The sequence below is a fragment of the Suncus etruscus genome, chromosome 2 (assembly GCF_024139225.1).
Source record: "Suncus etruscus isolate mSunEtr1 chromosome 2, mSunEtr1.pri.cur, whole genome shotgun sequence".
NCBI classification, from domain to species: Eukaryota; Metazoa; Chordata; class Mammalia; order Eulipotyphla; family Soricidae; genus Suncus; species Suncus etruscus.
In genome coordinates this window covers 132,278,068-132,350,156 of record NC_064849.1, presented here as the reverse complement: position 1 = coordinate 132,350,156, position 72,089 = coordinate 132,278,068, and the positions used below count along the sequence as shown (strand labels likewise).

At 37.8% G+C, this 72,089-nt stretch overlaps 1 protein-coding gene, 1 non-coding gene and 1 pseudogene across 2 annotated transcripts; all 3 read left to right on the top strand.

Moving 5' to 3' along the window:
- Window positions 1-23,996: 23,996 nt before the first annotated feature.
- On the top strand, window positions 23,997-24,150 carry LOC126002757 (uncharacterized; annotated as a pseudogene).
- A 4,161-nt stretch (window positions 24,151-28,311) lies between these two features.
- Window positions 28,312-69,701, top strand: POC5 (POC5 centriolar protein). Its single transcript, XM_049768784.1, has 11 exons — window positions 28,312-28,402; window positions 30,930-31,077; window positions 37,021-37,107; window positions 43,360-43,565; window positions 44,428-44,604; window positions 47,177-47,281; window positions 49,444-49,623; window positions 51,184-51,334; window positions 56,492-56,763; window positions 65,725-65,901; window positions 69,552-69,701. The coding sequence occupies exons 1-11, from the start codon at window positions 28,319-28,321 to the stop codon at window positions 69,693-69,695; spliced, it is 1,731 nt and encodes a 576-aa protein (XP_049624741.1). The 5' UTR covers window positions 28,312-28,318; the 3' UTR covers window positions 69,696-69,701.
- Window positions 35,687-35,790, top strand: LOC126003199 (U6 spliceosomal RNA). The gene has a single exon (XR_007493734.1). It is a non-coding gene; the product is annotated as a U6 spliceosomal RNA (small nuclear RNA).
- Window positions 69,702-72,089: the final 2,388 nt, after the last annotated feature.

Here is a 72,089-nt window from a genome sequence, read left to right as displayed (position 1 = left end):
CTCTTACCGCTTTTCTTAGACCATAAAAGAAATTAATTTGATAGATAATCTTTTGAAACTGCCTTTGTCCTAGATTATTCATCCTAGATTATGGCTGAAATGCTCAAGAATTCTTTGAACAGGTGAAAATATAATCTTTCCATATGCAAAATCAGAATATATTTCAAATTTCCTCTTACAATTATGGTATCACATACAATTGGGGAAAAAAGCTATATGGAACAGGGCATAATGGATTGTGATGACTGTTTTAGAACAGCTTGAACCTCGTTATACCCTACAAGATGTCTATGTGATCTGAATTCAAAAATGACAATAATGGTTTTTACTGAAAGCTTCATGGTTTAGGGAGCATTTTAGTTGTGTGGGTTTTTTTGTTTGTTTGTTTGATTGTTTTCAGAATTTACACCTATAAAAAAGATGAGCAAGTAAAAGGGTTTATGTCAATGAAATTATTATTTTTCCCATCTTTCCATTTTATATTCTTCTTAATACAAAGCACGTACATAATCACAGAAAGAAAGATTTCTAAACTACTAATACATTTTTTCCAGTAACTGACCATGAATTCAACAAATTGCTTTTTTACTCTCATTTTACTGGTGTTATGCTTCTGTCACATGTGTCATCTTGTGGATGAAATTAATACTACTGTAGTAAATCAACCGCATTTTAAATTTTTTGAGGGAAAAGAGAGGGCTTCGATTGATTTATTATCTCCATCTTGTAACTGTAATATAGTTAAGTGTGAAATTATTTTATTAAGCACGGAAAGGAGGAAGAAAGGGAAATGTGTGCCACTTCTATTGTACTCAGCTTTAACTCTCCTCGGGCATATTGCCCTTGTTCATTCTCCTCAAAATGACTCACTGAGTACAGGGCCACTTACATTTAGACCCAATTTTTCCAGTTATGCTTACCTTCAACAGTTCTTAATGAGCAGAAGCCTTCCACTTCTTGTAAAATTCCTTTAGCATGACTGGGATTATATCCTTCAATTCCTCCAATGAGGGATTACAATATGTACACGAGGAAGACTTAATAGCCCAAGAAAGACATTTTATGTTTGGTCATGCTGTCCTGACCTTACAGTGATCCCCACAATTCCTCACCCCCTGCCAAGTCATCCAGAATACTCAAATGGTGATGTTATATCAAGAGACTCTTCCATTGTGGAATAGCTCTTTGTTTGCTTGCAAACGATGACAGAGAGACAAATTGCATTGTCCATTAAGTACATTTTTCTATTACTTCTTTTAATCCCATTTCTCCATATTTACATCCTTCCAGGCAGAACCCTTTTTCTCTCCCAGGCAGAAAAAAAAAATAACCATTTTTACCCCCTGTATTGTGACTCTGCAAACCATTTCTATAGAAAGACACAAGCAAGCATTTAATGGTGCAGAACAAGCAAGCCAGTCCTCTCTGCACTGCACCCTATCTATCGCAATAAGAGTGTAAACCCCATGATGCAGAATGAATCATATAGAGAAGGAAAAGACAACAGCACAAAGCTACAGCTTAAGAAATAAATGACAGCATGTGATCTGGAGAAAGGCAATTGCTACACTGATCACAGGTACCTAAGAGCTACTCTTGTCCTGCCTGCTGCCTTTCTCTAAGATAGACTGCAGAGCAGGTCTTTCTTCTTAAGAACTTAAAACAGTCTGTTGTTTAAACACTAGCAAAATAAGTCTTTTCTGCTACGCCTCACGCTGCCTCAAAATAAGAGTAGTATGTCAAAAAATCTGCTCTTTCCATTTACATTTTTACTGCCCCAATTTTCTACCCTTTAAGTGGAAACAATTTATTTCTATATGTAGGCTTAAAAATAAAATACAGCACATATATAATATGTGTATATATCTACTTTTAAATATTGGGAAGGAGTTCTTTGGGTTTGAGTATTTGCTTTTCCATTATTTCTAATTAAAGTACAGAAAGTCATTGATTCAGAAAAGAAAGCTAATGTGTAAAGGAGACAGTCCACTGTGCCCAGACTGCTGTCTCTATTTCAGGGATCCTCAAACTATAGCCTGTGGGTCACAAGCAGCTGGCCAAGAACATTTATCCAACCCACCAGGTATTTTTGCCACCTCTGTCTATCCAGCTTAGCAGCCAACTCATCCTGGGCCACAGTGCGCATGTGTGGAATGCGAGCCATATTTTCTGACTTCCCTTCTCTCTGTCTTTCTACTTCTCCTCTCAGTCTCTGATAGGGGCCCTTAAACTACAGCTGTGGGCCACTATTCATAGATTTTTTTTTTTAACTATAGTTTGGCCCTATGGTCTGAGGGACAGTGAACTGGCCTCCTGTTTAAAAAGTTTGAGCACCCTGGTTCTTGTTACAGACTTATCTTTATTGGTGCGGTTTGTTTGTTTGTTTGTTTTTTGGTTTTGGGGTCACACCCGGCAGCGCTCAGGAATTACTCCTGGCTCTACGCTCAGAAATCGCTCCTGGCAGGCACAGGGGAACCATATGGGATGCCGAGATTCGAACCACCATCCTTCTGCATGCAAACGCCCTACCTCCATGCTATCTCTCCAGCACCTTACCTTTATTGTTTTATTGTGCTTTCCCTCATAGGCAGATGCAAATGTTGCATTTTTTACAAGTTGGAGGTTTATGGCTATTCAGGAATGAGTCTACCAGCACAAGCTTTCCATCAGCAGAAGCTTGCTTTGTATTTCAGTGCCACATTTACTTAAGGTATGTACATAACTTTATTTTAGACATAATATAATTGTGTATTTAATAAGCTTTAGTATAGGCAAATATATCTTATTATGCACAGGGAAACCAAAATATTTATGTGACTTATTGCAAAATTCACATTTTTGCAGTAACATTACCCACATTTTTATGAGAAGCAACTGAAAGTATCTTAAAGTGCCTTCATTTCTTTTCTATTTTAAAAATAATTTTATCAACATACATTAAATTATAATGTTCAGATGCATATCATTTTGAATCAACATCTGTATATATTATCTCTAGAACTTCAATTCTCTATACTCTATCATTGACCTCTCTATCAACTATCCCAGAATCTGTTTGTGAAACTAATAGCAATTAGCAAAGTGAAAGATTTCTCTACTACTTAACAATGGAAATAATGGTGGCAAAGAGTAAAGAACTTCCATTTAAGGATACAGATGACTTAAGAGATGGATTATAAATGGACAATAATTTTAGGAAACTAAAATAAGAGGAGAACATTTTTCTAAAATATGAGTTAGTTTTTGTCCTTATTACCCTTTAAAGGGAAGTAGTCTCACAATAAGTATTTCATTTACTTTTCTAATTGAGATATAATCTATATGTAGCATTGCATTTGCTTCAGATGTATGATACAGTAACTCAATGCTTTATATTTTACAAAATAATCACTACACTATGCCTAATTAAAACCCATATCATTCATGAAAACAATTTTTTCTTGTTATGAGATCTTTCAAAATCTACTCTTTTAGCAACTTTTAAACATGCAATATTATTATTTCATCCTCTACTAATGAAACAAATGTTTAATTAGCCAAAGTATTGAAATGACCATGCATGATCCCTAGTGGCAGTAGGAGGGTGGGAAAACAGATTGTAAAGTCATTAAGCAGTGATCAATAGAAAAGGAAGATGAAGGGGGACTTCTACTGATCAAGTGCAAAATGTTATTGGAATTTATAAAACGTAGTAGAAGAAAGAAAGCAGTTTACACTAGATGAAATGGGTTCAAGTATACCAGTAAATTTTTCTGTTCATTGGAAAGTTTCATCAGAGCTTATACACAAACATAAGCATAACCAAAGGGTTTTTTGAAAAATGAAACTGTAGGGGGCCAGAGTGATAATACAGTGGGTAGAGCAATTGCCTGGCACTCAGCTGACCTGGATTCAATCTCTGGCATCCCATTGGCCCCCCGAACATACCAGGAGTAATGGACAAAATCAAAGCAGTGACGATGTTCTAGCAGTCATTCTTTTTTTTTTTTTTTTTTTTTTTTTGGTTTTTGGGCCACACCCGGTAACGCTCAGGAGTTACTCCTGGCTATGCGCTCAGAAGTTGCTCCTGTCTTGGGGGACCATATGGGACGCCGGGGGATCGAACCGCAGTCCGTCCAAGGCTAGCGCAGGCAAGGCAGGCACCTTACCTCTAGCGCCACCGCCCGGCCCCGCAGTCATTCTTAATTGGCCTCACTCACCACTTAAAGAAAATAAGCCAGAGGCAAGTCCTTGATAAGACACTAAAATTTTATATTTGAGTATGCTTTTTAATGTTTATAATGTAATTAATATTAATATATTAATATTAATATAATATAATTATGTTTAATATTAATTATATTATATTTAATATTATATTTTAATATAATATTTAATATTTTGATATGCTGTGAAACAGAAAGGATTTGTAAAGTACTGGTATATACTAAATTTCTGTTATATACCAAATCATAGTAATTGAGTCTAAGAACACAAAACAATATGGAGGTTCTCAGTAAACTCAGAATCGACCCAGCAATCCTGCTTTTGGGTATCTATACCCAGAACAAAAAAAAATCATCCAAAAGTATGTATGCACACCACTATTCACCACAGAACTCAACATAATAGCTAAAAGTTGGAATAAATTATAAACAGATTATAAAGGATCATGAAGATGTAGTACACATATACGATGGAATACTGGCTAGCTATAAGGAATGATGCTATCATGCAATTCACTGTAACATGGATGGAACTGGAATATATTATGTTACCCTAAGTAAACTAGAAGAAGTATGAATACAAGAACATATGCTTATATGTGGTATTTACAGTAACAGTGTGAAGAAATGCAATGGCTTAAAAGGGGGTTGTTGAGTACATGGTAGGCTCCAGAATATAGTGAGAGAAGGAAAGAAATTGAGAAGACACATATAAAAGAATGGGAGATAAGAGCTAAGGGGTATCAGGTATTTTGCTAGTGTTAAGAAAAAAAAGAACTAAAGTCAACAACAATAAAATCAGAAGATCCACATTTAACAATCAAACTTTAAAAAGGTGCCAGTTATGATGGCAGGGTAAGACAGGAGTGGTGGTATGGGATGGATTCTGGGAATATTGGTGGAGGGAGGCTAACACTAGTGGGGGAACTGGTACTGAAACATTGTCTAAAACCCAACTATGAATAACTTTGTAAATCACAATGGTTGAAATTTTTTTTTTTTGGTTTTTTTTGGGCCACACCCTGTGAGGCTCAGGGGTTACTCCTGGCTATGCGCTCAGAAGTTGCTCCTGGCTTCTTGGGGGACCATATGGGATGCCGGGGGATCGAACCGCGGTCCGTCCTAGGTTAGCGCAGGCAAGGCAGGCACCTTACCTCCAGCGCCACCGCCCAGCCCACAATGGTTGAAATTTAAAAACAATTAATTAACATCTTGTTTAAGAAGTAATGCTAAGTTTTCCTTTAAAATTTTCTTTTCAAGTGTGTTACTATTTATTAACTTAAAATAGATTAAAAAATGAATTCAGGCCTTACATGGCTTATTAGATGTTGCTTGTGCATTGTAATAAAAGGATTAAAAATGATGACATTTAGGGGCCATAGTGCTGGAGCAGCGGTAGGGCATTTGCCTTACATGTGGCTGACCCAGGACAAACTGCAGTTTGCTCCCCCAGCATACCATATTGTCCCCCAAGCCAGGAGCAAATTCTGAGCTCATAGCCAGGAGTAACACCTGAGCATCACCAGGTGTGGTGCAAATATCATTAAAAAAAAAATGACATCTAATTAGTAGAGCTGTCAACTGCTAATGCAGAGCTTTAAGTTTAAAATATTGAAATAAATTCAATTTTTGCAACTCCAGCTAACACAGATATTTGTAAATGGATTATGACAACTTTCTGTTAGAAATACAGTTCTTGCAGTGATAAAACATTTTTAAAAATAAATTGAATTATTTTCAAATAAAAAAAGAATGCAACACAACTTTTGTTGAGTTATCAAGTTGCAAGTTTACATTTTCTTCATGGAACACAATATTGTCTTGGGAAAAGGTAACAAAATATGTTTGTAATCAAATTCTGTTTTGGGTATTAGTGGACGTTTTCCCTTAACATCTTAGCCACTTTGAAGACAATTACTCACAGGATGTATTGCCAATTAGAAACCAATCTTTCCAAATAAAGTAGAGCATCATGAGCTTGTATTCTTTATCATATAGATTTTCTGTTGCAAATATAGATACAGCCCGTACAAGCTAACATTCTAAGTTCTTCAGTCATTTGGCAGGGATAAGGAAACTACACACAGCAATGTTTGGTATCTTGGTATGCTCAAACACAGGGCTTCTGCATGGAAAGCATGCACTCCCACATTTAATAGTGCAAGCCAGCTGTCATAATACATTTAACCTGAGAATAGAGGAGTCTCCGTTCATGTGAGACACCTTACTTGCATATGTTTGTTACACAGATGCAACATATCTCTGTGCTCCTACAGAGTGCAGGTTTCAGCTCTGTTGCTCAATAAATCATTCATTTCTTGGGTGAAGAACACTTTTAAGTGGGGGTGCAAGGAAGCTGTACCTGAGATCATTGTGTGGTAGAAGTAGAAGTCCTGAGGCCAGAGCAATATCACAGCTGTAAGGTGTTTGTTTGTCTTAGACTCGAACAAACTGGGATGGACCCAGGTTCAATCCCCAGTATCCCATATGGTCCCAGGAGCCTGCCAGGAGTGATTTCTGAGTGCAGAGTTAGGAGTAACCCCTGTCGGGTGTGGTCCAAAAACCCAAAGAAGGAGGAAGAGAAGGAAGAAGAGGAATAAAGAAGAAGAAGAAGAAGAAGAAGAAGAAGAAGAAGAAGAAGAAGAAGAAGAAGAAGAAGAAGAAGAAGAGAAGAAGAAGAAGAGAGGAGAGGAGGAGGGGAGGAGAGGAGGAAAGAAGAGGAAGTGGAGGAAGAGGAGGAGAAGAAAAAGAAGAGGAGGAGGAGGAAAAGGAGGAAGAGGAGGAGGAGAAGAAGAAGAGGAGGAAGAGGAGGAGGAGAAGAGGAGGAGGAGAAGAGAAGGAGGAGGAGAAGAGGAGGAGGAGGAGAGGAAGAGAAGAGAAGAAGAGGAGGAAGAGGAGGAGAAGAAGAGGAGGAGGAGAGGAGGAGAAGAGGAGGAGAAGAAGGAGAGGAGGAGGAGGAGAAGAAGAAGAAGAAGAAGAAGAAGAAGAAGAAGGAGAAGAAGGAGGAGGAGGAGGAGGAAGAGGAGGAGGAGGAGGAGAAATAGGAGGAGGAGGCAGAAGAAGAAGAGGACTAGGAGGAGAGGAGGAGGAGGAGGAAAAGAAGGAGAGGAGGAGGAGAAGAAGATGAGGAGGAGAAGGCGAAGGAGGAGGAGGAGGAGAAGAAGAAGAAGAAGAAAAGAAGAAAAGAAGAAGAAGAAGAAGAGAAGAAGAAGAAGAAGAAGAAGAAGAAGAAGAAGAAGAAGAAGAAGAAGGAGGAGGAGGAGGAGGAGGAGGAGGAGGAGGAGGAAGAGAAGGTGGAGGAGGAGGAGGAGGAGGAGGTGGAGGAGGAAGAGGAGGAGGTGGAGGAGGAGGAGGAGGAGGAGGTGGAGGAGGAGGAGGAGGAGGAGGAGGAGGTGGAGGAGGAGGAGATCCTGGTGATTAAGAGAGTGTGAGGATTAGCTGTAAAAGATACCAAATTGCATATAATGGACCTTAGAGGTTTCCAAGGCTAGATATCACCTAATACTCATGGTTTTCTGATGAATTCTCAAAAGAATTTCCAGTACCATTTGATTAACTATTGAGCATGTTTCTCTTCATATTGCATTTCAACAAGTACTTTACACATTTAGGATTTATTTCCTGCACCAATCTTTCCTTCCTCAGGTCCCTGAAAAGATGAACTTGGGAATTTAAATTACAAAAAAGAGTATATTCACTCACTTTTACAAACTTTTTTATAATTGGAGGCCTGGAGGTAAAAATATCTAGGAATAATTTTACCTCTGCAAGTAAACATAAAGATTAGTTATCTTTTTTCTCTCAGTAGTGTTATAAGGCAAGAGTGATTGAAAAATTTTGCCATCCTATCATGCATATTGAAATTTCAAAATATATCTAATTAGTTGTTATTCCATAGGATTATTTATTATGTTTAGAGGTTATACTAATTTTCAGTGCTTTTTAACTTTGTTTTGGGGCCACATCCAGCAGAACTTAGGGCTACTCCTTGATCTGTACTTACAGATCACTCTTAGTGCTTAGAGGACTCTATGCAGTGACAGGGATTGAACCTGAATCTGCCACATGAAAATTATAAATGTGTCTTACCTACTATATTATCACTTTAGACCCACCTTTAAATAATTTTTCTGATCCAATATAACAATTTTGTCCATCAGATTTTTTCCTTACTTATTATGATGTATTAATTCATAATTATGGAAATTGAGCGGTATAACCATCTTCTATCTGTAAGTACCAGAAAAATCATCTATTATTTCCAGCCTAATTCCTGGGCTCAGAGGAGCCAGAGTAATGCCTCCAGTTTCCATCTTCCCCCTGCCTGCCAGCAGTCAATTTACTTCTCTCTCATTCTCTTTCTCTCTCTCTCCTCTCTCTTCCTTTTTCCCCTTTAGACACTGTGGTTTGCATTATTGTCAATAAAGGGATACCATGCATATCACTTTATCTCCTTTCAGCACACAGTTCTTATCCACAGTGATCATTCCCAACTATCATTGTCATAGTGGTCCCTTCTCTCCCCCAAATGCATCCCCCCCCTCTATTTGTGCCAAGTTTCTGATTTTCCTGCTCCTCATCTCTATTGTCTCTGGATATATTATTACCATACCATCTTTTTTTTTTTCTTATGTACTACAAATGAGTCTATACGTCTATTCCTCTGAATTTATAGTTTGGTTCAAAAAAGCTAAATCCATTATAATAGTGTCAAATCAGAAGTAGTTAAGAGTGCTCCACCTGGGGCCAGAGAGATAGCATGGAGGTAAGGCATTTGTGGTTTAAATCCCAGCATCCCATATGGTCCCCGAGCCTGGCAGGAGCAATTTCTGGGCGTGGAGCCAGGAGTAACCCCTGAACAAGGCCATGTATGACCCAAAAACAAAAAAAAAAACAAAAACAAAAACAAAAAAAAGAGTGCTCCACAGACTTGGGCTCAACCAGAGTCTTCCAAACAGAAATGCCTGGACCAAATAAGAAAAATTTTGATTGGCTGTAGTTTTAAAGCCTTGATTATGTTGATTGATTGTCCTGAATTTTCAATCTCGTAACCTCGAAGCAGTAACAGGCCTCTTTGACAGGCTACACATAACACAGATACAGGGTTAGTGAAAAGGCCCTGGTGGGGTGTCCTGAATATGGTAAATATTTTTACCTCAACCCCTGGGCACCAACACTCAAACATTCAGGACTCCACCTCAACTCTTTCCAGTTGAAGAGACCTAGAACTGAATGTCCATGCAAGAATGAATGGTCACACTTTCAGACCTGTAATTCATAAATTTGCAGTTTTAGAGGAACCAAAGAGACATATTTATGTCTTTCCTTTATTCCTGAATCAGATACATTTGTCTATTATGCTTCCAGTTGTTTCAAACACCCAAATACATCATTTAATCTTTTTAGGGCTTAAATGGAATAAAAATGAAAGGATTCATCTTCTTTTTGTCTACCTGCTCAAGCTATGAAGATGGATCCTTTCACTTTTAGAGCAAAATTACTTTGGTTCTGCATAGAGGATTATGAAATCAGTATACACCCTGGCAAGAATCAGCAGCAGGTGGAGTCCAAGGTTCAGCCTCTTCCCTAGGTACACTTCCTGCTTTTACCATGTCAATGTTATTGTAAGTTAAATGTGTGCTATAATTTGGTAGGTTAGTTGTGTTATCTAGAAATACTCAACTTTGTTTTAGAATGTATGGTAAGGACACTTATGAATTATTTTTATAGGGCTAGAGATATGGTATTAGGGATTTTAGGTGCTTGCCTTGCACACAGCAGACCTGTATTTAATCTTCAGCACCATTAGCACATATGGTCCCACATAATTTCTGGCAGTTTATATGGTATTGCCAAAAATTATCTATGAGCAGAGAGCCAGGAGGAAGCCCTAAGAAAGCCAAATGTGACCTTAAAAAACCAGGATATTATACATTAATTTGATACACAAAATTTATTCATCTCATAACTGAATATCTGTAAAATATGCAGACCCCAGTAGAGTACAGCTCCATGTCACTAACTCTTTGGCTACTCTGAATACACTTGAAGACTCTAAGACAACAGAAATGACAGAAAAACTTATGGATATGGTTGCCCATGAAAGAAAGCATCTAGAGATACCTTTGAGGTTCTCCTGAAAAGCAAAATATAAATGAATATGAGATTAGTAAAATAATAGTCAGTTATTTAGTTTTTCTTATCAGACTTCAACCTTTAAGTTTTGATTAGAAGCAAGTGGGTATAGGTGGCTTGGATGTGGAGAGAAAATGGTCAGACCCTTCATTTAATATAGGGCTCCAATTGGCAGTGTGACTTCACTTTCTGATCTGCTCCTTCTGTCTACACACTTTATAAAACTCAAAGGCAATACTCCTTGAGGACCTGACATACATAATTATCACCTATAGAATGCACAAGTTGCATTCTATATATTCTGCTTTTTATGGAAGGAAACCAATCAACACATTTTGAAAGAATGTTACTTAATTCATTAAAAGAGAAACAGGCAGTATTTGAAGGTGTAAACTCTAGGTGTTAACAAATCCTATTACTCTAACTGAATCTGCCCCCTAAAGTCATAAAACCTCTTTATATTGTGCTCAAAGATACTTTCCTTTCCAGTTTTTAAATATTTTATCTTTTCTTTTCTTTTTGTTTGTTTTGTGGTCACATCTAGCAGTGATTCACATTCTGAATTTTGCCCAAGGGTCATTCTTGGTGGTACTGGACCATAGGCAGTGCTGAGGTTTAAAAACAGGACTGTCCCCTGCAAGGTACTGTCTCTAATCTCTTAATAAAATATTTTCAAAGCAAGTCATAAAATATTGTTTTACAAGTATTTATTTAAATGACATTTGGCAAGTATTATGTTAAATGAGCTATTTAAAAAACATAAGGGATTTTAGCCACAATTGCTTAGAGACATTCATTGCAAATAAATATACACAAATAGAAGCATACCTAATATACTGCTGTCACAAATAATCACAGATCCAGATATATCAATTTACCTTAACAGACCAAGCAGCTCATAAAAATTCAGTGTCAGGGAAGAATTAAAATGAGTTTAGAAAATGTGCTCCCTGTCTTTTACTTAAATTATCTTTACATAATTATTAATTTTGTGATAAGAATTGTGGGATTTTTTTGCTTTCTTAAAATTCTACTGATTGTCTCCCTACATGTTTTGTTTTACTATAGAAAAACCATTTTTACTCTTTTAGGAATATGATAGTCTCTATAGCAATAACATAGGAACACCCTTAAGGAATATGCATATTCCATAGCCATCACTCAATGAATCCAAGAGAACTGCTTCTCTCTGAACCCACCTTCAGGTATAATGGGGTAGAGTCCCACTGTAGCAACTATGATAAGTATATTTTAATTATTGTATTGACATACATCTTCAAATTACAGTGTTTTTTTTTGGGAAGTCTTTGGTTGTGTATTTTTCCTGTTGTCCTGGGTTTTTTGAACTTCACCCAGTATGACTTAGGGCTTACTTCCTGGATTTTGCTCAGAGGTCACTCCTGGCATGCTTAGAGCCATACAGGGTACCAGAGATCTACCTGCGGTAGTCTATATGCAATGCAAGTGCCCTATATGCTGTAGTATCTCTCCTACCCCTTTGGTTGTGTTTTATCAAATAGAACACCAATTCAAGGATTGGTCAACTAAGAATATACAAATATGGTCCCCCATGCTTCTCTACAAAAGCAGATTGAAAGAAGTAGATGTCAGGGTTATGAGGATATATTATTGTAGCCTTGATTTTCTTCATTATTTCTCATTGGCATAGCTCCATATTTCATTCCTTTACCTTCTTCCTTTGATGTTGTATTATTCACTGTTTTCTATGCATTCTACTTGTGCTAATTATTATATTTTAGAACCAAGGACTGCTGTTATGATGGTTCTAATATAGATAAAGAGCCAAAATTAGCTTTGCCTCAAATCCCAAAGAAAGATTAAATATTTTACTCTCTGAATGGTGGCTGTGAGAACTGGGCCCTCAGAATATAGATGTAAAAATTCTAAGTAAAACATTAGCAAGTAAAAGCCAGCAATCTGTAAAACAATATTGAAAGTAACATTTGCCTATAGAAACTTGTATATGAACATTAATAAAAACCAAATCTGAAAACAGCTCAAATGTTTATCCACAATAGAATAAAGAAAATGCTATATTTTATATGATATAATAAAACAACAATGAAAAGAAACAAATTACTGATAAGTACAATACATGGATGAATTCCACAAACATTTCACTGGATGAAAGTAGCCAGGCATAAAATGTATGCTATATTGTTTCATATAATAAAATTTTAGATTAAGTTCAAACTTATTTAGAATTATTTCAAGAAATCAGACAATTTTCTCTTTGAGTTAGATGGAAGTAACATTTTTGCTTTGTCATTTATTAGTGTCATTATAGCCATGGAAAACATTTTGTACAAATTATTCACTTGTGAGGCTGGAGCACAGTGGTAGGGCATTTGCCTTGCACATGGGTGCTCCAGGACAAGCCTTGGTTCGATTCCCAGAGTCCTATATGGTCCCCGGAGCCAGGAGTGTTTTCTCAGTGCATAGCCAAAAGTAACCCCTGAAAGTCACAGGGTGTGGCCCAAAAAACAACAACAACAACAACAACAAAAACCCAATAATTCACTTGTACCAAAATCTAAACATCATATAACTCAAAAAGTACTATTTCAAGAAAATGGAATAATCTTTTAATTTTTGATAGAATTATCCAATTATTTGCATTGTGTAGCATGATTGTACCTTTTACAGTATGCTCTTGTTTTAAAATAGCATAACACAGGAACTTTCAGTAGGCTCACTTCTATTTCTTTGTATAAATGCAGAGATTTACTTTGGTTCACAAAGACATATTTCTTTTTGTCTGTGTACTTGTTAACAGTGAAAACCAACCTTTTTGCCTTCTTACCTATTAGTGCACTTGGATAAATCACCTAGCAGTTGGAATCCCTGATTAAATAAAGAAAATTGATTTTACTTATCCCTTTGTGTCTTGTTTTGCTTTGGTAGAATCACTAAATTGTTTATTTCCTCTTACCTGTAGTAGTGGCTTTGCAGGCATGGATCACACTGCCACCTGGTGTGGCTGGAACAAATTTCCTTTTATTCAGTGGAAGCTACCAGAGCAAGACACCCAGACCATGCATTGCTGACTCATGTCGCAGGCTGAACTGCCTTCTGAAGGCCTACAAAAAGGAGAGGCTTGAATTAATAACAAACAAAAACCTTTACAGACAGAAGGGATAGAGACACAACTATTCAGTTCTTTATGTTTAGTAAATGCTTATTTAGTGCTATATAAATTAGTGTTTGTTTGATCCCACAGTGATACAAGACTTAGGGAAGGAACAATCTCTGTTTTGAGGTATTTAACCATCTGTGACAGAAAACAATATTAGCAAAGAAAAAAGTGCCCTTCCGGAGGAGAAAGATCACAAGAAATGTACATAGTGTATAATATAAAGCAAAAATAAAACAGTAAGGTAAAGGTATTTGGGATAGGGCCCCTGAAGGATATTTGAGGTTTTGTGGACAGATTTAGGGAAGTGAGAAGGAAAAGGGAAAAAATACATATGAAAAGAATCAACAAATATATTAAAATCTTTAGCTTTCTTAAAATTATGTTCCTTATTTTTAAGTTTATCAGATGCAAAGTATATAAGGATGAAATTATACAGTTTTCTCAGTCCCTTATAGTAAGAACTATTATATTCAAAGTGTAAAAGATTTTTAATTCATTAATGACAATTGAATTTTGCTTTATCTAAGAATTAATCCTAAATGATAGAGGTCAATAACAATGCTTTAATTAAGTTCTCTTTTATATTCCTTTCGCCTGAAAAAAAATTCTTTTCAATAGTTTTCCATGGTTTTATTAAGCTAAGATTACTTCTAATTTAAAGATAATTTAGATTATATGTTCAAATTATATGTTAACTGATAGCAAATGATTAATAATTATTCACATTTTCAGTAACTTTTTACAGTGGAAAAGTGTATTCCAATTATAGATAACTATACATATATTCTATTTGTCAGATTAGGTGATAGATAATGTATTTCTTGATATAGACCAGTTTAAGGTAGGTGTCCTGGTTCTTTTTGTCTTGCATTCTGACCTTTCCTGAGTATTTGAACCATCCTTAAGTGGAAGGAAGAATATAAAGGAGGTACATCACTTTCCTTAACTCATTGGCTTAGAAATTTTACACATCAGGGCCGGAGGGATGCCATAAAGGTAAGGCATTTGCCTTGCTTGTAGAAGGATGGTGTTTAGAATCCTGTCATTCCATATGGTCCCCCAGCCTCTCAGGTTTGATTTCTAAGCATAGTCAGGAGTAACCCCTGAGCGCTGCCGGGTGTGACCCAAAAACAAACAAACAAAAAAAAATATACACTTCAACTCTGTTCACAGGGCTCTGAATGAGTTTATAATTCACTAAATGCAAAGAAAAGGAGATTATGGGCAACTCAAATAATTTTAAGTGCCTGAAGAGCTGCTTCTTAATATAAATTGTACATGATGAAATTCTTGTAGACAGTCTTCTTTGCTAGAAGCGCATTCACTTATTCCTCTGCAGTCAGTAGGAATACAGGAAGCATTGCTAGTAGGACAATGTATTTCAACCTTTTTTGTGCAAAGACACACTTTTTTCATAAAAAAAAATCATGAGGCAACACCACCATTAGAAAATGTTAAAAAAAATTTAACTCTGTGCCTATATTGACTATATATTAAGTCATTCTTGTCAATAAGGAAATCAAATAAACACAAAGAAATTTATTGTATAATTACTTTATTATTAAATAATCTAATGATTAGGTCTATTTGTGAGCCAAAGCAGCATGTTATGGATGAAATTGGGAATTTTCCCACAGCACCACCATACAATATTTCATGGCACGACCTAGTGTGCTGCGGCACAGTGGTTTGAAAGACGCTGCTTAGGATGCCAGGGTGAAACACAAAAGACACCAAAGGAAGGAGCCTTCCTACATTACTAAGAAACCTATTGGTGCCAATAAAAATTGTCATAAAACTATAAAAGATATTTTTTCTCACAACTCATAATAACTTGCATGAGATTGGGCAGGAGCAGATATTTCCAAGGGGACTGGGAGTCAGGAAGCCTCAGTATGTCTAAAAGTAAAAACTAGCTCTGCTTCATTAACCTCCTCTGTAAACAGCACATCTCCATTCTCACCATATCACTTTCTCTCTTTCAACAACATTCGAGATAAACACACTATTAAAAAAAATCCTTTATTACATGTTATTTTTCCTCTTTATTACTTCTAGTAACATTGCAATAACCTTATCTTCTACTTTTTTAAATGCTTATAAACAATGTTTTGGTCCTATTGTGGCCTTATCAGACTAATGACATTGGTGTTACCACAGAAAAATGCAACATAACATACAAATAATAAGTTTACTATTGAACTTTGGAATGAGTTTAAAAGATAAGAGATAGATTGGGTTGGTATGCTCCTTCAACAGTCAAACTGAAACAGGAAATAGTCTTTCCAAATAGTACTTCCAAGGAGAGAAAAACAAATTACACATCTGCCCCAAATCTGCTTTGAAATGCTCAGTAGAGTTTCTTTCTGTTCTTCCTTTTTCTTCTTTCTTTCTTTCTTTCTTTCTTCTTTCTTTCTATTCTTTCTTTCTTTCTTCTTTTCTTTCTTTCTTTATTTCTTCTCTTTCTTTCTTTCTCTCTCTCTCTCTTTCTCTCTCTCTCTTTCTCTCTTTCTCTCTTTCTCTCTTTCTCTCTTTCTCTCTTTCTCTCTTTCTTTCTTTCTTTCTTTCTTTCTTTCTTTCTTTCTTTCACTGACATGTTGCCAATTGTGCTAAGGAGATTCATTTCCTCCTTTAAAACGAAGGGCAGGTGGCGGAGGAGGCACACAAGAGGAGCAGGAGGTATAGCTTAAGCGGTAGATAACCGGCCATTGTATGAGTGAAGGTTCAACCTTCAGACTGCAAAACAAAAACATAAAAAGGAGGCAAGGCATGTAGGAAGGAAGTATGGGAGACTAAAAGGAAAATAATTGCATAGATTCATATCATCAAGGTGAATTAACCTATCTAAATAACCCACTTCAGAGGCCCTCAAAACTCAAGAATATAGTGTTTCTAAAGTATTCAAACAATAGGACTCAGTAACAATATTCTCAGAACTACTTGTTCATCCTGTTTCTCACAGCTAGTCCTAAACTTGCATATTGAGGAATTGGTTTCAAAGAGATTCAAGGATGAGTCTAATTCAGTAGAACAGAAGTTAATGATGAGAGCTAAGAAATGAACCCCCCTGTGCTGTGGAATTTACAATTGTGGAATCCAGAAACTCAAGATAATCTGAACAAGCTTTCACTCTCCTACAAATCCCTGCCCTGGTACAGGCTGCCAAGCTGCCTCATCTCTAGCCTGCTGTGCTCATGATGCCAACCATTACCAGGAGTTTTTCCTGATTTATAGTCTTTCTCCTTATGCTTCGCCTTAGTTGATTGCATCCAAGGAATCCATCTTGTTTGCTTGTGTGTGTAGAGAAACTCTAAAGAGAATATTAAGTAGTTATTGAAGTTCTATTAAAGAATTTGCAATGTGAGGCACTTGTCCAAATAATACCTACTACATTCTTTGCACACGTTCCTCATGAGACTCAGATGTTATTAGTCTTTTTTATAATTAAAATAAAAGTATACCCTTAGTGCATGGTAAATTTTAAGAGACTAACACAGCTCTGAGCATAATAGAGCTTTGCATACCATCTACAGCCATGGAAGGTGTTTTATTTTGGCTTTCTTCTTCCAGTTACTTTTATGCAGGTAACATGGTTTACAGAAGTTACCATGCTATTGTTTTATAGGTTTGTGCTACTACACACCTCACACCACCAGTATCATCAACCCTTCACATGAATGTGCTTCAGGAAAAAATGACATCATGTACTATTTTTAATAAGATAGTTTATGAATTAAGATAGGAAGAAATCAAGATAAACAACCAAATAACCTATCCAAGTCAAATTTAACAATGATGTAACCCAAAACAGTAGATTAAAAGATGAAGACAAATTGCAGCGGAGGTTTAATTTGGGGGTTTATAGATAGACTTGAATATTGACAATTTATAGTCACTTTACAGCTGTAATAAATGGATTTTTTTTTTTTTTTTTGGTTTTTGGGTCACACCCGGCGGTGCTCAGGGGTTACTACTGGCTGTCTGCTCAGAATTAGCTCCTGGCAGGCACGGGGGACCATATGGGACACCGGGATTCGAACCAACCACCTTTGTTCCTGGATCGGCTGCTTGCAAGGCAAACACCAATGTGCTATCTCTCCGGGCCCAATAAATGGATTTTGATTGACCCTGACCTGGGATTTTTCTTCCACTTTGGCAGCCCTATTCTCCTTTATGGGCTCCTCTGCTTTCCAAACCCTAAACCTTAGAGGATTTCAGGATTTAGTTCTGAACCTTGTGTACTCTGTCTTTTCTAGTCAGGTTGATTCATCTAGTTCTTTAGCTTTAAATTGTATCTTATCAGGCACTTTTTTTCCACAATTTATCTACTAAGACACAATTGCAAAATATAATGGCTTTAAGCAGTCAATATATGAGCCTCCAGGTTAGTTGGATGGTTGAGCTCACACATCTGGTTGTAGATTAATCTAGAATGACCTCAGAAGGGATGACTTGATAATTCAATTCTATATAATACATTTCATCTTCCAGTAAGCTAATGCAGGCATGTTGTCACAGTGTAAGCAAGCTAATCACATAAGAACCTTTTTCTCTCTTGTCTTCATTAACACCTGTAGGTATAAAGGATGACAAAGTATATATTGACACAGCTCCATATTTTATGTGTCTGAGCCATTGATTTTTTCTTATGTCTCTAGACATACCAAATTGCTTACTGGACATTGTAAATTCATACAAATAGGCCTATACAAAACTGAATTTCTACTCTTGCTTCAAAAGGTCTCTTCCAATATTAATTCTTCTTTGTAGTAAAAGATGCTGCAATCTTTCATTTGGGACTGCTTTTCAACTGTAACTCATGGATCTATCCTTAGAGTTTGTCAGTATATGCGCATGTGTCTATATGTTCGCCATATTAATGTTTGTCTATGTCCATCTGTAATAGATATAATATAAATTTCATGATATAGATACCCATACAGTACTCATTACATCTCACTTAGTTTTCTAGACTTGAATAATATGATTGTTCTCAAGAATACACAACCTAATACACGAAGCCTTTCTTCAGTGGAGTTCACCCTCACCAATCATGATTGGCCTAAAAATACTGGAAAAATATTTACATCAGACTTGCCAGCTTTATATTTTTTTTCTTTTTAAGTATTCTGTCCCATATCACCTGGGTCAGCTCTGTAAATGTAACCCATGGATTAATCCTCTGTGTCTGCTGATGTATATGCATGACTGTATGTGTTTGCCACACCAATATCAGTCTACTGTCCATCTATAATAGAGATATGTCCTATGTTGTATGTTCTTCTCCCTCCTATTATATATAACTCCTCTTCCCCACCTTTGCTTACCACCTTACAAACACTTTTTTAGCCGAACATGTTATCCCCCCCCCCTTTAACCCTTTTTCCCTCAGTCCTTAACTCCTTTTGAAGCAGAACATGCTCCCCATCTCAGCCAGCTGCCAACCAGCTTCCAAAGTGAAAAGATAGATTCTTAATCTGAGAAGAAACCGACACTCTGCTGCTACAAATTTGTTCTCAGTGGCCCCTTCTCCTCCACGTCCCTCCACTGTGGACTTTTGCTCTCTACCAGACTTGGTTGCTCAGAATTCCCCACTTGAGGACTTGAGGACATTTACTAATAGGTGATTGCTGGGAGCCATTTTCCTTAAACTCCACAAAACGAAACTGCAGGCTGAAGCTGTGCTCTGACTTTTACCCATCCCAGACCACTTCAAAGGACTAAAGGGGATGCGTACATCTCCTTTGAATATTTCTTTGGATGTATTTCTTTAATAGACATAACCTTAATTGAATACCTTCTTATGTAGCAGAAATTTCCCTCCATCCTCGGGATTTGTTTAGTACAGAATAATAGATAACTCTCTGTGTAGAGTTCACATCAGAAAGAGGCGACAGGGATTGCTGGGCTTGTTACATCGGCCCTCACATACACTAGTAATACCTTGTGGCATTGCTCCTCTCTGCAGTCGCACATTAAAATGGAAAAAGTTTACATATGCAAACAAGTTCTTATCTAATAGAGATAGGAACACACAAATTTTATTCTGTAGAATGCCTTCCACCCTGAATACTTGGCATAGTAATTTGGCTGAGACTTCAGTAGTCAAACATTGACCATTCCCTCTGAACCCATGGATACCATCTGCGGAAATAATCACAGTTTTCTACACCATTACCAAGAATAAAAAAATCTACCAAGGCAGGGCCTACTACTGCCATGGCACAGACTTACTCCAAAGAGGGTCCTTAAGACATCTTGACGACTTGGTAACAACAATAGTCTGCTTTTTAGGACAGGATTTTCTGCATTGCTACCTAACGGTGAGATGAAACCAGAAGATGCTACATGTCCCTCAGACTTCGACATAGGATCTCTACAGAAGCCAGAATCTCTAACTACAGAAACCTGACAGCAACAACCATGATGGTAAAAAGCTTTTACCAGGACCATCAAGAATGACTATGGGGTTGGACAACCTAGTATGCCTAGAACCTGAAGTCGGTCTTATGCCAGAATACTTCCTGGATAAGGTCTCCCTGTTTATAGGCCAAAGGTTTCTCCTTTTCATTTCTCCCATATTTTGCTGTGTCTATACAAACAACAACTGCCACACACACATCTTTTTTTTTATGTATTTTTGTATCTCCTAGCTTAAAAAAAGGAGCTTACTAAATCCTCTGATACTGTAATAATAGCTTTATTGGAGATACAATAACTTTCACGAATATACTTGCTAATGAACTTTTCTTTCTTTTTTCATTATTATTTTTATTTTATTATCTTTTAGGTTTTCTATTTTTTTCTATTTTTAATAACTTTGCTTTAAGTCATCCTGAAACAAATGTGTTATGATCACTTGTCAACTATGTGATACATTTTCTTTAAATAAATAAAGTTTAAAAAAAAAAGATGCTGTAGTCTACCTACTTGCTGAAAACACAAACCTGTCTTCTTTGAGGAAGTTTCTGTCCATCTCTTCCACTCTTCCACTGATCAAAAATATTATTTTTATTATAACACTGTGATTTATCAAGTTGTTCACAACACAGTTGTTTCAGGCAGTAAATGTCCAACACTAATCTCACCACCTATGTGACGTCCTCTCCACCAATGTCCCCAGCCTGCCCCAGCACACATAAATTTACATCATATTATTTGTTACAACACATAGGAAAATAGAATTACCAAAACTTAGATCAGGGGCCAGAAAAAATAACGCAGCAGTAAGGTGTTTGTCTTGCACACAGCTGACCCAGGACAGACCTAGGTTCGTTCCTCGGCATCCCATATGGTCCCCTGAGCCAGGAGCAATTTCTAAATGCGTAGCCAGGTGTAAGCCCTGAGCATCACCAGGTATGGCCCAAAAACCAAAATCAACCAAACAAACAAACAAACAAAAAATTTAGATCAGTAAGTAAGGATCAATTTAAAAATAATTGTTAAAAAGAAAAAAAATAATTGTTGGGGCCAGAGTGGTAGCATGGTGGTAGGGCATTTTACCTTGCACATGGCTGACCCAGGATGGATGCTGGTTCGATCCTGGCATCTCATATGGTCCCCCGAGCACAGAGCCAGTAGTAACCCCTGAGCACCTCTGGGCGTGCCCCCCAAAAAAGATTAAAATAATTGTTATATTTCTCCAGGGTGTTATTAAAGTCATTGTCTGAAGATTTACTGAGCTGGTTGGTGCTAGTCAAGCGTTCTGTATTTTCACTTTTTGAGGTAGACAGTCTTCTAGGCAACCTTCCTCTCAAATTTTTCTGTGCTTTTACTAGAATGTCAAGACTATGAAATTTGGAGGCACCAGAGATTCAAGAACTATAGAGTTGAAGCAATTTGGTGGCTTGGCTGCTTGATGAGGTTCAGTTGTCTAGCTTGACCATTTCTTTCTTTTTTTTCTTTTTTTCTTTTTGGTTTTGGTTTTGGGGTCACACACCCAGCAGTGCTCAGGGGTTACTTCTAGCTCTACGCTCAGAAATCGCTCCTGGCAGACTCGGGGGACCATATAGGATGCTGGGATTTGAACCATCGTCCTGCATGCAAGACAAACGCCCTACCTCCACGCTATCTCTTCAGACCCATAGCTTGACCATTTCTATGTTGGAGGATGCCATGATTTTTTGCATGTGACAAAGCAGTTTTCCCAACACCATTTCTTAAAGAGGCTTTTCTTGATGCATGTCAGATTTTTTGCTCCTTTATTGAAGATTAACCAGATATGTGAAGGTTATCTCTAAACTTGCAGTTCTATTTCATTGATCTAAGAGTCTCTTCTTTGTAGTAGAATTTGAAGTTGAGGAAAGAGAAAGCTTCCCATCTTTTTTTTTTCTCCTGATATTTCTTTGGCTATTGGAGTGGGGGGGGGGGGTTATTACTTCATAAAATTTTCAACCAAATTTGATCTGTCTTTAAAACTACATCAGGGGCACTTATCATAGTGGCTTGGCTTAGGCTTCAAAAGATCGGACATTGGACATTCACCCCTGAACCATGGATCCCATCTATAGAACCAGCATGGTTTTCAACCCAAGCACCAGAAATCAGACTTCTACCAGGGAAGAACATAATGCTGCCCTGGCATGGAATTGCTCCAGAGTGGGTTCATAGGACACTCTGACAACTTGGTAACAGCAACAACCTGCTTTCAGGGCAGGATTCTCTGCATTACCACCTAATGGTGAGATGAAACCAGCAGATGCTCAGTGTCACCGTGACATGAACTTTATAGCAGCCAATGACTCCACTTTTTCTGAGGGGGGCCACACCCAGTGATGCTCAGGGGTTACTCCTGGCTATGCACTCAGAAATTGCTCCTAGCTTGGGGGACCATAATGGGACCCCAGGGAATTGAAGCAAGGTCAGTCCTAGGTTAGTCTCATGGAAGGTAAATGCCCTACCACTGCACCACTGCTCTGGCTTCCACTTTAGACGAAATAATTCTGTGAGATATGATGTTATTTAGTAATATTTCACCCACAGTAGAACTTTAAAAATTGGAGTCAATGCTCATTAAATTCTGCCACTGGTTTATCAACAGAAATTTATAAGAAGCAGCTCCTTATCCATTCAAGAATTTTAACATAATTTGTTATAGTTGACATAATAATTGACATAATTTCAATATTATTGCGTCATGGAATAAAGAAGCTCAAGAAAAATAAGATTTGGAACAGCAGAACAGTGGAGAGGTTTAGAACACACATTTATCAATTGAGTTCACCACCTTGTATGAATGTGCTGTGATACAACAAAAACTACAATAGTAATGTCAAAAATTAGCATAATAAAATAATGATAGTAATGATAATCTTTGTATATCACAGACACACAAAGTGAGCACATGATACTGAGAAATGATTTCAAAGATTTAACATTGCAGTTTTGACAAACATTCAAGATTTTAAAATGCAGTAACAATAAAACTCAAAATGAAATGCAATAAAAGAATATCTGACTATATAATTTGAACAATTAGTATTTCTGTGTCAGGTATTTTTAAACATAGGCAGTAACTGATTTATTCTCCCTACAACCCTTCTGTCTGGTAGCATTCTCCAAAGTGTCAGTGAGAAAGCAAACATGTCATCATATAATTATGATCTGATTCTAAGGTAAAATTTTACTTTGCCATATTTCACATTTGCAATCTGAAATATTGAAGGTTATTAGTTTAAAAAAAAATACCAATCTAGCCGTTTTTTATGGTCTACAAGAGCAAAGTCTCAGAATCACTTGGGGGTTACTAAAAATTCTAAAGGCTAAAAAAATTCTAATCACACACACACACACACACACACACACACACACAAGAGCAAAGTCTCAGAATCACTTGGGGGTTACTAAAAATTCTAAAGGCTAAAAAAATTCTAACACACACACACACACACACACACACACACACACACACACACACACACACACACACACACACACACACACACACACACACACACACACACACACAACACACACACACACACACACACACACACACACACACACACACACACACACAGCCCTCTGGGCCGGGCCTAGCCGAGACACCGCCCCTCTGGGGGCGGGACTTTCCTGCAAAACCTAATTCCGGCTTCTCCCGTATTGGTCGAAAACTCCGATACTCGGACCAATCAGAAGGCAGGTTGCTGAAGCTCGGGCCAATGGGCAAGGCGGTCCTTAATTTCTCTCCGCAGTTTAAAACTGTCAGCTGCTGCTAAGGAAGCGTCGCCTCGCACTGTTGGTCTTCGGCGCTACGGCGAAGAGACGCGGAGGGGAGCGTAGTCCGGGTTTGTGGGAGCTTTGACGGCGGGTTGTAGCGGCCTGGCGGAGGCTGTGGTGAGGGATTTCAAAGTGCCTGGGTTCGAAGCCACTGGGTTGGGGGTGTCTTTCCCTTAGGCCCTGAAACTCTGTTCATTGGGACTGCCAGGCCAAAAAAAATTTTCCCCTCCTCATTGTCCTGGATGGAAGGATGGAGTATAGCGGTTATTGTCGCTGCTTCTGGTCCCTTAAAATGCAAGGGGGGAGGCTCCTTTGCTTGAGAGAACTTAGTGGTGCCCATCTCAGAGCAGCCAGGAACAGAGCACACAATTCCTTGTTCATCCCAGCATTGCTTTTGGTCTGTGCTCTTACTTGGTTCATGCCCTGGATCTATCTATCTATCTATCTATCTATCTATCTATCTATCTATCTATCTATTACATATAGCATATATGTAATGGATTAATATATATGTTGACTTTAGCAAAATACTTCATTTAGTTGCTAACTTGTTTCCTCACTCAGTTATGACATGAACTCTGAGAAGCACTTACTTATATGCCTTGACACTCTTAGTTAACTGCTTTTACTTGTTAGGACCTTGAATATATGTTCTTCTCAAAATATAGGTACCCGGCTCATATCATTTCTCCCAATTTGTTAAAAAAAAATAAAATGCAAGCGGGGGTGTCCAAAAGTCTAACGCTTTTAAGTAAGACTTGGATGAAAATGGGTGGGTAGGAAGATGATGAGAGAGAACTAGGAATCTGCTTTTCTGCCACAACTGGTTTCCCACGCTGCCTCTCAGCCCTGATGAGTGGGGGTGGGGGGCTCCTGCACCCCTCACCTTGTTTGCAGCCAGGACAGGTGAAGTGGGTCCACCCTGCTAACAGCTCGCAGTGAAATCACTCTTCCTCTGACTCAAGGGGGAAACGGGTTTTCAACCTTCTTTATTCCTACCAGCCAGGTTAAAATTAAGACATGACTTGCTTTCTCTGACAACAAAAGAAACAGACTGTCTTGTGTTTTCTGTTATCTCTCTCCCATTCAAATTAAGCTTCATTCTCCCATGTATTAAGGTAGAATGCTATTGCAGGTAGTTTGTAGGTAAACTGCAGTACCTTGTTGGCTTCAAAGCAGAGCAGACAACTATCTCTAGAACATTTTTCCCCCAAAAAAGTACAATAATGGCATACTTTCCAAAAGTACAGTAGTTGCATTAGGAACTTGTTTTGAGGTGTGACTATACTTTTGTCCTGCACGTTTGTTTTGATTAATAGTACTACTCTTCCCCTAGGCTTTAAAGGGAGTCTCCAATGAAAATAGTTGCCCCAAAGGTGGCTTTAAAGTCCCTGAAGGAGTTGTCCCTTTCAGAAGATGCCTGTGTGTATTTTATTCCTACGTGGCTTAAGTGAAGATAGTTGTGCTGATATTTAGTGTACTTACCATGTTCTACAGTCTCGATAAATGAATAAAGTTGAAATATCATTTGTACAGTTTAGCTCAGCCAAGGTGATTCTCATCTTGAACTTTCCCCTGCCCCCTTTTGCTTAAGCTTCCTCATCTCATCATTTCAATCCAACATGATTAAGACCTGTTCCACGTTCCATTGAAATTGTTTAGGCAAATATTGCAACAACTCCCTAATCCTCAGATTCCAGGTAACCGATATAAATACATACATTTGACATCTGATTACTCCCTTCTAGAAGTTTCAGTCATGTTCTCATTCTATGATCCCAGCTTCCTTTTCTTTCTTTGCTGACTCTTCTCTTCCCCATTAACTGTTAGTGGTTCTGATTTTAACCTTCTCGCTACAGAAGTGGTCCTTAATTTCGTTGGTGTTATATCATGATCTTAACATTGGAAGCCAAAAGGTTTTCCCTAGAGCAGGGGTCTCAAACTCGCGGCCCTCCATACAACATTTTGTGGCCCGCGGCTGGGCTTCAAATATCGCAGTATTCGCGATTATTCGCTTACCGAATAATCGCAATAAAAATCGCATTAGTAAGAAAAAATCACATTAAACATTCGCATACCCCAAGCAGTTCCGTTCGGGGTATGCAAATGCTTAATGCGATTTTTTGCGTTTTTTTTCTTACTAATGCGATTTTTTTATTGCGAATATTCGGTAAGCGAAATCCCTTATGCAGCCCTGCCTCACCCTGACTTTGCCTCCTGAGGCCCCCAGGGAAATTGAGTTTGAGACCCCTGCCCTAGAGTCATGAACAGGTGTACTGGGAATATGCCTCTTGTTTTGGTTTTATGTAATTCACAGTAAGAATTGGTTTTTTGTTGTTGTTTTTGGTTCTGGGGTTTGGGCCACACTCGGTGGCGCTCACGGGTTACTCCTGGCTCTCAGCTTAGAAATCGCTCCTGGCAGGCTCAGGGGACCATACCGGATGCCGGGGATCGAACCTGTGTCCATTCCAGATTGGCTTCGTGCAAGGCAAAATGCCCTACTGCTGTGCTTCACTTCGGTCTCCATGGTAAAAATTCTTAGACACCAATTTATGAGAGATATTATCTTTCCATGCTGTTGAAGCAGTTCTCATAGCACTGATGCTTCTTCAAAGTGCATCTCTAGTCTATACCTCCAGTGCAGAGCTCCCACATAGATTAACTTTAGGATGCACCACACTCAGTGGCTACTGTTGGGGGCAGCCCTTAGAGTTGTGTGCCACTTAACAGTTGTGGCTGAATATGAATTACTGCGACTTTACTGTTGAAGCTTTAATTGAACCCATTGCCCTTCCTCCCAACTTGCTCATATTCCTATAGTCTTTACCTTGGTTAGTAGTGCTGTGATGATCTGTTTACCCAATTGAGAACTCAGGAAACCAACTCCAGTTCCTCCCTTTAATCCTTTAGCAAAATGGTCTTCTATTTTCCTTTTTTGACAGATTTATCTCATGGTCATTCTTCTATCTGCTTCCATTGTTGTCTCCTAGATCCTGGTCCTACTGTATCTCTTGGGTTATGCTCAGAAGGACATTACTCTCAGACTGCTTCAGATCACTTCTTAGTTGATTTCTCTCTTCAGAATCCCACCTCTCAATTTATCTTTTTGTTGTTCTTGCAGTTTGATGACTACATACAGTGGTGCTCAGAGCTTACTCTGGTGTGCTCAGAGTTCATCCCTGGTGGTGCTGGGGGAACCTGTATGTTGTCAGGGATTGAAGATAATTCTGCTGTCTGCAAAGTACCTTATACTGTATTATCTTTCTGACCTTCCCAATCTAGAAAGATGCTGGAGGACTTTTCTAAAAGACAGACCTGATCATGTGAGCACATAAGATATTCTGTACAATCCTATATTAAAGACTCAACTTTTTGACATGATAGAATTATGATCTTCCATGAGCTGACTTCTTGGCAAACCTGTTTAGCCTTTGCTGTGTACCCTTCACTTCAGTCTTACAGACTAACTGCTCTTTCTGGCCACGTGTCCAAAATGTATGTCTTTGCTGTGTGCTGCTCTGCTGCCTTGCATATAGTTATATCTTTTTTTCTAGCTTTATGTCTAAACTCCCTCTCGGTCATCTTTGATATTGAAATTTTCTCTGGGTTCTCATTTCGCCCTCACAATTTCAACCCCTAAAAATGGTAACTCCTGTCTCCTTTCTACTTTTGTTGTTTTAATTTCTCAGCTCTTTTTGATTAAAGGAATTTATTTTATATATTATATATATATGTCTATATATATGTATGTAGTGTGTGTCTCAATCTCTTTACTGACTTTTAAAGTTCTTGAGTATGTGGTTTCTTCCTCTTTTCTTCCTTGCCACTGCCCAATGGATTCCATGTAACTGGGGTTCAGATACTTCGACTAGTCACTATTTTTTTCCAGTAATTTGTTATCAAATACACTTCGTTATTATTTGGGCCCACACTCAGCAGTACTCAGTACTCAGTACAGCAGTACTTTGCCCAAGGATCACTCAGGGAACTAATGAGTTTGCTGCTGCATGTAAGACAAGCACTTTATCCACTATACTACCTTTCTGGCTCCTGTTTTTACTTTTTTAATTTTACTTTTCTATAAAGATTTTCACCAATTTTTCTCTGCATGTATTAGTCTCTGTTCTATATAGGTTTTTTTTTCTTAACATAATATTCCTGAAGGTATATATTATTTCCAAATCAGTCACTTGCACTAATTGATAATTCTCTTGTGGTTCAGAATCTTGAAGAGCTCCCAGCTGTCATACCTTGTTTAAAAACAGTGATCACACACTATTGTTCTCAACAAGCATTGCTGTATATTGTCTGGGGATTCTCCATTTTCTCCTTAACCTTTCATGTGTATTTCATTAAAATACTATGAATTAGGAAATTATGAAAATATTTTAAAAGCTCATAAAATTACGAACATATTATGAATTGGGTCATCTGAACTGAATATGTTTTTTCTGGCCCAATGATTTTATCTATAGATATGTTGAAAGATTTTAACATATCGCACAAAGATTGCCATTGTACTTACATATCTAGAAAAACGATTCATGTGTGAATTGAGGGGGGACAACTAAAGTTCACTTCTGTTTCATAGCATTTGCACAAAATGTCATCAGATGAGGATAAATGCTCACTTCCAGTTATACAAAACAACTCTGACCAAAACGATTCCATCTCTTCAGATCTTCAGGTAGGAGAAGTATAAATTTGTTACTAGGGTAATAAGCACACCCAGCAGTACTCAGGCCTAACTCTGCCTTCAGGGATCACTCCTGGAGATGCTCAGGGGACTATATATGGGACATTGGGTATCAAACCCAAGTTAAATTTGTTACTCTTTACTTAAAACCATGATTACGTTTTTCACTTTTTTATGTCATTTTCAAAGGAGTTATTCAATTTTAATATCAAACTATGGGAATCATTTCACAAACTTTGAATATTTTCTGTTGTTTTAACCTTCCAGAAAACAGTCAGCTCTTTTTTTTTTTTTTTTTTTTTTTTTTGGCTTTTGGTTTTTGGGTCACACCCGGCAGCGCTCAGGGGTTACTCCTGGCTTTGTGCTTAGAAATTGCCCCTGGCAGGCCCAGGGGACCATATGGGATTCTGGGATTCGAACCACCATCCTTCTGGATGTAAGGCAAACACCCTACCTCCATGCTATCTCTCCAGCCCCACAGTCAGCTCTTAAAATAGTCTATGTAAAAAGTCTTCAAACAACACAATGCCTCAAGAAATATTTTTTCCCTTGAAATGTTCTGTTGTCTCTCTGATGAATGCTTTCATTTTTAATGCAAATTAGAGCAATATTAAGCCATCCAAATTTCTGGGGGCCCTTAGTCCCATAGTGTTCTATTCTGTGCTTGTTGCCACGGCATGCAATGCTTCTGCCCACCTGGACAATGAAAGATCAATACTCTACTGAAGATGAGGGTTTGGGTAAAAAAAGTTTTGACTTTTACGTTCATATTTTTTATCAGAACTATAGATTTTATAGTCTAAATAGATCTTAAATGGATAGATATTAACATGGAATATATTCTTTTCCTTTTTTGTGAATCCTCCCAGTGGCCTGGTTGTAGAGCACTTGCCTTGCATGCATGAAGCCCGGGGTTCAGTCCCGGCATTCAAAAATAAAGATTTTTTTCAATAGTTTATAGCTTCTGGCCTTTTAAAATTTAGTACATATAACAGCATTATGAGCACATGTTCCTTTTATTGATTTACTTTAATAGTTAAGTATCAAAGAAAGAAGTTAAAGGCCAAGTTATAGCACAATGGTAAAACACTGGTCTCAAGTGGGCAACCACGAGGTTTAATCCCTGATTTACAATGTGGGCAAAAAGGATTTACAATAAGTGAATTAATTAACTTTCAACCAAAAATATGGAAACATGTATTCCCTGAAACACCTTCTTAGAGGCCACATTAAAACCTTGCATATTGACTGCTGATACCACATTTCACAAGGGAGCACTGACCTTATATCTTTCTAATCACATTTGTTCCTCTAAGAAACACCACAGTATTGATTTCAGTCAGCTAACCGACCGAACTGGAACTCATGTGTGACATCAATATCCTTACTCGAGGACTTGCCTTTTTAGATCTCCTTTTTCTGTGCCATATACTGAGTGTGATGTTACCACCATGTAGAAAATGTGTTCATGTTTCTTTTTGAATTCCATATTCTTTCTCCAGAATTTCTCCCCCTCTTTGCATGGTAATGTTTGAAAAGAAACAGACTTATTGTGGGATGTGTAAGGCTAGAGAGTGACTGAAGCCAAAATAACTTTTAATTTCCAAGCTTTCCTTTTTTGGTGGAGCCACTGGGACATCATTTTAGACCTAACTTTCAGGAAAGGAGCTGTGGGACATGGCCAACTGTTCTCTCTCACATGTTGGCAGCTGCTGGTTGAGGACAACACTTCTTGTTGGAGCCATTTATGGGCTTCAGGGAACTAACTACGTTATATCATTTTCATGTCAATGCCTTTGTTAATTAAGGCCATGCTAAAGGAATCTGGGTACAAAGATACTTTCACTAGAAGAAACTGGGTTAGTTATATTTATTAGATTTTTGTGGTCTTTAAGATTCTTAATTACAAGTCTGGGGAGGTAGCCCAGGGGTTAAGGTGCAAGTCTCCAAGTTGAATTTCTGGCAATACATGACAACTCCTATCTCATAGCTATGCTGGAATGGCCATAATGGCCCCTGGTACCACTACACTCAAGCATTGAATTCTGGCTGTTTGGTCAGCAATCACCAGGATTGATCCCCAACACCCCATGTCCTGCTCAGGAGGTTCCTTCACCCAAAGGAATCTTACTGGCTACAAAAGGTGAATATTGATAAATGAAAATACTGATAAATGATAAATGAAAAACAGAAGTCGAAAGTATTCTTCTACATGAGATTATTGGTTTGGCTTGGTTTGGTTTTGAAATCACACCAGGTGATGCTCAGGGATTACTCCTGATTTTGCACTCAGGAATTATTTCTGTTGGTGCTTGGGAGATCATACTGAGGATCAAAATCGGGTCATGCTTGTGCAAGGTAAATAAATGCTTTACCTGCTACATTATTTCTCCGACCTCCTACATAAGAATATTGTCACAAAAACTGGAGCAAAGAACATCTTTGACTATGCCTTTATTATGCTTTGCCAGAGTGTCCACAATGACAAGATTTTAATGCATTGATTATTGGCTTCTAGGAAGAATATGAAGAGCTGCTTCGCTATACTATGATGACTCAAAATAATGAATCGAGTGCTTCACATCAAGTGCCATCTCACTCTAAGGGAGAAGCGGTGCCAGATGTTCGAATTCCTGTTATAATTGATGATATTCTTCATAATCAAGGTTATGTATATCTGCTGATATCTGTCATAATTTGTTACTGAGTTTGCTTTTTTCCTAATCAATTATTTTAACTGTGGTGCCATAGTTTATAGCTGTTCGATGGTTATATACTTACATTGCTATAGTACCAGGCTCTCACTAGATTGTCAGTAACTTTTCACCATTGCCCCCAGGTCCCTGTCCCTTTTGCAGCCAACTTTCAGTTTCATGGTAGTATCTCAGGCTGCTTTCCAGTGGGGTTTATCTGTTCCCTTCTCTTGTTTCTTTATAGTTCACGTATGAGGGAAATCATCTGATTTTTTTTTTTTATTTTTATTTTGACCAAAGTGGATTACAAATCTTTCACAGTAATTTTTTAGGTACATAGTGACATTGAATCAGGGGCATTCCTACCACCAATGTTGTCCTCCCTCCACCCCTGTGCCCAGCATGCATCCCATATCCCCCTCCTTTACCACCCAGGTTGCTAATATAAGTGAGCCTCTCTGTGTCTAGCATGTTGTAGATTGGGTGTCGATTCTGCTATCGTTGGCTTTGGATTTGGTGTTTAAGTCTGATCATTTTTTTATTTCTACTTAATATTCATACAACTGTCTGGTCTTGGTACCCTCCATTATTTCCCCCTCAATTTGTGAGGCGAAATAAGATGGTTCAAATTATTTGGTTCTGTTTGAAGAAAAGAAAAAAAAAAAAAATAAAATAAAATGGGGCAAAAGTCAAACGAACAAAAAATGGGAGGAATCCTTCTAGAGCAGGAGTCTCAAACTCGCGGCCCGCGGGCCATTTGCGGCCCTCTGTACAACATTTTGTGGCCCGCGGCCGGCCTTCAAATATCGCAGTATTCGCAATTATTCGCTTACCGAATAATCGCAATAAAAATTGCATTAGTAAGAAAAAAATCGCATTAAACATTCGCATACCCCAAGCAGTTTCGTTCGGGGTATGCAAATGTTTAATGCGATTTCTTGCGATTTTTTTTCTTACTAATGCGATTTTTTATTGCAAATATTCGGTAAGCGAAATCCCTTATGCGGCCCTGCCTCACCCCGACTTTGCCTCCTGAGGCCCCCAGGGAAATTGAGTTTCCCTGTTTAAGAAAAGAAAAAGGGAGAAACATAAAACAATACTAAAAAAATTTTTTTTAAAAATCAAACAAAAAACTTGAAAAGCACCTCAGCAATAAAGGCACCAACCACACAATAACCACGGTCCTGAAATAGAAAACAAAACAAAGTATACACAATAAAAGAAAACCCATGGGGAAAAAAAACAAGCAACAAACAACAATAGCAAAACCAAAAAAAAAAGTTCATGCGTGCTTCTCTCTCTTTTCTTTATTTTTTTTCTTGCATAGGCACAGCAAATATTGGGGGGAATTAGAAAGGGATTCCCTTGGCCTAAGAGATACAGTGTTTCTCCACTCTTGAAGTATACTGTCATGGGAATAACTATAGGCTTCATACATGCTCCTTTATCTCTCCCCTTGGTCACCCTAGTGGTGTCTGGAAACTTTTCGCTCCATTGTGGATAATAAAATTTTGCCTCTGTAGCTAGAGATCTTGGTATTTGCACAGATGGGGTTCTAGAAGTTCTGTTCCATCATTGTTGTTTTAATCAGTCTTCTATAGTTGGTAGTCTTGGTTTTTGCCCCGATCCTGGGATGAAGCATAGGATAAAGTCTTTCCTTATGTTTCCTGAAGATCTGCTCAGTTGCAGTTGTCTTATTCAGACCTCTGGAGTTAGAGATCTTGGTTGTTGTACAGATCATAGGCCAAGGCCTAGACTAAGGTCCTTTTTTAATAGGTCCCAGGATAAGTTCTGCCCGGTCATGGTTATCACAGTCAGTCTTCTGTAGATGTATATCTGTTTCTTTCTGATTCACTTCACTTAGCACAGCACCCTCTAGTTCTATGCAACCTGCAGCAACTTATTTCATTCTTTGTCATAGTTGAATAGTATTCCATTATACACATGCTACAAGTTCTTTATCCTCTCATATTATTGAGTTTATTCATAATGCTTTGGTGATAAAATGCTTCTCCCATGACTTTAATCAGTGCTGTTCTGAGGAATTAGACACAGAGCCTTTACAAATGTAATGCATATGGACACAACTGCTTAGCCATATTTAGAACCTTGGAGGAACTTTTTCCACCTCAATATGAAATTCTTGGTTCTTATGTGACATAGATTTTTAATTTATCTGACTTTTAGTTTTATAAGAAATAATGAAGCAATATACTCTTCAGTTGCCTGTTTCTTAGAGTATGTTACATCTCTTTACTTATTCTGATGGTTATATGCCAGGACAGTGGTCGGCAACCTGTGGCTTGCGAGCCACATGTGACTCTTTACACTTTTAATTTGGCTCTTCTGTGTGCCGGGCGGCCTCTCCAGGAATCAGGACTCTGCTCCTAGCCTCTGTCAGTGCGCGCCCGGTGTGGCTCTCAAAATAAATTTCAGGGGCCGGAGAGATAGCATGGAGGTAAGGCGTTTGCCTCTCATGCAAAAGGTCATCGGTTCGAATCCCGGCGTCCCATATGGTCCCCCGTGCTCGCCAGGAGCGACTTCTGAGCATGGAGCCAGGAGTAACTCCTGAGCACTGCCGGGTGAGACCCCCCCAAAAAAAAAAAAATAAATAAATAAATTTCAATCATGGTTTTGACGAGATTTGGCTCAGTTCAATAAAAAGGTTGCTGACCACTGTGCCAGGATAATCTTGAAAACAAAATACCTTTTAAACCCCACAATTATAGATGGTTAACAGGAACTCCTAAAAACTCTTAGATTTATGAGCCATGTATTGGTTTGTTTTTCTTTAACCACTATTATAGGAGCTATGGAACTTTAAGGAAAATTGCCACAAAAATGGTTAATCTGGGGCTAAGAAATATATCAGTACAGTGAATAGGGCATTTGTCTTGCATGCAGCCAACCCAGAGTTGATCCCTGACATACCATGTAGTCCCCCAGACCTTCCAGGAATGATTCCTGAGCACAGAGCCAGGAGAAACCCCTGAGCAGCATTGGGTTTGACCCAAAGACCACCACCACCAACAACAACAAAAAGCCCATCATTGAACTATGACAAGTGACAAGAGATGAGAGTTAATACAAACCAAGTTATATAATGATAAACAATAAAGGAAGAGAAAACTCCTTACACCTGCCCCTTTGTCTTAACACAGGTCCCAAATAGCTCACTCTAAGTGTTCCTTCAAAGGATAAAAAAACTACCTGAAAACAGCCCTGATAGTGGAGAGAGTTCTCTGTTCTGCATTACTGCAATGATGCCTCTTTGCAAGCACATTACACAGCCTACCCAGAAGCTTCAGCTTTCTGGGCTTTTGGTAAATCTCACTTCTTGCATTGTTTTTCCTCTTCCACTGTACTGGATCAACACATAGAGCACTGAAACATGCAATATTTTCTTCCCATATTTTAATGATGTTTAGGAGCTATGACCCTTATATTTCTCCATCTTACACAGTAATCTTGACTGCGCTTAGATTACATCGGATTCTTCAACATGCAGTTCTTACCAAGCAAACTGAAAGTGCATTGTACATTTTTATAAATGTAAATAGGTATTTGTCATTTTAGTCCTTCATACCTCCACCAAACTAGCTACCAAAAGCTTGTTTCCTTTTTTATTAGGAACAGGATCACTAGCACCATTGTTCCCAATAACACACTGGAGTCCTTTTCTTACTGCAATTCTCCAGTTTTTTGAGATAGTCATTTGGGATCTAAGAACCTTGCCTTTTTGTTTCTCCTTCGCATATAAAATGGTATTTATTTTTTTAAGCTTTATCTTTTCCCAAAAGGAATTGAGATCTAAACTTACCTTATGCAATGAATTTACACGTTCTCAGTCCCACCTAGACTAGAGGGTAACGAGCAGTGTAGAGTTTATCATCATAACTTTTTTTTCTCTTTTGGTTTTTGGGCCACACCCAGTGACTGTGCACTCAGAAATCACCCTGCCTTGGAGAACCTTATGGAACGCGGGTGGGAGGGGGGGATCGAACTGCAGTCTGTCCTAGGCTAGTGCACACAAGACAGATGCCTTACACTCTGCCCCACCACTCTGGCCTCCATCGTAATTTTTTTTAATTAAAAATTTTTATTTGTGGCCGAAGCAATAGCATAGAGGTAAGGCGTTTGCCTTTCATACAGAAGGTCATCAGTTCGAATCCATTGTCCCATATGGTCCCCCGTGCCTGCCAGAAGCAATTTCTGAGCATGGAGCCAGGAGTTTCCCCTGAGCACTGCCGGGTGTGACCCAAAAACCACACACAAAAAAAAAAAGCAAAACAAATAAAAATTTTTATTTTAGGGCCCATGATTTACAAAATGGCAGGCTTTCAAGCAAAAAAAAAAAAAAAATCCACACCCTTCACATGTCTCTACTCCACCCTACAGTAATATGCTTACTATTGAAGACCAGTTTACAGTTTCTGTTACCTATGAGTATTTGTTGTTTCTTTACTATATTTGTATACAACAGATGGGCAAAATGATTCTGTATTCATCCCTCTACTTCTGACTAACTTCACCTAGCAGTATCATCATGATGCATCATATTTTAAAAATATATATTTATTTAGTGCTCGCTTCGGCAGCACATACACTAAAATTGGAACGATACAGAGATTAGCATGGCCCCTGCACAAGGATGACATGCAAATTCGTGAAGCGTTCCATATTTTTGTTAGGAAAATATATATATATGTATATATATTTAAACACTGTGGTTGTCAAAGTTGCTCATAATACATTTATTTCTGACATTCAGTGTTCCAATACCAAACTCACTGTCAGTATAACATTTCCTCTACCATTGTCCCCAGTTTTTCACTCTTCCCCAAGATTGCCCCTTGGCAGGTATAAATAATTTACTTAATGTTGCTTGTTACAACTAAATTTTAATAAAATTATCCAAAAAAATTTTTAAGAAAACTTGTGAACATTTTATCTCACAAATGGGGTTCTTAAGTCATTAAACTAAGCTATTTGTTGCCAGTTGAGCCTTTGTTGCTGGTTTTGTTTGTTGAATTTAGGTGGCTTCTATGATATCACATCTAATTTGGCACATTCCTACAAGAATGTCAGTATTTAAAAAATGAAGGTATCATGCCATTGCATATGTGGCTATGCACTCAGGACTTTACGGATTTGTGGAGGTGGGTCCATGAGCTAACAAGACTGGGGCTGTGGGTCTTGGCAAGGCTTCCAAGGCTGCTGGAATACAGAGGCACATGGGGAGACTACTCATCTGATTCTAAAAGGTCCAAGAAATCTCAGTTCCCAAAATGGCATTCCTGGAGTTTTTGGCCCTTAGGTGTCTCAGCAGAAAAACTGTAAAACCAGTGAAATTGAGCCAATGATCTGTCAGTGGTTATGGGGTATGTGTGCAAGCTGCTTAGACTTCTGTAGGGCTGGGACTTGCCCCGTCCCCCTTCCCAAGGCACTGGAGATCATGTCATCATGAGTTTTCTCAGCTTGGCTTGCTTCTTTACAGAGTAAATGGTTTTATGGCACTGACCAATAGACATGGCATTCTGTCTCTGGGGGACAACCAAATAGAGTATGAATTTAATTTGACTGAAGTTAGTAGAAACAACAGCTACTAGAAATATCCAGTGCAGTGAGCTAGCCTAGCTTTTTCAAGGCTATGACAATGTTATATGTCAGTTTCTTCTCTTTAGTGTAAATTGAGTTATATTCTATGACTGGTTTTCCTTTTCACCGTAGTTGGAGAGTCAAATTGTGCTTAATGATTCATTTAATTTTTCTAGCCTCATATTTTTTTCTGGTGTTCTATGTCCAGAATGTTGTATTCTGCTTGTTCTAAAATTTTTCTTAGTTCTACTCTTCTTTAATTTAGCAATATAATTAGGCATTTTATTGTTTTAACAATCTAAAAACCATTTCTTTCAGCAGGAAGTAGTCCTGGAGTAAGAGAAATAAGGTCAGAAGTTGGAAAAGGATGTGATTTAAATACCCCAGTTCATTCAAAGGCAGATGGTATGACCTTTCTGTACTGTTTTTATTAATATATGACATTTTATGGTTTCATGCAGTCATTCACTATAAAGTATGTTTTTAGAAGTTATTAATGAGTGGACTTTTAAAATGCTGTTGTTAATTTATTAAGAAATATTTTATATTTTTAAGTAATTAAAAATAACTTCCTAAAATACCTGAATACTTAATTTATTAGCTTGCCTGTTGTTTTTTTAAGACTGTTAGGTCAAAAGCAAAATATCGGTCATCAATTAATGGAAAATTTTAATGTTTGGCCAACTTAAAGCATGGGTGTATGTTCATCACAAAGAATAAGAATAATCAGTGCTGGTGGGAGAGAAAGAAACTCTCATTCACTGCTGGTAGGAATGCTGTCTAGTCCAGCTTTTATGGAAAACAATATGGATATTCCTCAAAAAACTGAAAACTGAGCTCCCATATGATCCAGCTATACCACTCCAAGGGATATACCCTAGGAACACAAAAATACAATACAGAAATCCCTTCCTCACACCTATATTCATTGTAGTGCTATTTATAATAGCCAGACTCTGGAAACAACTAAGATGCCCTTTAACAGATGAATGGCTAAAGAAACGGTGGTCCATATACACAATAGAATATTGTGCAGCCACCAGGAGAGATGAAGTTTTCCTATACATGAATGTACATGGAATCTTTTATGCTGAGTGAAATAAGTCAGAGGAAGAGAGATACAGAATAGTCTCCCTCATCTATGGGTTTTAAGAAAAATAAAAGATATTATTGTAATAATGCCCAGAAACAATAGAGATGAGGGCTAGAAGGACTGGCTCACGTTATGAAACTCATTACAAAGTGTGGTGAGTCCAGTTAGAGAAATAACTATGATAGTTGTCATGACAATTATCATGACAATGTTAATGAGTGAGAGAAGTAAGATGCCTGGCTTGAATACAGGCATGGGGTGGGGAAGGAGCAAGATGGGGGGCACTGGTAGTGGGAATGTTGCACTGGTAAAGGAGAGTATTTTTTTTATGACTGAAACCCAACTACAAGCATGTCTGTAATCATTGTGCTTAAGTAAAAATATTATTTAAAAAAACTGTATGGATTTGGGGGGCATGGATGGGTGGGTGAGTGGTTCAGGAGCCATGCCAAATGATATTCAATAATCATTCTTTGCAGGGCTCAGAAAACCATTTGTGATTCTGGAGATCAAACCTGAGTGAGCTTTGTGCAAGATAAGCACCTTACCTGCTATACTGTCTCTTGCAAAACATCCAAGTTAAAGATGATTTTCTTTTTTTGCAAAGAATTCTTAAAGATTTCCTTTGTAAAAAAGAAGTTTATTAAGATATTGACAAAGTTTTTGCATGTAAGGTGTACAACTGAGTATCTTACTTTATGTATCATTGCAAAACGATCACAGTCAATCTGATTAACATGCTCATTACCTCAGATTACCAATTTTTGTTTGTGTTGTGTACTACAAGCACTTAAGATTAACTCTCCTGAGGCTGGAGAGATAGCATGAAGGTAAGGCATTTGCCTTTCATGCAGAAGGTCATTGGTTCGAATCCGGCACCCATATGGTCCCCCGAGCCTGCCAGGAGTGATTTCTGAGCATGGAGCCAGGAGTAACCCCTGAGCGCTGCCGGGTGTGACCCAAAAACCAAAAAGAAGAAAAAAAAAAAAGATTAACTCTCCCAGGAATTTCAAATCTTAGTTGCAGTATTGTTAATTGTACATTAATCTTTTGTAAATGAGATTTTATACCATTACTAATATAGAAAGATTTACATTTAAGTAACTTGATCTTTAGTAAAAATCACCGTTGTTGGGGGAAAAGAAAACATGAAAACTAGTGAAGGGATCTGAAACACTAGGGACTGAGTAGCACTCTACAACTTTAAAAATAGCACCGTAATTACTTTTGTGAGCTATGATACCTCATGGTAAAAAAATAAAAATTAAACAATTTTGGTAAATGTTGACAAGCCCTTCAATCTTCATTATTAGAACCTGCAATGAAAATGAGATACATGAGAAATGAAAATTAAGGTAGTATATAATTCAAAACATGTATGATAAAATAGATTATTTTGTCCAATAAATATATTTTCTTGGGCAATTATAGTTTTACAATCTCAAAAAATACAAGGCAAAAGAGGTTATTTAAGAGGTAAAAAGATATAGAATCATTTAAGTAAAGTAAAACAGTTGCCAATAGAAAGTTAGAAAAATGAAACCCAGCAGTAACATTTATAAACATTTATTTATAAACATTTTATAACACTTATAAACTTTATTCAAGGTTATAAAAAATAACCACATTTAATAGTATATGAATTTAGTACAGTGTACTTCAGCTCTAGTTCAGTCCACATTTACCTAGTGAGAATAGCATAATCAATCTTAATGTGTTATTAAGGAAAGTAAATTATAGTTTCTTAACAGTAATTAGCACTATTCATTACGCATGAATGAAATTAATATTTTATTACTATATGTATTGCAATTATTTGCATATTAAGCAACTTTTATTCAGTTTTTTCAGTTAGAAAATATTTTCTCCATTAAAAGTATATGTATAGGAAAATCTCATGACTTTATGTTATTTAACAGCTGTGTAGTATTCCACTGTATATATGTACTACAGTTTCTTTAGCCACTCATCTGTTGTTGGACAACTGGGTTGTTTCCAGACTCTGGCTATTGTAAATAGAGCTGCGATAAAAATAGGTGTGCAGAGGGCATTTTGTATTGTATTTTTGTGTTTCTAGAGTATGTCGTGTTGGATCATATTGGAGCTCTATTTCCAGTTTTTTGAGGAATCTCCATATTGTTTTCCATAAGGACTGGACTAGATGGCATTCCCATTTGCAGTGAATGAGAATTCCTTTCTCCCCACATCCCCACCAGCAGTGGTTGATCTTGTTCTTGTGATATGTGCCATTCTCTGTTGCGTAGAGATGGTACCTCATTATTGTTTGATTTGCATCTCCCTGATGATTAGTGATGTGGAGCTCTTTTTCATGTGCTTTTTGGGTATGTATTTTTTTTATTGACGAAATGTCTATTCATTTCTTATCCACATTTTTTGATGTGGTTAGATTTTTTTTTTCTTGTTAAGTTCTGTCAGTACCTTGTATATCTTAGATATTAGCCCCTTATGTGATGGGTTTTGGGTGAATAGTTTCTCCCCTTCAATGGGTGGCCTTTGTGTTCTAGTCACTGTTTACTTTGAGGTGCAGAAGCTTCTCATTTTAATGTAGTTCCATTTGTTTATCTCTGCTTCCACTTGTTTGGACACTGGTGTTTCCTCTCTGAAGATATCTTTAGTCTCAATGTCATGGAGTGTTTTGTTTTCTTTGTATACCTTATAGTTTCAGTATATCAAGGTCTGCAATCTATTCTGACTTGACCTTTGTTCATGGTGTTAGATGAAGGTCCGAGTTTGCTTTTTTTGCATATGCTGACTATCTGTCCCAGTACCACTTGTTGTAGAGGCTGTCCTTGCTCCATTTTGCACTTCTTGCCACTTTATCAAAGATTATTTGATTGTATATCTGGGGAACATTCTCTGAATACTCAAGTCTATTCCATTGATCTGAGTGTCTGTCTTTATTCCACTGTCATGCTGTTTTAATGACTATTGCTTTGTAATACATTTTAGAGTTGAGGAAAGTGATGCCTTCCATCTTCTTTTTCCTAAAGGTTATTTTAGCTGTTCATGGGCATTTTTTGTTTCAAATGAATTTCAGGAGTGTTTGATTCACTTTTTTGAAGAATGTCATCAGTATCTTTAGAGGGATTGCATTTAATTTGTATAATGCTTTGGGGAGTACTGCCATTTTAATGTTGTTAATCCTCCCAATTCATGAACAGAGTATGTGTCTCTATTTTCTTGTGTTCTGTTTTATTTCTTTAAGTGCAGTGCTTTGTAATTTTCTTTGTATAGGTCTTTCATTGATTTAGTTAAGTTGACTTCAAGGCACTTGAGTTTCTATAGCACTATTGTGATTAGCATTTAGTTTAAATGTCTGTTTCTTCTGTATCATCATTTTGCATGTTAATGTTGTAGTCTGACATTTTGCTAAACAAGTCTATTAGTTCTAGAAGCTTTTTGTTAGATTCTTTAGGATTTTTGAAGTGAAGTATTATGACATCTGAAAATAGTGAGAGCTTGACCTCTTCCTTTCCTATCTGATGCCCTTAATATCTTCTTGTCTAACTGCTATTACAAGTACTCCTAATTCTATGTTAAGTAGGAGTGGCAAGAAAGGGCAGGCAGCCTTGCTTTGTGCCAGATCTTATGGGAAAGGTTTTAGTTTATCTCCATTGAGTATAGTATTTTCCATGGACTGTAGTAAATGACCTTAACAATATTGAGAAAAGTTCCTTCCATTCCCATCTTGTTGACAGTTTTTATCATGAGTAGGTTTAAGCCTGGTTGACCAAAAAGGGGTGGCAGGGCAGTGTTGAAGTCTCCCAGTATTATTGTGTTGCTATTGTTGTCTTCTTTCATATTTTTCAACAATTGTTTTAAATATTTTCCTGGTCCTTCATTGGGTACATACATGTTTAGGAGTGTGATTTCTTCCTATTGTACATGTCCCTTGGTTACTACAAAATTTTTATCTCTGTCCTTTATAATTTTTTAAGTCTAAAGTCTGTGTCATCTGATATTAATATGGTCACTCCAGCCTTTTTAAGGGAGTTTTTTGCTTCAATGATTGTCCTCTAACTTTGAGTCTTTGCTTTTTTTTTTTTTTTGACTATTCATATATGTTTCTTTGAGGCAGCTGAACATTGGATTTAGCTTTTAGATCCATTTTTTCACTCTGTGTCTCTTAACTGATGCATTTGATCCATTGATATTGAGAGAGATAATTGTCATGGGATTTAGTGCCATCTTTCTGTAGGAGTTTTTGTGTCTGTTTGTCTTGTCTTGAATTAGATCTTTCAGTTTGTCTTTTAAGACTTGTTTGAGTCTGTAAAGTTTCTGAATTGTTTATCCGTGAAGCTATGTATCCTTCCTTCAAACCTGATGTAAGTAGGTGAACTACTCTTGGTGATGCACTTATTTCATAGAGTTTCGTCACTACATCCTACCACTTTTTGGCCGTGAGGGTTTCTTGTGACAGGTCTGCTCTGAATCGTAAGTATCCTCTTTTGAAAGTAATTTCCCTTTTTGATTTTGTTGCTCTCAGTATTCTATCCTTATCTGTGGGATTCGTCATTTTGACTAGGATGTGTCTTGGGGTGCTTTTCTTCAGGTCTCTTTTAGCTGGTACTCTTCAGTCATGTAGGATTTAGTTGCATGCAGTCTTTAGCTCAGGGAGTTTTTCTGCAGTGAAAATCTTGACTGTTGATTTTTCTCAGGATTTTCTTCCTGGGTCTCTGGGACTCTAATAATTCTTATGTTTTGTCTGTTGAGTTTATCAAAGACTTCTGTTTTCATCTGTTCACATTCTTTAAGGATTTGTTTTCATTGTCTGACATTTGCTTTAAGGCTCTTTTCAATCTATTCTGTTGTATAGGATTGCTATTCATCTCATCTTCTAGCTCACTGATTCTTTCTTCAACTGCTGTCACTCTGTTGGAAGAGGCTTCCCAGTGAGGTTTTTATTTCACCTACCAAGTTTTTCAGTCCTGTTATTTCAGTGTGGAGTTCTCTCATTCCTACTTTCATATCCTCTGGATTCTTATTTGCAGTTGTCTCAGTTTGTTCCATGCTTTCTTTGAATTCTATGAGGATGGGCCTGGAGAGATAGCACAGCGGCGTTTGCCTTGCTAGCAGCCGATCCAGGACCAAAGGTGGTTGGTTCGAATCCCGGTGTCCCATATGGTCCTCCGTGCCTGCCAGGAGCTATTTCTGAGCAGACAGCCAGGAGTAACCCCTGAGCATCGCCGGGTGTGGCCCAAAAACCAAAAAAAAAAAAGAATTCTATGAGGATCCTCCATATTTCTTCCGTAAAGTTCTTATCTGAGAGGCTAAATAAGTGGTTGGTATTTTTCAGATCATTAGAGCTGCCATCATCATTCTCTATGCGTGGAAGAAAAGGAGAGTATGTGAAGGAGGCATCTCAAGCTGCTGAGTCCTAAATCTAAGACAGTACTAAAGTGATGAGTAGTCACTTTAAGTGCATTGATAGGTGTTTTGCTGCTTTTTCTTAGATAAACATTTAGCCTTCCAATATAACTTCTTAGCAGTTGAGTTCTTTTCTGTTTGACCTAACCACTTTTTTTTTTTTCATTTACTTTTAGGGTTATCACCACTATCTTCACCAAGGAAACCTCCTTATCCATTTATGGATTTTTTCAGTTCAAATTTTTTAGCTGACTCGTCCTCCCCGAGATCTAATTCTACCCATCCAGATGTCCAGGAAGCCATCATGAGTGATTTTCTTGTCTCTCCTGAAAGCCTCCAGAAAGTAGAAAACCTCCTTGATTTTTGGAGCTCGGGGATTAAGGTTGGTGAATGTATGTGTAGTGTTAGGGTATTATTCTTAAAGCCACTGGAAATTCTTCGCCTAAATTAAAGTATTTTAAAGTTATTATGAGAGTAGTCCTTCTACCCTAAATGGTTTCTTCCCTCTGTGTTGATCTAAGTAACTTGTGATCTAGGCCTGTCTTGGTCTTTTATTTTGCTTTTTCCTGACAACTCTTAGAATGGGCATTTAAGTGTTTGGAAAAAGCAAAGAAGCTATTCTTCAGTAAATGAAATCTGAAACTCTTTTAAATAACAATAATATTTCATGCAAAGTATGAATAATTAATATTCAAATAATAAATAATAATGAATTCCTGGGGCTGGAGAAACAGTATAGTTGGTAGGATGCTTGCCTTTCATGCTGCTGACCCAGTTTTCATCTCCAGCACCCCAAGTGGTCCTCCACGCCTACCAGGAGTGATCCCTGAGCATAGAGCCAGGAGTAAATTCTGAGCACTGCTGGGTATGTTATGCCTCAGGGGAAAAATTCTCTCTCCCCTCCTCCCAATATCCTCTCCCACAGACACAATAAATTCTAAGGTTGGTGAATGTAAACTACGATGATCCAGGATTGTTGACCTGACACACATTTTTATTAATGTGATCTGATTATTTTAATTTTATTATTTAATTTTTTAGTTAAGCAAAATAGATTTTATTGAAAGAAATTTAGAGAAATGTGTAGGGAAGGAAAAAGAGACGTTCTAGAGAGGTGATCTGATTTTTTTAAGTGCTTTTATTTAGCATTTAAGTTGACTTCATATTTTTTAATTTCAGCGTAATTTTAAGGAGTAGCATTAAGGACCAATCTACTTAATTATCAATGTGTTTTCTTTTTTCAGAAAAACATCTTATCAGAGCTAACTAAATGGAGACTTAATTTTATTGACTGGCATCGAATAGAAATGAAAAAAGAGCAGGAGCGACATGCAGCAGATTTGAAACAACTACGCAGCCAGATCAATGGCTTACAGGAGCTACAAAAGGCCTATGAGGTCTCCATTGGGAGAAAAGATGAGGTCTTCTTTTTTATATTCTTTGTTAACCGAGATCTCGTAAATATCTTGTTAGGTTAGAAAAATGCCAGGAATTGGGCCAGAGAGATAGTGCCATCATCAGGAATGCCAGAAGCCTGGTTTCAATCCCCAGCACTACATGGTCCTCTGAGCACTGCCAGGAGTAGCCCCTAAGCACTGCAGTGTGGTCAACTAAACAAAAGCAAAACAAAACCAAAAAAGCCAAGGTCTTGATTCTTTTACACCTGATACAAGATACAAAGAGATATCAAAATATCACAAAAATAAGTTTTATTCTTACTTCATACCAAGGGCACATCATTTTATCTGCTCTATCACTTCTAGTGACATTTTACAAGTATTGAATGTACAACTCTGAAGATTTTTTTCATCCCAGTATTATTTCACTATTCCTAAGAGAACATCAAGGACCCAGAATCAACTGTATTTAAATAATCTTTTAGGAACCAGTGCATCTCATTTACTATGTATCTTCCTTGTTTAATGGAGGGATTTTTCGTTTCATGGTAAACATAACAGTCACATTTTATTTCACTTTCTGTTAGTCTCTTAACATGAAAGTGGGGCTGGAGAGAGAGTACAATGAGTAGAAGACTTGCCTTGCATGCTGCCAACCCAGATTTGATCCCTGACATCCAATATGGTCTGTATCCCCACCCCTAGTACCACTAGGAGTAGTTCCTGAGTGCAGAGTCAGGAGTAACCCCAGAGCATCTCTGGGTGTGGTCCCAAAACAACAAAAACCAAAAACATGAAAGTAAGGTTCAGGGTTGTTTTATGTTTTAGCTCCCAGAAAGACTTTGAGCAAAGTGGATACTAAGAGCTCTATGACTCCTCTGGGATGGTGACTTTCAGAGGCCTCAGAGATGATACCTCCTCAGCTGCACATCTGCAGATATAGCACTTAAGTTGTTAAGTGAACTAGATAAAAATCTCTGTTTAAGGATTTTTTTAAAAGCACATTTCTTCTGGTGACTTAAAACAATGGTCTTCAAGTACTGCTGCTAGTTCACTGTACAGAGAAGTCCAAAACCACTTGTCTTCCACTTTGGTAAGCAGGACTCAGGTATAGAAAGCTTGAAGAATGCTGGCATAAGGTATAATACCAAATGCAATAATTTAGAGGCCAAGTGATCTCATGTGTAAGGCCCTGAGTTTAATTCCTGGCAGTGAAAAGTTCTTGCATTAGACTGAGCATCACCAAGAGTGGTGTTGCCCCTTTAGCACCTCTGAGTAAGGCCTTATATAATACTATGACTCAGGTGCTAGTGAGATAGTAGAGCAGGTAAGGTGTTTGCCTTTCACACAACTGACCTGGGTTCAATACCCATCACTCCATCTACTATATGGTCACTTGATTCCTGCTAATAATAAACCTGGAACATCACCAGCTGTGGCTTAAGCTCCCCCCATCCCCCCCCCCCAAATAAAACCCATGCTAAAATAAATCTAAAATTGTTTATATAGTTTACTCATTTGAAACAATGGATACTAATGCCATTCATATTCACTACTAATGTCAAATCTCAGGGGTTTCTAAATATCTTTACTTTTATTTTAAAACTTCACACAAAAATACTTCATAATACAGTTTTAAGGATCTAATCTTGACTCTGCTCAGAAGTGACCCCTAGTGGTGCTCAGGGAATTTAAACCAGGGACAGCCACATGCAAGTTGTCTAGCATCTAGCCATCTGTCTAGCCCCCTTTTTCTGTTTTAAAAATTATTTAAATTACCAAAATATCTCTCAGTAAATTTGTCCAATTTACTAACACTTTAATATGGCATTTTCACATACATATTTTAGTTATTCCATTTTTTATAAGAAGTTTATCAAAGTATAACTATTACTGCTTTTATAAGGTTTTTGTTTGTTTGTTTTTGTTTTTTTTTTTGGTTTTAGTTTTGTTTAGCTTTGTGGGCAGCACTCATAGGCTACTCCTGTCAGGCTCCGGGGACCACATGTAATGCTGAGGATCGAACCCCGGTCTGTCCAGGGTTGGCTGCGTACAAGGCAAAAACGCCCCACCACTATTCTATCACTCCTGCTCCTAATAAAGGAGTTTTTATCTTTTTAAGCAGTCATTGAAACATTTCTGATGTTAGTAGGAAGGACTAGAATAGTGTCTAAGTGTCTAAGGCCTGCCCTTAACTCTGAGACATTTAATATATGTAACAAAAATGTTTAATGTACAGTTTTTTCCTGAGTTCAGTGTTCGTGACCATATTAATTTTCATATGCATAAACTCTTTTTTGGTTATTACCAGTATACATGATAATTTGAAATATCTTTCCTCTTTTGTTCCTCTTTACTCATTGATATATAGTATACTTATATGGGGGAAACTTAGTCATTTTTAAAAATAATGAAGTAACTTTTAGTTATTATGTTAGTCTTTCAGTCTAAAAGACTTCTAGTCTTTTAAAGATAATGAGAATAACCAGATAAATATAATAGTGAGCCATAGATATTAAGCCTTGCATTAATTTGATCTTTGATAAAATTACTTTTATTGCACCATCATAGTTACTGAGTTAATTGCTTTTCACAGGTGATTTCTAGCTTGTCTCATGCCATAGGCAAGCAAAAGGAAAGAATAGAGTTGATGAGAACTTTCTTCCACTGGCGAATTAATCATGTCAGAAACAGACAGGAAGTAAGTAAAACACAGATGAATTTATGATTTTATGTTGCTCTAAATTCAGAGGAATTTTATGTGGGTATAGGTCAAGAAAGAATATTATACAGATTTTTATATACATATTACATATGACCAGGCTAATAATGAGTGTGCCAAAATTGTAAATATTTTGGCAATGGAATATCTCTAGCAAATTCAGCCTCAGATGTAATTATGTGGGGAAAGAATTTGCAATCTTTAATATAGTAACACTTTTATATTGTTTCTACCATTAAAATGCCTAAATACATTTTCTTCATAGTCAGTGAAATATCTATATATTATAAAATGTGTAAATATTTATTTGTGTAATTGCCTTAATTAAGAATCAAATAAATCTACTTCTACATATCTTATTAAAAATTATTCTTGGGTTTGGGACTTAGGGAGATAAAAGAGGCTCTCAATTTGGTTTTTGGCACTACATATTTCCATAAGCACCACTATGTAGAACCTTGATAGCCCCCAGCACTAGCAGGCCTGTGCTGGTTGGATGCACAGGAAACCATCAGGTTCAAACCAACTTGAGCATCACTAATGGAGGGGGAAGAGGAGGGAGATTTTCCCCAAAAAAATTTTTATTTTTTTTTTACATATCTAAATTTGAATGTTTTGATAAAATAAAATTGGAGTTGAATCAGCATATAAGAGTAAATGTAAACTAAAAAGAATAATTATATGAAAATAGAAAACTATGAGAATTTATGTTAATCCCACAAGAAAATAGTCAACAGAAGGGATAGAAAGTGAGTGATTATGAGCAGTTACGTGGAACCATAGAGGAAATCTGCATTTAGTTCCATAAAATTTTTGTTCAGGGGAAAGGGAAAAGCAGTTACCATCATCATGGAATAGTATTTCTCCTTTCAGAATATTTCGGGATGAGGCCAGAGTGATAGTATGGGGATTTACACGCTTGCCTTGTAAATCAATCCAGTTTCTAGGTTCCCAGTGCACTGTGAGGAGTGACCCCCCCCCCCAAAAAAAAGCCTGAATGATTACACCTACATTAATGGTACCCAGAAGTGATTTAAATGAGCATATCATCATTTGAAAGTTATTCATGACAGAAGGGGAATCTATTATATATAAAATTTAGCTAAAATAGATGAAATTACTATCACTTATTTGGTTTTTTTTTTAATTATTGGATTTTTCTTTTGGTGGGATTTTTTGTTTATTTTTGGGCTGCACTCAGCACTGCTCCTGGATTTGCACTCTGGAATTACCATACTCCTGCCAGGCTCAGGAGATCATATCAGGTACCAAGGATTAGACCTGGGTCAGCCATATACAAGGCAAGTCCCTTCCCCACTGTACTATTGCTCAAGCCCTAACTACCATCACTTTTTTAAACAACCTTTATAATTTAAGAAAATTGGGAATTGAAACTGCTTAAAAAGAATTTAGATTATTTTGACGGGGCCGGAGAGGTGGCGCTAGAGGTAAGGTGTCTGCCTTGCAAGTACTAGCCAAGGAAGGACCGCGGTTCGATCCCCTGGTGTCTCATATGGTCCCCCCAAGCCAGGGGCAATTTCTGAGTGCTTAGCCAGGAGTAACCCCTGAGCATCAAATGGGTGTGGCCCCCAAAAATAAAACAAAAAAAAGCAAAAAAAAAAGAAAAAGAATTTAGATTATTTTGATAAAAGAAGGATCACATATGTTTCAATTTGGGTCAGTGCAGCTTTGTCTGAGAAGGCATGACTCTGAAGACCTAGCCTATCTACCACCTTTCTGACTTCTAGCCACTCTGTTGGCCGCCCAGTCCAACTGACAATGTGCAATTATCATACACATTTCATAAGTAAGATGGCCAGTGACAAGAGGTTCATTTTCTTTCATTTGTGTTTTTGGTTGATTTTCCTAAATTGACAGATTACATAGAGTAGTGCTTTAATGGGTAAGAGCTTGGGCTGCAGAATGAGCAAAAGCTGGCCTGTCCCTTTCTACTCATGTGACCAAGTTGGGTGACTTAACCTCTTCCTTCCTGGTCTCCCTTCTGTCCTTCAAAGTGATACAATTACACAGAATTGAATGTATGTGTTCCATGTAATCCAGTGCTATGAGTATTATTACTACTGATATGATATACTTATCAGTCCAGTAGGTTTTTGAGCTTGTGTGTTGCTTTGATTTAGGCTTATGAAGATAAACTAGCTGACCAGTATTTCCAGAGAAAATTGCTAAAGAAGACCTGGAAAGGCTGGCATTCTGTGGTGCAGCGGCAGTGGAAAGAAGTTGTGGAACGAGCATGTCAAGCAAGAGCTGAAGAAGTTTGTGTCCACATTTCTAATGATTATGAAGTCAAAGTTGCTATGGTAAATTTTGGGGAGTTTCTTTGTTGTTTATAGATTTCTTTTGGGGACATTTATGGGTTGGTCACACCTGGCCTTTCTCAAGAGCTACTTCTGGTCTATGGTCAGAAATGACCCTTGGTGATTCTCAGGGGACCACATATGGTGCCAGAGATCCAACCAGGTTCTGCAACATACATGGCAAGACAGATCCTGATCTCCTATCTCTCTGACTCTTAATATGTTTCTATTTTATTTTGTTTCTGTTTTGTTTGTTTGTTCTTACTTGTTTTTTTTTAAAGGGGTTTTGGGTCATACCTTGTGATGCTCAGGTGTTACTCCTAGTTCTATGCTCAGGGAAAGCATATGGGTGCCAGTAATCGAACCCAAGTCAGCTGGGTACAAGGCAAGCACCCTAACCCAATGTATTATCTCTTGGGCATTTGACTTTCATTTATGTTTTATTTTTAATTGATTTTAAAAGTTGTATATAAATTGATATTTTTCCATTACCTTTTAACAACAAAATTAACTATTATGATGAGAAAACATGAAATCCAGATAACATAAGATTTATTATAGCAGTAACTCTCTTGAAATCAAATATTAAAAGAAAAAAAGACTTCACCATAGTACAAAGTTCCTAATGTTAAAAAAAATGTGAGGCCAGAGAGGTAGTAAAGTGCAGAGGATACTTGCTTTACAAATAATTCCAACCATGGTTCAAGCTCTGACAACTGCATATGATACCCCAATCCCTCCCAGAATAATCTCTGACCAGAGAGCCAGGAGTAAGCCCTGAGTACTGCCAGACATGGCCCCAAAATAAAAAGCAAATAATGTATGTATAAATAATTGTATGCAGTTCAAAACAATATGCAAGACAGTGCAATATTTCTTGTTTTGCCTGTTACGAAATTAGTTGTATATGTCATTATACTTTAAATCTTATAGATAACATTTTGTTTAAAAACTTACAGTAGGTCCGGAGCTATAACATAGCAGGTAGGGTATTTGCCTTGCATGTGGCCGACCCTGGTTCAATTCTAGCATCTCACAAAGTTCCCTGAGTTAGCCATTAGTGATTTCTGAGTGCAGAGCCAGGAATAATGCCTGAGTGCCACTAGTTGTGTGGAAAAAAAAAAAAATATATATATATATATATATATATATATGTTCGGTCTGAAAACTTTACTGTAAAAATGGCATCTTTGTGTAATTAAAACACATGAGCACTCTTGAGTGGGACTGGTACAATAAAAATACCTTGATTTATGGCTGGGAATGAGAATGGAATGTTGATGACAATAGAAGCAGGATGTGCCTTTTCAAATAAATTGAGACACATAACAGCAGAGGTATGCAGTAATATGTTCTTATTAGTTCACATAAAATATCTTCATAGTATAACTGCTTTATATAGTTTATGTATTTACAATAATACTGGCATTCATGATTTTAATGTACATAGTTACCTCACCCCAATACCACCAAAGCACCAAAATCTCCCCAGTGCCCCTGAGTTGCTCTACAATCATTTTTCTTCCTTATTTAATTTTGTTTTTATGTATCTCCTTATTTCAGTTGTCTGGGGCCTTGGAAAATGCAAAAGTTGAGATCCAGAGAATGCAGCATGAAAAAGAGCATTTTGAAGACTCCATGAAGAAAGCTTTCATGAGAGGTGTATGTGCATTAAATCTTGAGGCCATGACTATGTTTCAAAACAGAAATGAAGGTTAGTCTTCTGTTAACATTCTTTTCCTGTTTTTGAAAAGGATTTTAAAATATTTTAGTGATCAGTGTCCCAATATACTAATATTCTGCAGTAGATCTAGGGATGCTTTCATGCATCATGCCAGGAGTTAAGGAATCCCTCCCAGCAATTCTCAGCCAACTTGACAGGCTATTCAGTGTCAGGACCTAAGGACACCCTTGAGTGGGGGACTGTGGTGCCACATCCAGAAGTGCTCAGGTAACCACCTCAGAGTGCTGGTAGTATAGTATATAGTGAGGGGTGTATGCAGGGAATTGGTTCAGGGTCAGTCACATTCGAAACTACTAGCACCTTACACACACACACACACACACACACACTACATTCTCTCTCTCTCTCTCTCTGTCTCTCTCTCTGTCTCTGTCTCTCTCTCTCTCTCGCTCTCTCTCTCTCTCTCTCTCTCTCTCTCTCTCTCTCTCTCTCTCTCTCTTCGCCCCCTCCCTCTCTCATCCACTTTTTTAGAGCATCAAAAAACATTAAGGTTTGTTGGGGGGTTTTCTGGGGGGTTGCATTATATGTGTAGCCCAGGTGTAAATTAGAGACTTAGGATCATAGACCCTCAAAACAGATGCCTAGATGCCTAAATGAGTATTTGATTTCTCCAATAAGCCATATTTTAATTGAGAACCAAACCTGAGAAGAAACTTGCCACTTCCAATGATACTTTTCAGTTGTAATTACTAGTAAATTGTATATATTAAAGTTGAAGAATTTAATCATATACTTAGATACTAAAATTCTAAGTTAAGTCAAAAATGTATAATCATTAGAATGTAGTCCCTGGGGGCTGGAGTTATAGCACAGCAAGTAATACATTTATTTGTTTTACACATGCCTGGCCTGGGTTCGATCCCCATCATCCCATGTGGTCTCCCAACGCTTCTAGGAGTAATTCTAAGTGCAGAACCAAAAGTAACTCCTGAGTACTGCTGGGTGTGGCCCCCAAAACAAGAAAACTAAAAAAGAAACCTGTTCCTCCTAATCAGAAGGTTAGGAATCGGGTCAGGACAGTGTTTTAGCACATCATCATCAGTACATTTGCCATCTTAACATCAGATACAGCTGTGTCCCCTACAATGGGAAAAATTACACAACACAAATTCTTCTGTGGGCCCGGAGAGATAGCACAGCAGTGTTTGCCTTGCAAGCAGCCGATCCAGGACCAAAGGTGGTTGGTTCGAATCCCGGTGTCCCATATGGTTCCCCGTGCCTGCCAGGAGCTATTTCTGAACAGACAGCCAGGAGTAACCCCTGAGCACTGCCGGGTGTGGCCCAAAAACAAAAAACAAACAAAAAAAAATGATTTTGCTTCTCTTACTTTGATGTCTACTGACATCTGCTGCTAATTCCACATTCTGGAACCCCACCATTTGGAGTAGCCTTGTACTTTGTTTATCAAAACAGTAATGGATAAAGATAATAGGAAGCATAAGATACTGATCAGCAGTAAAATGCAAGGACCAGACCAGGGTCAGCACATGTGAAACTAGCACTTTATATCCTGTTCTCTCTCTTTTCCTTGCTCTTTTAGAACAGAACAAAGGTTTAATGTAATCTGAAGCTAGATATGATGTTTAGGTCTTGAAGCATTTCATGCAAAACATTTAAAAACTTTCCATTTTCTTTTGTTTTTCTTTGTTTTTTAATTCTCACAAGAGAAAAATTATTCTTTTTTTTTCTTTATTTTTGTTTTTGTTTTTGTTTTTGATTTTGGGTCACACCCGGCAGCACTCGGGTTATTTCTGGCTCTATGTTCAGAAATCACTCTTGGCAGGCTCAGAAGACCATATGGGATGCCAGGATTCGAACCAATGACTTTCTGCATACAAGGCAAACACCTTACCTCCACGATACCTCTCCGGCCCCAGAAAAATTATTCTTAATCTCTTGATTTCCCTTAAACCAACTTTTTTTTTGGTTTTTGGGCCACACCTGCCAGTGCTCACTGTTACTCCTGGCTTTGCACTCAGAAATCACTCCTGGCAAGGGATCATATGGGATGCCGGGGATCAAACCCAAGTTTGTCCCGGGTCTGCTGTTAGCATGGCAAACACCCTACCTCTGCTGTTGCTCCAGCCCCTAAAATAACTTTTCTTTTTCTTTTTCTTTTTCTTTTTTTTTTGGTTTTGGGTCACACCTGGCAGCACTCAGGGTTTACTCCTTGCTTTGTGCTCAGAAATCAATTGCTCAGGGCCCGGAGAGATAGCACAGCGGCGTTTGCCTTGCAAGCAGCCGATCCAGGACCAAAGGTGGTTGATTCGAATCCCGGTGTCCCATATGGTCCCTCGTGCCTGTCAGGAGCTATTTCTGAGCAGACAGCCAGGAGTAACCCCTGAGCACCGCTGGGTGTGGCCCAAAAAAACAAAAAAAAGGGGGGGGGGGCCGGGCAGTGGCGCTAGAGGTAAGATGCCTGCCTTGCCTGCGCTAGCCTAGGATGGACCACGATTTGATCCCCTGGCGTCCCATATGGTCCCCCAAGCCAGGAGCGACTTCTGAGCACATAGCCAGGAGTAACCCCTGAGCGTCACCGGGTGTGGCCTAAAAACCAAAAAAAAAAAAAAGAAAAAGAAAAGAAATCAATTGCTCCTGGAAGGCTTGGAGGATCATATGGAATGTTCGGGATTGAACCCAGGTCCGTCCCAGGTTGGCTGTGTGCAAGGCAAACGCCCTACTGCTGTGCTATCCCTCCGGTCCTCCTAAAACAACTTTTTTAATAATGAAGTTCTGGGGACTGGAGCGGTAGCACTAGAGGTAAGGCATCTGCCTTGCGTGCACTAGCCTAGACGGACCACAGTTCGATTCCCCCAGCGGCCCATATGGTCCCCCCAAGCCAGGAGCAATTTCTGAGCGCATAGCCAGGAGTAACTCCTGAGCATCAACGGGTGTGCCCCCCAAAAAATAATTAATGAAGTTCTTATTACAATGTTCCTGAATGTACCTCCTGTCTTATTAGACTAAAATGAATATTGTATTTTTCTTTTTTATTTGTCCTGAATGTCTGATCATTGTAATCTGTGGGCATTTTATGTTATACAATACCCTAATTCATATAGATTGTAAATTAGAATTGCTGTCACGAAGATAACTTTTACAGTAAAACTGACCTTTAAAATACTTGGCAATTTTTAAATCAGTCTTAGGAAAAGTAGAAAAATACTTTACAACTGAGAAGTTTCTTAAGTTAGAGTTGAAACAACTATTAGACTTGTCATTATCTGAAAAACTGGAATTTCAGAAATCAATTCACCTTGACTACAATTAAACATATTTCATTCTTCCAGCAATTCCTTGACCAGAACAGATCGTAATGCTTCCATATCTGATACTAAGCCAGCCACCTATCTAAAAAAAGAATCACTTTCTACAAACATGTAGATATGTGCATATTTAGTTTTGTTTTTAAAGCAAAAAGGTTTTATGTTGTATTTTATTTCAAAGGATTTTAAAGGAATGATATAACTCACATTAAACTTTAGTAATGAAATAACTGTTACTCTTTTTTATAGAAAGATAGTCTAACAAAAAGACTCATAGAAGTCCAAATTTCTGGATGGAAAAATTGACACTAAAAATCTTCTGTCCACATATTCTGAATCATCTCAGGAACTGAATTTTCCAGACCTTACCTTGATATTTCATACACACAGTAAATAGTCTTAAGTGAACATTTAATCTAAGTTCTATGGGAAGGGATCTCAAATTTGAACACCCTCCTTGACCTAGTTCCTGGAACCTTGCATTTACTACATTAAAATAAGGTTAAAATTATTTTTTGAGGGACTAGAGAGATAACTCAATGGCCTAGTGCTCAAGCTTTGCATTCAAGAGGCCTGGATTTAATCTCCAGCATCTCTAGTGGTCTCCAAACACCACTAGAAATAATCCCTAAACACTATTAGGTATGGCCTCAAAACAAACAAAAACATATGGTCTGATGAGCCAGATAGGTCCTGATAGGTCAGTATAGATGTATGTGCTTTGCATGCAGGAGCCCAAGTTTGATCCCTGGCTCCACATAGTCCCACAAACACCCCTGAGAGTGACCACTAAGAGCTACACTGAGAGTTGTAGCCCATGTGGCCCAAAAACCAAAACAAAGCAAAAATAGATTCCATTCCTAAAAGAAAGTACATGCCATGCATATAGTCAACCTTCCCAATGCCATTTATGGTCCCACTTAGCACAGAGCCAGAAATCCTGAGCACTTCCAGATAGAGCCCTAAAACTCCAAAACAAGGAAGCAAATCCTGGGACCACTGCCTTGCAGTACAGCTGACCCCAATTTGATTTCTGATAGCACATGTAATCTCCCAAGTACCATTATTGATCATTCTTGCAAGCACAGAGCCTATCATAGCCCCTGAGTACTGCCAGGGGTAGCCTAATTCTTTTGAAGCCTTCCTAAAAGATACTGTCTTAAGAAGTTACTGCATTTGTTTACTAAAACTGGCTTTTTTTAAGTGTATAAATTGAATTTAATTCTTGCTTTTTATGATACCTATGTTGCTTACTAGGGTAGGGTTAGTGATAGCATGGTGATAGCAGAAAATAAACTAAGACCTAAACACAAGGTCATTTATAAGAATAGTTGCTTGCAATAATGAACAAAAGCTCAGTGTCACCATATTATCATGCTGTTTGTGTTGGCAATGCCCTTCATTCCACTGAGGACCCAGCTGATATATGATTCTTATAATTTCTTTGTTTTGGGGCCACTCCTACAATGCTCACTGGTTATTCCTGGCTCTGTCTGCACTCAGGTGGTGCTCAGGGCACCTAAAGGGATACCGGAGATCAAACCCAGATTGGCCATGTACAAAGCTTTACCTGCTATACTGTCACTCTCGTCCCATGATTCTTAGCTTTTAGGAATGAGCAAGTCCTTAATTAGCTTTAACATATTAAAGGGCATAGTCTGCATTCTTTAGTAGTAATGCTGAAATTTACCAACTAATACTGATAAACTGTTAAATGGACCATTTTATGCAGCATATGACAAAGCCCTACATATAGGTAGAACCAAGTTTTTACAATTACGTATCTTTGTTGGTGTGGAATAAAAGTAGTCTTACCATGGAAGAATTTTTAATGGAATTAATTTGTGTTTTATATGGATAGATTTGACAAATGTTAAAAAGGATGAACATGGTTCTGGTATTCAAGGAAAAGAACATTCTGTTCATTTGGATCCTCCAGCCCCTTCCGCACCCTCATGCAGCACACGGGCTCCCACACCCCCAGCAGCTGCTACAGGAGTGTCCAGCTCCACTATCTTTCCCTCTGTGGCTTCTGTTGCCACTTCTGGGGCTGCTTCTGCTTCTGTCATCCACTTTCCCGGGTCTTCTCATCATGGTGCTGGATCTTCAGTTGCTGCAGCATCGGAAGAAATGGTTAGTACAATTTATGCAGACATCACCTTGGGGGAAAGGATTTTAAACTTAATCAGGCACTGGATGTTTTGAATCAGAACATCTCTTTCCATGGAGAAAAATGCCTGTGTGATCTTTAGAGTAAGCCAAACAAAACATGTAATACAGAGGCTTGAGAATAATGCAAGGGTAAGTAAAGCATTGCCTTACACTCAGCTAACCTTGGTTCAATCTGGAGTAAAACCTGAATACTGTTGAGTATGACCCAAAAACTAAATGTGTTTGCATATGGGTATGTTGTGTGTGTGTGTGTGTGTGTGTGTGTGTGTATTTCACAGAACTTACAAAGTAGCCAAAACTAATTTATAATTCAAATAATACTTAAAGTTTTGTTGTAGTTGTGATCATCTTTAAAAGAAAGAACTTTTTCCTTTTAAAAGTAATCAGGAAAATAATCTATTTTATAGCAATTCTTTTAAATTTTGAAGTAAGTGGATGTATGTTTTCAAAGACACTTTAGTTTATTTTCTTCTCAACCATAGCTTTCCTTCTGGATGCAAATATCTGTGGTTAACACTCCTCTCTAGTGATTCCATCTTGATTTAATTAGATTTTAAATTTAAATTCGTAATTAGAATGACAATAGGAAAGACTTTTCTTTTTCCAGGAGTCACTGAGCTTGTATGCAAGAGAAGCTTGGCTTAGGGGGAGGAGTGTTGAATGGGGATTGGTTATTTGTGTGAAAATTCTATGGTGGTTTCAGTCAGATTATCATATGGTAAGAGTTATAAACAAGCATGATAGTTCTTACTTCTCAGCCTCCTGTTGTGAGCCAGTATTCTTCCAACATTATATCGTAGGAGACAGAGAAATACAGATCAAAACACTGAAGACCCCTTTACAGGGTTTTGTTTTAAAACACTATATAGCTTTCTCCTCTGCTCTGTCTTGGCTCTGGCTCAAAAACCAACACAGTTAAAAAGCTCCTATAATGACTGACTGACTTATCATTTACATGAGAGGAAGGAAATTGTCAGAGTAATGTTTTAGGATTTACTATCCCCTGAGTAAGTAAGAGAGACATTGCTTCAACCAGTCAGTTCATCATCATTAGTATGACAACTACTGACTTGAATTTCTGCTTTGGGAGCTGCTAACTTCAGGGAGAAATAGGTTGATGCCTGTGATTATATTTGAGTCACAGATTTTAAAAATTAAAAAAAGGAGGCAGAGTGGTGGCACAAGTGGTGAGGCGTCTGCCTTGCCTGCGCTAGCCTACAGTGGACCGTGGTTTGATCCCTCAGTGTCCCGGGTGTGGCCCAAAAAAACAAAAAAAAGAAAAAAAAGAAAAAAAAAAAAAAAGGTCAAGAAATTAAAGATATGTGAGGATTTTGCCTTAGAAATAGACTAACATTCCATCCTGCCATAAGAAGCTCAGCTGCATTTATTTTTCAGGATTACACATTTTGAAGTTTTGTTATTCATGTTGCATATTCAGATAGCACATATTAAAATTCCTTTAAAATAAGACATCTGCATTTATACATAATCCTGAAGCTATATAGAAAGTAGTAGTGATTGTGCTCTTTACCCTTTAAGTTGCTAAATTTTCAAAACAATGATTGCCAAAGTCTTTGAAGACTTTGAAACCTGACACACATACAGTATTACATAGGAGCCCCTTCTTCTCCCCAAATCTTCAGCTTCCCTCCTCTCCTAAAACCAGATAAACATTAAATTTTATCTATATAAGGATAGAGTTTAAAACTAGGAAGAATGAGAATCACAAATCAATTAGTCTTTGAATATAATTCTAATTTTCTTTCTTGCTTTAGAATTATAATACTCAGATTCACTTCAGACGTGTCTTATTTTAAAACATAAACTATAAAAGAGCTAGAAACATGGTACAGTAGATAGGACACTTGTTTTTTTACATAGCTGATCAGTGTTAATCACAGCATCCTATATGGTCTTCTGAGCCCACCAAGGCAAGCACCCTACCTGGTATACTATTGTTTCTGTTTTTAAAATAAGTAGTACTGTGGGTGGGCACTTGCCTTGCATATGTCATACCCAGCTTCGATCTTTAGTAACCTATGTGCAAAGACCCAGATGTGGCCCCTGAATATCACCAGGTGTGCCCTCTCTCTTCCCAAAAAAATATCCCAGTAAAGATTAATCCCAGAACCAGAGAGATAATACAGGATTTGAAGAACTTGTCTTACACACAGCTGATCCCAGTTAGATTCCAGGCACATGGCAAAGCCCACCAGGAGTGATTCTGAGTACAGAGCCAGGAGTAAGTCATGAGCAGAGCTGAGTAAGACCTAAAATTAAATAAAAAGATTGTTATTAAGAAACAAAATTTAGGGGCTGGAGAGATAACATGGAGGTTAAGGTGTTTGCCTTGCATGCAGAAGATCGGTGGTTCAAATCCCGGCATCCCATATGGTCCCCCGAGCCTGCCAGGAGCAATTTCTGGGCATGGAGCCAGGAGTAACCCCTGAGCGATCCTGGGTGTGACCCCCACCCAAAAAAAAAAAAAAAAAGAAACAAAATTTTAAGAACCATAGTAACAGGGCTAGAGAAATAAAATAGCACAGGATGTAAGGCCCTTGATCTGATCTCTGACATTGCATATGATACTTGAACGCAGAACAAGTAATCCCTGAGCACCACCAACACACCACACACACACACACACACACACACACACCTGTCCAAAATGAAAATCAATTATAAAAATTGAAAAGTACACTTGTGAAAGACTTACCTAATGTAAAATAGGACAGAAAAATAAAAAATTGTAATTTATGGTTTTCTCTTCATTTTAATCACAATAATTTCCTGTAAACATTGAAAACTTATCAGTCTTTGTATTTCTTATTGGTATGTAGAAGTAACCTGCATATAAATGGGACACAAATAGCTAGAAAAGAGAGTCTTGCCATTCTAGCTGGGGAAAAACAACAGTATCTTTTCTTGGGGCGGGGGAAGGGCCACAACCGGTGACACTTAGGGGTTACTCTGGCTATATTCTCAGAAATCGCTCCTGGCTTGGGGGACCATATGGGATCCCGGGGATGAAACCGATGTCCGTCCTTCCTGGTTCAGCCGCTATGCAAGGCAAACGCCCTACACTACATTATCACTCTGGCCCCCCCAAAAAAACAGTATCTTTATTTGTAAAAATGTTTCCTTTCTTCAGACAGCCTTTTTGTTAAAAAGAAATGTCAGGATTTTATAGTGATGGGCACTTTTCAAGAAAAGAAATTTCAAAAGAAATTCAGGAGCAATTTCTGAGCGCTTAGCCTGGAGTAACCCCTGAGTGTCACCAGGTGTGGCCCAAAAACCAAAAAAAGAAAGAAAAGAAAATTGTATTGTAGTTCACACTGTTAGACAATAGATGGCAGTTTACTCTTTCTCTAAACCTAATGGGAATAATTGAGGGTTTTCTTTAATTTAGATTTTTTTTCCCTTTAAATAATTCCTTTTTTTTCTATTTTGTATTATAACACCATGATTTACCAAGTAGTTCATAATGTAGTCATTTCAGGTATTGAATATTCAAACACCAATACCACCAGCAGCGTAACCTTAACTTCACCAGTGTCCCAAACTCCTACCCACCAACATAGTTAGACTTTTAAGCTAGTTAGTAAAACCTCCAATAAATGCCTCTTCCTGTGAATGGAAAGTGAAAGGCACCATTAGGCAGATGACTCTATTTTCCTCATTTTCTCAATGAGGGAATTGAGGTTTAGAGTCACTTGCTGAGGAATAATTAGAATAGGATTGGCATTACTGCTTTGACCTCCAGAGTCCTGCTCTTTAAACCAATAATAGGTTTATCTCTGTGTCATACATACATAGAGGACATACATTTGATATTTAAGTTTTTTCCCCTTAGTCTTTTTTATTTTGTTATTTGTTTGGCATGACTTGAATGGTAGAATTTCTATTTTAAGTCAGCTCATAACTTTAAAGAGATCCAAAATAATTGAAACCAACAAATTATCATTTTTTTCTCAAAAATGTCAGCTAAAATAGAGGACTTATTTTTTTCAGATAACACATATAGAGGCTGGGATAAAACATTCAGTAGTAGAGTGAATGTTTTACATATAGGAGGTCATATGTACATTGCCCAACACATAACCCCAGTATATATATATATATATATATATATATATATATATATATATATACACACACACACACACACACACACACACACACACAGAAATACAGATTGGAAAATTTTAGATAGAAAGATTTTTTTTTGGGGGGGGCCGCACCTAGTGACACTCAGGGGTTATTCCTGGCTATGAGCTCAGAAATCGCTTCTTGCTTGGGGGACCATATGGGATACTGGGGGATCAAACCACAGTCCATAGTCCCAGTCTAGGGTGCACAAGGCAGATGCCTTACCACTTGCACCACCATTCCGGCCCTGAAAGATCTTTTTTCAACCTGAAATATTACATGTATTTCCCAGTTTTCATTGTGAAGTCAAATTATGGTTATTAAAGTCCACATATCATAATTAAATCATCTTTTTTATGTAAAACTGTATATTTTCTATTGTGAGCCAATGTTAACTTTTGTATAGCAAGAACCTCATAGCAATTTGATTACAGGTTCCTTTTAATTGTTTTCCTTTACCTGATTTAGCAGCAGTTTTTCTAATAACTTTCATTTGTTTGGGAGCCATAACTGGTAGTGCTCAGGGCTTACTCCTGGCTCTGCACTCAGGAATCACTCCTGGCTGTGCTCAGGTGACCACATGGAATACAGGGGATCAAACCAGGGTCTACCATGTGCAAGGCAAGTGGTCTTACCCTCTATACTATCACTCTGGCCTTCTCTAATATTTATTTTATAAATCTATTTTTTGGATTTGATTTTGCTTTGGGAGCACACTCAGTGTACCCTCAGGGGTTACTTCTGGCTTTGCACTCAGGAATCACTCCCAGAGTGCTCTGGGGATCATAGGGGATCCCAGGGATTGAACCCAGGTTGCCACAACCCAGGTAGCCACATGCAAGGCAAGCTCCTTAACAGCCATGCTATTGCTTTGGCTCCACATTTTTTTCAAAATAGTTCTTTTTGTCATTTATACGATTTTAATTAAGTTAAATCACAAGCACTATTTGGCAAATAAAACAAGTAAAAATCACAAACCATTTGAAAACAACTCACTTTATAAATATAGATATTAAAATTTTCTACTTTATTCAAAATAGTGGACAGAAGTTTTCTATAAATGCCTTTATGACATATTAAGGTCTACTTTCCTCTTAATGAAGTCATTCTAGCACAGTTGTCAGCTGACGAGTGAAGGTTAAGGTCTGTTAGCATTTTCCAGCCATGTTGAATATTCTCATTTGGAATTTCTTCCTGACCAAACTTCTCTAGTTTTTCAGGCCTTCACCCTCCCATTGAGAACAGTTTTCACTAGTGGGCCTGATTAGACCTAAGTTTAGGAGTTCAAGTAAACCACAGTTTTCAGTTTTCTTGTCAAGAATTTCTTGCCAGTAATTAAATTTATATTTTAAAATAGCTTTCAGTAATTTATAAAATGCTTTCTGTAATTTATTGAATAACATTACCCTCAAGTCACAGAAGCATGACTTTAATACAAAATTTGCTAAATATTTTAGAATCTGTGTTTTGGTTTCTCAGATTCTTAAGATTCATTGAAGCATGACCATCCAGATAGCTTCCACAAGGATTATAGGAAGAAACACCCTTCAGAATCTCTTCTCTTAAATTCTTTTATTCCATGTACCATATTCCTCTAAATAACAAGCTCATATCAATAGTTCTACATGAACTGATTTTAAGCATTATTTGTTGACAACAAAAAAAACCTTCCTGTTTGTTTGATTTTTGTTGTTGTTATTTTGGGCCATACCTGACTATGCTCCTGGTTCTGTATTCAGGGTGAGTATACCATCACTCCTGGAGGTTCTCTGAGGATGATACAGGAGGATAGAGGTTAAATACAGGTTGACTGTATGCAGGGTACTATCATTCTGGCTCCAAAATGACTTTCTTTCTGTTTGTTTGTTTTTGTTTTGGGGTCACATCTGGTGGTGCTCGGGGGTTGTTATTCCTGGCAGGCTCAGGAGAGCATATGGGATGCCGGGCACCAAACTGGAGTTCATCCAAGGTTGGCTGTGTGTAAGGCAAATGCAGTATTGCTGTGCTATCGCTCCCGTCCCTCAAAATGACTTTCTAATGCCACTTTTTTTCTTTTCTCCCCATCCACCTTATCTGTGAACATTTAAATACAGATGGCCAGCTCAGTATTTTTGATGATTGTAAATATAGCTATGCAATTAGTCTATACTATGATTCTATTTCCTTTTTAGTATAAATTTTGTTTCCTGGAATTGTTTCTTCTTTGGTCTTCACTGGCTTTTTGTAATGAACAGCTTACACAGTCATTATTAGTTCTTAACAAACAATGGAACTAAACCCCACCAATTGCTCTTTGCCATGGGGTCCTCTAATTATCTCAGTATTCAATCACTTTAATTTTCCCAGAGACTTTGCTCATGGTACCTATTGTAATCCTATTTACATATTCTCTGTAGTCGTCTCTGGCTATACTGGGAAAGCTCAGTATTTAATGGTGAAATTCAAATGTTTTAATGCAGTAAACCAAGTTAGTTCTTATTTAATTCATGATAGATTTGTAGATTTAATTGTAATTTTTTCGATTAATGTACACTGAAAAAAATATATATAAAGATAGTATAGAGACTAGTAGAGGAATGAAGGAACTTGCCTTGCATGCAGCTGACTCTTGTCCCCCTCCCCAGTACCACAGACCTCCAAGCATTGCCAAGAGTGAACTCTGAGCTTGGCCAAATGCCAAATGAATGTGACACAAACATAAAAAGAAAAAGGAATGAAAGGAAAAATATTTGCGCTATTAAACAATTACAATTATTGTGTGAGCTTAATATTTATCAAGTGCTGTTAAAACTTCTAGTGTTGCATGCAGCTGACCTGAGTTTAATCCCCAGAACCCTATATTGCCCTCACCCCAGACCCATCAGGAGTAATTCTTGAACACAGAGCTTAACACCTGAACATCATCAGGCATGACTCAAAAACAAAACAAAACAAAAAAAGAAATTTCAGTGTTTTATTTGGCACACCAGAGAAGAACAAAGGTATCTTTATTTTGGGTAAGAGTCATTCTTTTCTTGAAAGGTACTTAATATGGACATTTGATAAAAGTCATATCCAAATATGAAATATTAGCACCAAAGATGTAGCTCAGCAGTATAATATTAGCTTTGCATATGTGAGGTCCTAATTTCCATGTCTGGCAACACATGCATATATATAATAAAGGGCAGATATGAAAGATTAATTTTAAAAAATTAAATAGTGTGTTACTTAAAACTTAATTGAGCACTTAATATAATGAATTGATTGGTAAGAGGGTAAAGAGTACATATATGCATTGTTCCTAATTGAAAAATAATCTTTCTGGAGTATCTGCCTGCCATAAAAAGAGGCTCACTTTATCTTTTGATATAGTCATTCCGCCCTCTTTTTTTTTTACAATAAAAAGTGTGCTTTATGTATGAGGAGAGGACCTAAATAGATAAACTGGTTTGTTGATATAAAAACATCAGTAAAAGTTAATGCATGTCTTCATTAAAATAATTAAAGAGGTATATTAGCTAAATGTTAAGAAAAATGATAGAACACAAACACATATGTTAATGTTGATATAAAGTTACTAAAGCAGATAATGAGAGTGATGGGGTGGGAGGGAGACAGGTATGGTTCCAGAGAGCATTGAGGGAGATCTTTGTGGAAATGGAAAAGTGTTGATTCTTGATTGTGGTGATAGTTACAGGAATCTACACTTATGATAGAGAGACAAATCTAGAGCAAGGATTATACCACCGTCGGCTTCCTGGTTTTGATATTGTTGTTAAACTATAATTTTTTAAAAAATACTTTCAGGAAGTGGGAGGAAGAGCATGCAGGACTTCCTGTACCCTTCTTTGTACCTTCTCATGCATTTGATTATTTCAAAACAGGGATGATTTTATAAGTCAGAGGGAGAGAGATAAACACAGAATAGTCTCACTCATCAGTGAGAGTTAAGAAAAATAAAAGACAGTATAGTAATAGTACCCAGAGACAAGAGAGATGAAGACCGGAAGGACCAGCATATGGTAGGAAGCTAACTACAAAGAGTGGTAAATGTAGTTAGAGAAATAACTACACTAACAACTACCCTGACAGTGATAGAGGAATACAATGTCTGTCTTGAAGATAGGGAATGGGGAGGAGAAAAATGGGGGACATTGGTGATGGGAAAGATTGCACTGGTGAAGGAGGATGTTCATTTTACGGCTGTAAAATAATTACAAACAAGTTTGCAGCCATGGTGCTTAAATAAAGAAAAAAAAAAATTTTTTTTTTTTTCGGTTTTTGGGCCACACCTGGCAGTGCTCAGGAGTTACTCCTGGCTCTATGCTCAGAAATCACTCCTGGCAGGCATGGGGGACCATGCAGGATGCTGGGATTCAAACAACCATTGGTCCTGGATCGGCTGCTTGTAAGGCAAATGCCCTACTGCTGTGTATCTCTCCAGCCCCAAAAATTATTTTCATAAAAAAAGAAAGTTCCAGTATATATCACAGGGAATCATAAACTATACTTTCTAAGACTCAACCAAACTGGAGAATAAAGTGCTATTTTAAGCCATTAAAAAATTAAATTTAATTAAATTTAAAAACTGATTATTTTAAAAGTTGTAACCATAATTCATAAAAATACTGATATAAAAGGAGTATTGGATGCATAGTTTTGAATTTTGCTATTTATCTCCTTGTTATTCAGTTGATTTCTTCGATATAAAATTTGTCTTGAGAACTTGAGTATTTTTTCATAAGTTATAGAATTTTGACATGGATTTTCAACCAACCTTTTTTTTTTTAGCATGTTCCCAGAGTTGTAACATCTGCACAACAGAAAGCAGGAAGAACAATTACAGCCCGAATCACAGGGAGATGTGATTTTGCTTCAAAAAACAGAATTACCAGCGGTTTGGCTATTATGGGAGTTTCTCCTCCTATGAGTTCAGTTGTTGTGGAGAAACATCATCCTGTCACAGTGGTGAGTTCACAGCTGATGACCTTGGATATTGAAATCTCTTTCCTGAGTTTATGGGTTCATAAATACACTTAATTGAGACGTTAAGGACAACCTGGAAACATTATGCCTTTTACTCTTATGAGCATTTATACTTACAGTTATGAAACCTGTTCTGTATCTGCTTCTCCTCTTTTAGGAAATAAGTTTCAGAAACATTGGTTTTTTTTCTCAAAAGCATAGAAGAATGTGCTCCCGTATGTTGATGCACACCGAACAAAATATACAAGTGATTTATTAATTTCAAACAGGCAAAATATTTGCTATTAGAAACTGTTCATGAGGGGCCGGGTAGGTGGCGCTGGAGGTAAGGTGTCTGCCTTGCAAGCGCTAGCCAAGGAAGGACCTCGGTTCGATCCCCCGGTGTCCCATATGGTCCCCCCAAGCCAGGGGCGATTTCTGAGCGCATAGCCAGGAGTAACCCCTGAGCGTCAAACGGGTGTGGCCCAAAAAAAAAAAAAAAAAAAAGAAACTGTTCATGTAGCAAATATTTAATTAAAAATACTTTCCTACTCTTATATTTTTCTTTATTTTATTATTTTCTTCCCTTGTTTTTAGCCCACACCTGGCTATGGTCAATGATTAACCCTGCCTCTGAACTAAGGGATTACTTCTGGTGGGGCTCAGGAACCTTCTGGGGTGCTGGGATCAGACGCAAATTGGCTACTTTCAAGACAAGCACATTAATCACTATACATGGAATTTGGGCAATAGAAAACAAATATCCATATTAGTTCTCTTTTGTTTCTTGTTGACTTTTTGATTATACACAATTTGTTTTTTATTAATAATTTTTATTTTGACCAAAGTGAATTACAAAGCATTCACAGTAGTATTTTAGATACATAGTGACATTGAATCAGGGCCATTCCCACCACCAATGTTGTCCTCCCTCCACCCCTGTTCTCAGTATGCATCCCATATCTCCTTCCTTTACCACACCCTCCCTGGGCTGTTGTATAAGTGGTCCCCTCTGTGTCTAGCTTGTTGTAGATTGGGTATCGATTCTGTTGTAGTTGGCTTTGGATTTGGTGTTTAAGTCTGATCATTTTTTATTTCTACTCAATGTTCATATAACTGTTTGGTCTTGAGCTTATCGGTTTCTTGTGTAAATGAGAGCATTTACCTCCCAATGTTATTATCATGATTTAGGATTAAATGAGATAATCTGAAAATTAAATGATATCTATAAAGGCCCTTTATAAACTATAAAATCATAAATATATTTTGCTAAAGAAAAACTATTACAAAATAAAGAGTGCCTAGATATCTCTAATATTTCTTATAAGTTTGAATTTTTTTTTTTTTTTTGGTTTTTGGTTTTTGGGCCTTACCCGGTGATGCTCAGGGGTTACTCCTGGCTCTGTGCTCAGAAATCACTCCTGGCTTGGAGAATATATGGGATGCCAGGGATCATCCTGGATCAACTGCGTGCAAGGCCCCTACCACTGTGCTATCTCTCTGGCCTCTGGAAGTTTGATTTTTTTCTTTTTAAAGTTCAGGAACACATCCTTAATGTATGTAAAACAAGGCATATGTAAAGAAAATGAACTCAATATAAACTATACATAAACTCTATATAAAGCTCTCAATAGGAAGCAGCCTTGACAGCTACTTAGAGTGGCAGAATTCTAACAGTAAGGTATATAGAATGATTTTAACTCCTTTTCTTTTGAGGTAGGGTCACTAGATGATTATAGCAAGAGAAGCCACTTGATGTATGTTTGGCCTCAGGTGCAGTCTGATCAATCCCTATAAGTGGGGAATAGAGAAAGAGCCTGCACGTGCTAAGGATATGGAAAATGGGGGTATCCACCTTCAGAAGGTGGATAGCCTCAGAAAGTCCTTAGCTGGCTTCTCCATTTGTTTTTCAACTTGTGAGATTAGTTGTTGAAATTGAGAAGAAATGAAGTCTATTTTTATCAGCATGATGTATACAGAAGTGGAGAAATCAACTGCCTTTGTATGATAGAGATGGCATAAGACAGAGTGAGCTGCTTCTTCATAACTAGACAACCTTTAGTCATTAAACTTATAGTAGGATTTCACAGAAGAAAAAGATCAAGAAACTTGAAATTTACAGTGGCTGTTTCTGACATTTCCCTCACAAACTGCCCTTTACTTATCCAGTATGTTCTGTACTTCTCCCCAGTAATTGACATGAATTAGAGAATCACGACCCACCTTCATTACTACCTAATTTGGGTTATGTAACAGACACAATGGCAATCCCACCCCCAGGAATCAAGATTTAGAATTACCAGAAACAGTTATTGTGGATAAACCAATAATCAAATTTGACACTTTAGCCCCATCTGCTGGGTAATTGCCTGTTCCTGGCATTACTTTATTCTCTGTTGTATTTTGTAAATCATGATAACAGGGTTACAGTGAACCATTTTCCTACAGTGCCTGCCCACTTACTTCCCCTCGGCTCCCCAAGGAGAAATAACTCCTCTGATAAGATCAGACTAGGTCTTTACCAACTAAAGTTTCATAGTCATCATAAAAAATCCTATTTGCAATAGTTATGAAGTTATGCCATATGTATAAAAAATAAATCCTATTTGCAATAGTTATGAAGTTATAGTTTTGTATAAAAATAAATTATATAAAATGCTTTAAGATAAGGTTATTCATTTTTTTCTCCAGCCCCCTGTATCATAGAAGTCTTTTAATAATATGTAGTGAACCAGAGAGAGGATGGTGGGAAGGGTGTTTGCCTTGCACACGGCCAACCCAGGTCCTTCCTGCAGTACCAGTATGGTCCCCCAAAGCTCCCAGGATCCTGTGATCCCTGAGCACAGAGTCAAGAACAAGCCCTGAGTACTATCAGGTGTGGCCCAAAAATAATGAAAAAGAACTATGTGATATTTTGATTTAATATCTATATAATTGTACTTGACCATATTTAAAAGATGAATTTTCGAAGCAGGCCTACCTAATTTTCCCCTTGGGCTCTGAGATAATGTGTATAAGCTCCCCTCACCACTGTCCTCAGCATCTAGTTATTTCCTTCTTTAGGAAGTTAGAGTCTGTTTTAATGGAGCACCAAGGCCTCTGGAAGACCTCTAATGTGGCCATAAAAGGTTTAGTCAGCTCCCAAATGAACCAGGTGAAATATGAGGGACCAGCTTTACTCTGGTTGGAAGCAGAAACTAGATTAAATTCCTCAGGACTTTCTTATGCTCCCTGGGACTATACGTTATGTACTAGCTACAGGGATGAAGTGGGTGGAATGGCAGTGAGGACTTTTGGCTAACTAACCCCTTTTCCAAACACAGCAGAGTCCCTTTCTAAACTTAGCCTCTGTGAACATTACAAGTTTTCCACTTGTGTTCTTTTTGAGGAATGACTCCCTCTGTCCTTCCTGCAGTCCTCTGGACAATAGGTCCGCACTCATTGTGGGAGGTGAGCACATCTGTGTCGCTGGGTGTGGGCTCCTTGTGGAAGAGCACTCCCACATCTTGTTTGTTTTAAAGGCTGCTTCATTCAGGCGTTGCTGTGTCTCTTGGAAACTTAACAAATATGTTTTCGATTAAATGATAGATGATGAAATGCTGTTGGAGAGATGTAATTTTAGGGAATAACTAAAACTGATTTTTATCTTTCAGCAAACCATTCCTCAAGCCACTGCAGCAAAATATCCCCGGACCATTCATCCTGAAACTAATGCTGCAGCATCCAGATCTCTGGGAGCCAGATCAACTCACACCCAGTCTCTCTCAAGCATTCATTCCATAAAAGTGGTTGATTAATACAAATGTTTGCATGGTGAAGTCTTTTAATTCCTCTGGTTTATAAAGGATTAGAGGACTTTAGTTTTTCATTCTTCCGTATTCCTAGAACAATAAGGATATATCATGTTTACCTTCCAAAAATACAAGACACTTTTAAAAGACATACCATCCTTTGTAACTATATGTTGAATAAATTTAATGTTATTTTTTTATTTAAGTAAAAGTTTTTAAATTTAAAAATGGACTCTTTTTTTCCACATGTTTAGCCTGTCACAGTACAACATTAAGGTGTATAAAACCCTGGGGTTTTTTTTTTCCTCTATTCTTTCCAAAAGACTAACTAAAGCTCAGTGTTCTCAACTAAATTTTAAAGAGAACCCTACAAGAAGAATTTACTAAGGGACTGGAGAGATAGTACAGTACGAAGGCAATTGCCTTGCTTGTGACAACACCAGCTCAAACCCTTGCCTGTGGCCACACCATATACAGTTCCCCAAACACTGCCAGGAATAGCTCCTGAATAACTCTGACTGTAATACCCTCAAAATGACTAAGACTTTCATGCAGCCGATCCAGGTTCTGTCCCCAGTATCACATGATCCCAGAGCTACCCCAGGAGTAAACCCCTGTGTGCTAAGTCAGGTGCATCATTCTAATTAAATTTAAAAAAGAAAAATATCCTCTCTGGTCACCCAAAAGTTGTCAAACTGTTGGGGAGCCTGAGTAAATGATGTTTCCAGGTTGGTCAAAGAATAAGACCAGCCTCTCACAGTTCCCTGAAGACTAAATGGGTTATCTTGGACCAGGCATTTCATTTGCATGGATCTCAGCCTCCTTAACTTTAAAACATATTTACCTACTCTAGCTATTTAACAAAGAACATGCCTTTTGCATAAAAGTAAGTCCATTGTGAAAAATCTGTCCTCAGTCTAAAGATATAGATGGACTTAAAACATCTGAAGCTCTAGTTGATACATGATGCAGCTTTGTGCTCTATTTGAGAAAATGATTTTGCTTATCGCATCATGTTGTAAATAGGACATGAAAGAATAGATATGATAGGGGCCGAAGAGATAGCATGGAAGTAAGGCATTTGCCTTGCATGCAGAAGGTCAGTGGTTTGAATCCCAGCATCCCATATGGTCCCCTGAGCCTGCCAGGAGCGATTTCTGAGCATAGAGTCAGGAGTAACCCCTGAGCACTGCCGGGTGTGACCCCCCCCAAAAAAAAGAATAGATATGATATAGGTAAATAGCCCATTTTCTAAACAGTGCCCACAAAAGCTTTTCTGAATCCTAGAGGAATGCAAGTGTGTCACAGAGTTAGAGCTGCCAGAATTCTGCAACTCCTGGCCTGGTTTCAGTTCCCATCACCACTGTAGCACACAGCTTGACTTCAGTCTCAATAAACAGAAACTCACAACACCTAACTCCATGTGTCACACTCCTTGTACTCCCAGAGCTTCCTTCTCCCCTTAGAATCACTCACATTGGGAGCCTGGAAGATGCAGCTCCTTCATGGTAAATTGAGGGTTGGTTCTCCCCTGTCTGAATAGGCCTCAGATGTACTGTTGTGTTTCTGACCAAAGAATAGCCAGTGTAGATACAGTGCTCTTAGCTTTTCCTTTCTTCCAGATCAGAACCAAGTCTCTTCATGTCTTTTCTGGATTTGTACTCCAGAAAAAACAGGAGTTTATAATTTTTAGTCATAGGTTTCCCCTTTTTTTTTTTAAAGAACCTAGATGATAACTAGGATGTTTCTAGTATTTAAGTCAGATTCCCCCTCTTTGCTCAAGTATTACTCCTGACAGTGCTCAGGGGGCTATATGGGATGCTGTGGATTGAATCTAGGTTGGCTACATGCAAGGCAAATGCCCTTCCTACTGTACTCTCCCTGGTTCAGCCCAAGATTTTCAATACTGTACCTTAAAATATAATATCTTTTTGAGTTTGATCAAGGCTGTAGAAACTGCTTTGCCTAAGGCGCCAAGTAATTAAAATTAGTTTAAGTTGGGCCGGAGAGCATAGTAGGACAGTAGGGCATTTGCCTTGCATGCAGCTGATCTAGGATGGACGGTGGTTCGAATCCCGGCATCCCATATGGTCCCCGTACCTGCCAGGAGCAATTTCTGAGGGCAAAGCCAAGAGTAACCACTGAACACTGCCGGAAGTGAGCCAAAAAAAAGAATAAGTTATATTCAGCAATTTTAGTCAGTAAGATAATGAATATTTTTTAGAGGTCCACTAGATTTTGTGAAGACAAATAGCAATGTCAGCGCAAACTGACCATGTTGAACATACGGAACAGACAATGCTAGTTACCTTTCTTGTGAACTTTTTGGAAGCAGATGAAAATATCTTCTATTTTTAAGTTTATGGCATTTTTATTTTATTTTATTTTGGGGGGTGACCA

Excerpts from the sequence above, each read along its gene's own strand:
- POC5 (XM_049768784.1), top strand. The coding sequence starts at position 28,319 with ATGTCATCAGATGAGGATAAATGCTCACTTCCAGTTATACAAAACAAC. Across the intron at positions 28,403-30,929 it reads CCATCTCTTCAGATCTTCAG|GAAGAATATGAAGAGCTGCT; the intron begins GTAGGAGAAGTA and ends ATTGGCTTCTAG. Across the intron at positions 49,624-51,183 it reads ATGAAGTCAAAGTTGCTATG|TTGTCTGGGGCCTTGGAAAA; the intron begins GTAAATTTTGGG and ends TCCTTATTTCAG.